Genomic DNA, 72,089 nt, shown 5'->3' with positions numbered 1-72,089 from the left:
CAATAACTCAGTGAGCTGAGTAGGATTACCCCCTTTACACAGGAAACTAGATTAACTAGCAGAGGTTAAACACTGTGAAAGTGACCGTGACCCCCAGTTGCTAAATCCACGGGGATTTTTTAGCCGGCACCATCCTAGGCCTCTCTGTAGCATTTGGTGTTATCAACCATTTTCTTCCTTCTGAAAATTCCCTCTCCTACCTCCTCTGTTTTTGTGGGCTGCCTCGTCCTCTGAGCACTTCTGAAGTGCTGGCTTCTCCTGGGGCTCCATTTCCAGCTTTCCTTTACGTCTTCTCTGAAATCAATTATCTACATCCCTGTCGAAAGGTCCAGTATTTTCTGATGCCTTCTGGACATCTTCACCAGCTGTCTCACAGGCATCTCAAACTTGGTCTTTCTGCAGACCAGACTCACCCTTTCCCCCTCACGCCCATCCTAGAGGTCTTCCTCCTGTGTTCGCCATCTTGGTAAACAGGACTTCTACCACCACCTGCTAAATGTCAAACCAGCAATCTTGACATTATCAGCATATGATTTCAGTCTTTTAAATTGATGGGAACTTGTTTTGTGGCTCCAAATCTGGTCTATCTTGGTAAATGTTCCATGTACACTTGAAAAGAATGTATATGTATATTCTTCCACTATTGGATGGAATATTCTAGAAGTGTCAATTAGATCAAGCAGTTGATAGTGTTCAGATTGCCTGTCTCTTTATATATTTTCTACTTGTTCCACAGTTATTGAGAGAAGGAATGTTAACACCTTCAAATGTAATTGTGGATTTGTCTGTTTCTTTGAGTTTTATCAGTTTTTCCCTCTTTTCCTGCCTTCTGATAAAACTAAGTATTTTATGATTCCATTTATATATACCATTTTTCTAGCTATACCTTTTCATTTATTTATGGTTACTTTAGAGTTTATAAAGTGCTTCTTTAACTTATTACATTCTACTTTTAATTACTATACCATTTCACAAAGTATAACAACCTTACAACAGTCTACTTCTATTTTCCCTTTTGTGATATTTATTGCCACACTTTATTTCGATGTGTATATATAACCTCATGCTACATTATAATTATTTTTGCTTTTATTTTTTAATTTTTTTTTAATGTTTATTTTTAAGAGAGAGAGAGACAGAGTGTGAGCAGGGGAGGGGCAGAGAAAGAGGGAGACACAGAATCCGAAGCAGGCTCCAGGCTTTCAGCTGTCAGCACAGAGCCCGATGCGGGGCTCACACCCACGAACCATGAGACCATGACCTGAGCTGAAGTCGGACGCTTAACCAATTGAGCCACCCAGGCACCCCATAATTATTTTTGCTTTTAAACAGTTGAATCTTTTTAGTTAAACTTTTAATTTTGATGTAAGTCTGCTTGTAGTTGTAAGAAATGGTACAGAGATCCTGTGTGGCTTTCCCCACACTTCTCCAGTTGTTACATCTTGCAAAACTGTACTACAATATCAACACCAGAATATTGGCATGGATACAGTCAAGAGTTGGAACATTTTCAGCATCACAGGAACCCCTCACGTTGGCCTTTTATAGCTCTACCCAGTTTCTGTCACCACATGTCTCCTTAGCCCCAACAAACCACTAATCTGTCTGCCATTTCTGTAATTGTGTGATTTTGGGAGTGTTATGTAAAAGTTTGGAGGTGATGGATATATCCATTACCTTGATTGTGGTGATGGTTTCATGACTCTACACATATGTCCAAATTAATGACAAATGTTTTTTACATCAATTATACCCCAATAAAACTGTTTGTTAAAAAACAGAAACACTCATAAAACACAGTTATGTATTGGTCAGTAGATAAAAATGTTGTAGCCACAGGTTTGCAGGAACCTAGCCCTGTGTTTTCCCTAAAACAATGATGTTCAGTATTGCAGCATTTACAGTGACTTTGTAGAACGCGACTACTGTGAATAATAAGAATTGACTATATTTAGGATGTAAAAATATAAACAAAAACAAGTAATTTATTACCTTAAAAATGTTCTGTAAATGGAATCATATGTATGTAGCCTTTAGGACTTGCTTTTCTTTACTCAGCATAATTCTTTGGCAATTCATTCAGATTGTTGTATATATCAGTAGTTTGTTTCTTCTTATTGCTGAGCAGTATTGCACAGTATGGAATGGACAAGATTTATTTAACCATTCACCCAATAAAATATATCTGGTTGTTTCCAGTTTTTAGCTATTACAAATAAAGCTCCTGTAAATATTCATATATATGTTTTGGAGCACAAATCTCCACTTCTCTGGCATAAATACTCAGGAGTACAATTGCTGGGTTATACGAAAGTGCATGTTTAGCTTTTCAAGATGAAACTGTTTTCAGGGGCGGCTGTGCTAATTTACAGTCCCACCAGTGATATATGAACAATCTTGTTTCTCTGCATTCTCATCAGCATTTGATGTCACTGGTTTTATTTTAGAGTGCAATGATATTTCGTTGTGATTTTCATTTGCATTTCCCTCATGGCTGATAATGTTGACTGTCTTTTCATGTGCTTATTTGCCATCTGTATATCTTCTTTGGTGAAATTTTTTTTCATATCTTTTGCCTATTTTCTAATTGTTTGAGTTGCGTTTTTCTTTTTTACTGTTTTGAGAGTATTTCATATGGTATAGATACTAGTCTTTTATTAGATATGTGGCCTGCAAATATTTTCTCTCCCTCTGTAGTTTTTCATTCTCTGAACAGGGACTTTTAAAGAGCCAAATATTTTAATCTCATGAAGTCTAATTCATCAGTTTTGCCTTTTATAGACCGTGCTTTTTAGTGTCAAGTCTAAGAACTCTTTGCCAAACCCTAGATCCTGAAGGTTTTTTCTTAGAGTTCTTTTCTGAAAAGTTTTATAGTTATAGGTCATACATTTAAGTCTGTGACTCATTCTGAGTTAGTTTCCATAGAGGGTGTGAAACTCAGAACCACATTCCCTTTTCTGCCTGTGTAAGTGCACTTGCTCTGACACCATTTGCTCAAAGGCTGTCCTTTAACTGAATTGCTTTTGCAACATTGTCGGATATCAGTTGGGCACATTTGTGTGGACTTATGGGATTCTCTGTTGTATTCCACGGTGTATGTGGCTAGCCCTCCACCAGAACCACACAATCTTTGTACTCCTTTGTAACAGCTTTATCAAGATATAATCTACTTGCTGTGCAATTCACTTATATAAAGTGTACAGTTCAGGGGCATTTAGTATGTTCACAGAGTTTCACTTCCATCACCACAATCAATTTTAGAGGATTTTCATCACCTCAAAAAGAAGCCCCCTTACTCCTGAGCTCACGTCTGTATCCCCCATTCCTACCAACCCTCAGAGGCCACTAATCTGCTTGTCTTGATAGATTGACCCATTCTGAATATTTCCTTATTATGTTTTAAGTTTATTTATTTATTTTGAGAGAGAGAGAGAGAATGCACATGCATGCACATGAGTAGGGGAGGGGCAGAGAGAGAGGGAGAGAGAGAATCCTAAAGCAGGCTCCATGCTGTCAGCACAGAATCCAATGTAAAGCTTGATCTCACAAACCACAAGATCATAACCTGAGCTGAAATCAAGACTTGGCCACTAAGCCGACTGAGGCACCTAGGCGCCCCCGAACATTTCATTATTCATGGAATCACATATGATCTTTATGACCAGCTTCCTTTACATAGCATAATATTTCCACAGTTTACCCTTATCATAGCATGTATCAACACTTTATCCTTTCCATGGTAAAATAATATCATGTTATATGGCTATAACAAAGTTTGTTCATTCATTCATTAATGGACATTTGGGTTGTTTCTGTCTTTTGGTTGTTATGAATTCTGTTGCTGTGAACATTCATGTATAGGTTTTTATGTGGACATAGGTTCCCATTTCTCGTGGGTATATGATTAGGAGTGGAATTGCCAGTACCATAGTGGTAATTCTATGTTTAACTTTGTGAAGAACTTCTAGGCTGTTTTCCAAATAGTCTGCTCCATTTTATGTGCCCACCTGCTGTGTATGAGGGTCCTCGCCACACACGCACAGATCGTTATTCAGCCAAAGATCTGAAAAGAGCTCTCGGGAGCTCTCTCTATCAGTCCTTGTCATTGGTCCTTTCCCCACAAATTCTAAACTCAACTTTGAACCTTTATCTCCTTCTCCTCAACTCAGCAAGACCTCTGGGCTCAGTTTGAGTCCCTTTCCCTGCACTCCATTCTGGAAACTCCTCCAGGCAGTAAGCTGGGTGACTGTAGGGCTCACCTCATGTGTTTTTCTCCTCCTTGGGTTGACAGTCCTGGATTAACTGTTGCTCGGTGTCTGAAAACAGCTGCTTTTCAGTTCATATTTTACCCTACTGCTCTCAGTTCAATATTTCTAAATAGAAATCTGTGTTATTATCCAGCTTTTAAAATCTGTTCATGCATTCCTGCTGCCTTCAAGATCAAGTTCAGACTCCTTAACTTAGCTTATGAAACCTGTAACAGCTAGGGCTCTTTAGTAGCCAGCAATAGAAACCAACACTTCTGGCTCCAGTGAAGAAAAAAATAAGGAATTTATTGGAGGGATATGTGAAAACCCACTGATTTAAAGGAAAGGCTAAAGCAGAGGCTTAGGAAAGTCAAGAACCAAAGGAGCTCAGGGTTTCTAGGACATGGGAATTCTTTATCAGGACCTGCTCTTTGGATCTCTCCACTCTGAAATCAAGTAAGGGGCATAGAGAGTATTTGTCCAGTTGGCCTAAACTTGGGGAATGTGTGTCCCCCTCTAGGAAGGCAACATTCCCTGATAGTCCTACCTAGATGGCCATATAGAGAAGAGGTTTTCCCACAGGAATTTGAGACTCCATTATGAGGGGAAAGAGGGATAGATGCTATATAGCAAAAATCAAAGCTGTTTCCTACACAGAACTTTCGGGACTGGCTCCGTGCTGCCTCTTCTCTCATGGCCCTACATGCCTTGCAGTCTGTGCGTTGGCCACACTTGATCCCTTGCCACATCTCCAGTGTGCCAGGTCCCCTCTGCCTCAGTGCATTTGCACTTGTTATTTCTTCTACCAGGAACTACTTGTCACCATCCCCACCCCACCACCATGCCCCCCCAAAACCCACAACAAACTTGGAAATTTTCTACTTCTGCTGCTCAGATACCAGCCTCCTTCAGGAAGCCTGCCTTTACACTCCCTAGTCTGGATTAGATGCCCATCCTGCTTCCTTCCATAGACCCGTGTCTGCTTCCCTTATAATACTTAACATATCAAACTGTGGTTACTCACTTCCATAGCCCCTCGTACACTGATGGCTTCTTGGGAATAGCCACAGTATCATCTTGTTTTGATATTTTGCCCACCACATAATAGCTACCTAAATTTCTATTGGATATTAAATAGCATCTCTTCTTCTGTAGGGAACTCTGCTGGACATGGATGGACCTCAGCGAACTCTCAACCAGAACTTAGAGCTCAGGTTTCAGTATAGTGAAGATAGTCTCTGGCCGTGGTTTGTTATTTACACCAAACAGGTGGGTTCTCAGGACAGAGCATGAGACCCTGGGCTGAAATGTCTCTTACCAGCTGGGGTGCACAAAGTACATTATCCTAACCCATCCAGAGCAGAGTATTAGAATATGATATACACTCTCTTTTTGGCCCCTAATACTGTTTAATTTGTTTTTTTTTTTGTTGTTGTTTTATTTTACTAGTCACCACAGCCTTCATATCAGTTAGAAATGAATTAAGTTACTAAATAACAGAAGACTCAACTAATAGTGGTTCAGACTAAGGGTTGGTGAACTTTTTCTCAAAGGGCCAGATGGTAAACAGTTTTGGGGTCTGTATGGCCTCTGTTGCAACTACCCAGCTCTGTTGTTGTAGCACAAAAGTAGCCACAGACAATATGTGAATGGATGGTTACAGCTGTTTTCCAACAAAAATGTGTTTATAAAAACAAGTGAGGGGCTGGATTTATTGATCTCTGACTTAGACAATACAGATTTTTATCATCTTACTTAATAAGAATACTGGAGGTAGATGGTTGACATCCCCATCATAAAAGCTATCCCTTTTATCTAGAAGCCAGAGACTTTACCCCAGAAGCCCTCATAGACTTTCCATTGGGTCTCATTGGTCAGAACTGGATCACATGACCACTCCTAGCTGCAAAGGCGTCTGGGAATCAAGTATTTACCATAAAAGAACAGAATTGGTGATTCGCCTAGAACAAGCATGAGCTGGGCACTTTGTCATCATACAAAATCAAGATTCTGTTAGGAGGGGAGAGAGCTGATGGACAGCAAGCTATCCAGGTCCTCCATGGGCTTATAATTAAAGTTGGATTAATAATTTTTAAAAAAGATTTAATTTTCTAAACAACAAATTCAGTTGAGAAATTCTCTGAACTAACTTAAGCTATTTCAAATTGGAATCAAAACTATGGATGTTCTTTTTTTTTTTTAATTTTTAATGTTTTATTTATTTCTAGGAGAGAGAGAGAGACAGCATGAGCAGGGGAGGGTCAGAGAGAGAGGGAGTCACAGACTGAAACAGGCTCCAGTCTCTGAGCTGGCAGTCAGCACAGAGCCCGATGCGGGGCTCGAACCCACGAACCGTGAGATCATGACCTAAGCGGAAGTCGGACGCTTAACCGACTAAGCCACCCAGGCGCCCCAAAACTATGGATGTTCTTAAACAAAACCAAAATATCAAAGCAATCTGTGTGTCAGCATTACATTCAACTTAAGTCACTGGTGATCTCACTAAGTTCCACGGAACATTCTGGTTTCAGGTAACCAAAGCTCCCTGAGACTCTCTGCTTCTAGTATAGTTGTGAATTGTGAGATACTACATGCCAAGGTCCTCTGAAATACATGAAGTGCTACCCCAAAGTCTAGGTTAAAGAGATGGGTCCCCAGTTTCACCTTGAATATGAAATATCCTTAGGAAATGGTAGGATGGTTTGCAGTCCCTTGGAGAGATGCAGGTAGATCTTGGCAGTGAAACCACTTCCCCTTGCCCAGAATGCTAAATGCAGTAGTTAAATTTTATTATCGTCTTTTAATCTAGTCTGTACCCAATGAGTTTAAGCCACTATACAGAGTGCAATAAACATCCTTTTAAAGGATTCCTAGTAAGGTCTTATTTCCTTTGGAGTGTGGGTTTATTGATATGTACCCAAGAGCTACATCTGCAAAAGGCAGAAATAGGGCTTGTTGCCTTGCAAACACAAATGAGGTCTGGGGCCCCAATATTTTCTAGATTCTTTTTTTTTTTTTTTAATTTTTTTTTTTAATGTTTTATTTATTTCTAGGAGAGAGAGAGAGACAGACAGCATGAGCAGGGGAGGGTCAGAGAGAGAGGGAGACACAGAATCCAAGACAGCAGGCTCTGACCTGGCAGTCAGCACAGAGCCCGACGCGGGGCTCGAACCCACGAACCGCGAGATCATGACCCAAGCGAAAGTCGGACGCTCAACCGACTAAGCCACCCAGGTGCCCCAATATTTTCTAGATTCTTTAAACAAAAGCTCAGTGCCTTCATATTTAATAAACTTTACCTGACTTATGGCCGAGTCCTAACCTACATATCTGTGCACATTGTGGAGGAATATGAATCGGCTCACACCTTATGGGGCATTATTAAACACCCTTCCTACCTGTATCAACTCAGCTTACATCGTTTAACTATTTCATATCCTGGTTTTGTGTAGGTTATATATGTGCACAGATAAATGGGTTCATTCTTAGCTAAGCCAGGAAATCAAAATTGTTTTTGTGTATAAATCCCTCATCTGTTACTCTTTTCCTTATTGGTAGCAGCGCCTTTCTTCTCTTCTACTTCCTTTCTCTCCCCTTAAATAAAATAAATTCCTGTCATGCTCTACAGCCCTGCAAGACTTTGAGATGCTATCTATATGTAGCCATTTTCTCTCTAATTCTACTTTGTATGTCCTGTCCTCCAAGGGCCTCTGCTTTGGCAACCATCCCAACTTGGATTTTTGTCTCTTTCCTGTCTCCTCCTCTCCATCCTCCCCCTCTTTCCCTCCCCCCCCCCTCCAGTACAATGACCATCCTTGAGCACAAACTTAGGCCAGGGTCCTATAGCCTCAAGCTTTGAGCTTTTGTTGTCTCAAGCTTTAGTAGGGCCAAAAGAGAAAGGTGCAAGCCAAGAATCGAGAGCAGGACAGAAGAGAAAGAGGATTAGTGGGAAAGGAACAAGTGGGGAGATGGTAGGGAACCTTAAACTGGCACGTGGGCTGAAGATCCTGGAAAACGGAAGCCCCAGCTTTTGTGTAGCAAGAGGTTTAACACGTGTCTTGGCACTAACAATAATAAGCCAACAAAAAGCCGCAGGTGATATTGAGGGCAACCAACAGTCTTAAAGGTGAGTGATGAAAGATACCAGAAAAATAAGAAAGTGATAAAAAAAAAAACCACATTTTTTAAAATTTGTAAAAGCCATAAGGTGCTAATATACCCTTTCCAACAGACAGGTCACTATTTATACCCAGTAATAGGTCTCTCAATAATTATACATACAATTAAATATAACTGTATAAATATAAATATACAAATAAATATAACCATCATCAGTTGATTTGATTACAATAATAAGCCGTTTTTATTTGTTGCTTGTAAAACATGAGCAGCTTACTAAGTAAAAGAAAAAAATAAGGGGGAGTTTTAAGAGGGAAAAAGATTAGTGAATGTAATGAGTTTTCTGTCTTTTAAAAAATTTACTGTAAGTATATCCATGTAATTGAGAAAATGTATGGCTTCTGGCTAATTGCATCTTATGCAAATTTGTGGACATTAAAAAAGAAATCTAAATTCTTAAAAGCATACTCTTGGAGAGCAGAGCTCAAAATCTGCCTTTGTGGTGTGAGGAAGGAAGAAAGACAATCTCTTCAGTTGAGAAACTTCTTTATTTCTGGATTTTTAGGCCTTTTTGCTGAGTAGCTGCTTGAAAAAGATGATTTCAGAAAAGATGGTAAAGTTAGCTGCTAAGAATCCAGAAATGGTAAGTCCTCTTATCTGTGTGTATATTTTTCGGTTAAGTTCCTACCATCAGCCTATACTAACCTACACTGATGAGTTCTGGTCCTCAAGAGAGGAACCTGACCTCCCAGAAGTGAGCTTCTCTGCCTTCTGGGAGCTCAGTCTTTAGAATTCAAGCCATTTTCCTCAGAGAAGTGTCCTTACATTGCTGAGAACTCTCCAACCCTTTCCTCTGTATTCTTGTATATCTGCTTTCCCCCAAATGGAAGATTCCAGATTTCCCATAAAAACTACCTCATAAAGTCAGGATCCTGAGAGGTCTGCAACACAGCAGCAATGAACTTCAATTAGCTCTCCAGTTTTGTCTCTAGAAGGAACTCACAGCTTCTGGAAATTTCTATCGTGCCAAATTAAGATGCTGTTAGCAGTCGGAAGAAGCCATTGAGTGAAAGAAGCTCTCAAGGCTATAAATTTTTCTCAGTGTAAGATGAGACTTTGCTTTTCTAGTCTGCATCTCTTCAATAAAGGCCTAGTAACTCCCTGAAAAGGGTTGGTGGCAGGCTGTAAAAAGAGACACTGAGATGTTAAACTTGTCTATTTGCTTTGCCACCATCATGATGTAAGCATATCCCAATAAGACAGTAGTTTATGTTTTAAATGATTACAGGGGTGTGTGTGCGGCTCAGTTGGTTAGATTCCGATTTTGGCTCAGGTCATGCTCTCACTGTTTGTGAGTCCGAGCCCCGCATCTGGCTCCCTGCTGTCAGTGCAGAGCCTGCTTTGGATCCTCTGCCTCTTTCTCTCTCTCTCTCTCTCTCAAAAATAAATAAATAATTTAAAATATTTTTTTAAATGATTAGAAATATTAAGGCCTGATTGACATTTATAAACGTATTTTTTTTTTGTAGAATGTTATACTGATCTTTAAAAATGCAACAGAAAACATTTGGAGATGTTCCCCAATGTTTTCATTTAAATTGAGTCATTTTCAAGACGATGGGTGACATCTTCAGTCTAACATTGCTCTTTACTAGAATTTGCAGTTTTTCCCTAAGAAAATAGTTGCCCTTTATCCTTACTTCTCATTCTTCTAGAACTGAAAATATTTTCCCAGGGGAACTAAAATTCACTCCCCCTTGGTATTTGAAGAATTCAAAATGTACTGTAGTGTAGCAAATCACAGTAATAAAAGAATTGTGGATGCTCTTTTTAAATGAGTAATAAAATCTAACCTCTTAGGCAGGATGGGCACCCCCCCCCCGTTAGGCTCCAATTATTATATATATAAAAAGAAGAAGAAAGAGAAAAGTAATTAACTGAAGTAGCCCCATTAAAAGGGAGAAGTGCTCTCAAATGTGGCTGAATAAAATGTAAGCTGCTTGATGCAGGAAATACTTGTACAATGAATACCGAAAGAATTTGCTAAATAATAGGAGAAGGTAGTGACCTATTTGAAGTTTTCAGGAAAAACAACCACACTAACTACATTCTTTAGATTTGCACACAAATTGAAATCTATACTTGGTCTGTGGCTGATGTTGAAATCAGCATGTTAGTCAATACTTGCACCGCTTTATCCTAAGACTTAACAAGTTTTATTTCTACAAACTCATTTTTTTCCTTTCTTTCTTATTTTGGTTCTTAGAAAGAAAAGTTAAACCCTTCTTCTGGAAAATTGGGCTTTCAAAGGGATGTTGTAGGGATAGTCCGTATTTCAACCTGAAGTCTCATCTACAAACGCCTGGGTAGAATGAGACCCCGGAAAGTGAAAAGAGCAAACAGATGAGCTCTTGGAACATATACTGAGTTCTGTGTACTTCCTCACAAAGTATAGTTGACCAGAACAAGTCATTTTGTAGAACTTAAAGTAGCCATATACATTTATGACTGGGACATCCACCCGACTTCTCGGTAAACACATAAAGTCTGAACTGACACATATCACTTATAAAAGGCTTGTATGGACTAGGATATATAGAGGTCTCTATTTTGCAAGGCAGAATATATTCCAAGATTTTAAAGATAATCATGAAGAATCGGGAAAGAGGGAGAGAAATTAATGAAGCTATAACCTAACGAGATCCACAAATAAGGCAGATTGTCCCTAGAAGCAGATTGAATAGTACTATTTTATCCTAGTAAGAAGAAAGGTGTCGAAAGAAGCAATTTAGTACTAACTTAATTAACTTAGTTAGCTATAGGCAATGCTTTCAAAGGTAAGACTTGAACCACTTCTGATGAGACTGTCTTTTTTTTTAATCTTTTTTTTTTAATGTATTTCTGAGAGAGAGAGAGAGAGAGACAGACAGCGTGAGCAGGGGAGGGTCAGAGAGAGAGGAAGACACAGAATCTGAAACAGGCTCCAGGCTCTGAGCTGTCAGCACTGAGCACAGCACAGAGCCTAAAGCGGCGTTTCAACCCACAAACCATGAGATCATGACCTGAGCTGAAGCTTAACCGACTGAGCCACCCAGGCGCCCCCTGATGAGATTGTTAAAATTTGAAGTCAAATGGGTGCCTGGGAGGCTCAGTCAGTTAAGCATCCAACTGACTCAGGTCATGATCTTATGGTTTGTGGGTTCAAACCCTTTGTCAAGCTCTGTGCTGACAGCTCAGAGCCTGGACCCTGCTTCAGATTCTGTGTCTCTCTCTCTCTGCTCCTCCCCCTCTCATGCTCTCTCTCTCTCTCTCTCTCACACACACACAAAAATAAATAAACATTAAGACTTTAAAATTTTTTGAAGTCAAACAAATGTACTAAAAATATGTAAACACACAACAAAATCATGTTACATTCTTAAAGGCAGTATTAACTACAAATCAGAAAAGGAAAGAAATGTAACATTCTTTTTAGAGCTACACTCCTACACAAAAGCCTTTCATAAATGAATTTTCTAAGTATTTGATACTTATAACTAGAACAGAATTTTAAGAATTATTTTATTTGAAAATAAAATGTATTTGTTAGGAGTAGGTTAGGCTACATGTAACAAGGAACAAAACAAGACACAGGAAGGGCCCTAGGGAAAATAAAAGTTTGTGTCTCTCTCAACTAAAAGAAGCCCAGGAGTAGGCAGTCTCAGGCTGGGATAGTTGCTCTATGATGTCACCAGAGACCTTTCTGCTCTACCATCTTTATTGTGTAGCTTTTACTTCATACTGAAGATGGCTGCTGGAGCTCCAGTCATACATCTGCTTATGGCTCACTGGCTAAGAGTTAGTCACACCACAGGTCTACACCTAGCTGCAAGGGAGTCTGGTAAATACAGTCTTTACAGAGTGTTGTCTCTCCAGATAAGTTTGGGTGATATTACTAAGAAGGAAAGGCAGAATGGATAATAGTTGGCTACAGCAATCTCTGCCATTGAAAGAAATCTAAAAGACATCAAGAAAAGAAAGCAGATGTATTTTATGCAATAGATGTGTCCCTCATGAGTTTCTGAAAGTGTATCATTATTATTATCTTGTATATTGAACCATAATCTGAATATATAAGAGGTATCAGGAATAAGATGGTGAATAATTTTCTGAATCGAAAAACAATTTATATTTTTTAATAATCCATACCTAGTTTGTTTTATTAGTTTGTATATTTTTTTCCTTAGATTTAATTTAAAAAGTAGGTCTGAATCCCTAAATTGGTTTTTTGGAAAATGCCAAAGCACCAGATGCTTCCTTATTCTGGCTTGCTTCATACCTCTCACCCCCAGCGCCAACTACCATCACTATATGTATTTTTCTCTCGACTCCTCTTTCATTTGGGACAAGATCAGACTATGTGCAAGGTCATTGTTCTCAGAAAACATGCTCTAAAGTGTGTTTCTGGTATGTGGTGAGGAAGGGAAACACCAAGGACAGCATTATCTGAGTTCTCAAGAACATCAGCCTTTGATAATTGGCGTCGTCTAGAAAAAGCACAGACAGCTTACCTGAGAATGGTCTGAGCATGGCAGGTGGACAAAATTTTGGAGAGCCAGGGGGAAATTACCGTGTGGGAATAAGTAGTTAGATTATCAATAGAAACTGTTGATGAAGAAGGGCATGTAGGAATACCACATGATGACAGAAGGATTTGTCGTCTTACCCACCGACTTTATTCCCCCTCATATATAAAATGTTTAAAACCCTTATTGAAATAAGTCAAGGAAATAGATTAGATCAGAACTTGCTTAACAATTTGTAGTGGGTTCTATTTTATTTCTTTCGACATGGGGGGGAGGTGAAAAAGATTAGGGGAGAGAAAAATTCTGAGCTGTTTCCCCCCATATTGTGTTTATTTCATTGCACAAGACTACTTATAAGCTATAATGTAATGTTGTAATAACAATAATACCATAGCAAAAACACATAAGATAACAGAGCATTAATTTCTCATTTACCAAGACTTAATAACTGATTTCATAAAAAAAAATTTTTTTTAAATGTTTCTTTATTTTTGAGAGAGAGAGAGTATGAGCAGTAGAAGGGCAGAGAGAGAGAGAGAGGGAGGGAGATACAGAATCCGAGCAGGATCCAGGCTCTGAGCTGTCAGCACAGAGCCTGACATGAGGCTTGAGCCCACAGACCACGAGACCATGACCTGAGCTGAAGTCAGATGCTCAGCTAACTGAGCCATCCAGGTGCCCCTAGACTTAATAACTGACTTCTTGAAGTTATTAAGATAGGCTTCAAATATATGAACTTCCCTATTCAGAAAAGCTAAGGAAGTCCTCTGCATCCTTCAAGGCAATCTATTCTCTAACAGTACTAAGTTCACTGTAGTTAAAAGACAGTACTCTTTTGCAGGGTCATGTTCTTTATCTCACCTATTTTGAAATGTTCCACCCTATATTCTCATGAATAATAATCAATAATAAACAACCTAATTAATTCATACCTCATTCTTTCATTTACAAATGCCTATATTTATGATTATGCCTATATTCATAAAACAGGTTGGAAACTGAGGATCCAGAGCCAAGGAGTTTGTGGGAGGAGAAAGGCAGTTGGTAAGGAGGCCTCACAGCTCTAGTGATCAGTTGAGACACGCACATAATGCTAGTTGCTTAGTAATAGTGTTCTTTTCCTCTGAGAAGAGTCTAAGAACTCTTTCTCCCGAACCCTGCCTAGGTCACGTTTACTGTGCCAGGCACTGTTTGCCCTTCCAGGTTCGCTCTCCACTCTCCCCACCCCTGCTCTGTGCCCTGGAGACAGATCTCCGTGTGCTGCACCTTGTCCCTGGCCTCCCACTGGGGTCACCCACCGGGAAAACCCAGCAAGACTGGAGTGTGGAAGAAAAGTGAGACGAGGGGGTGTTTTTTCTCCAGTTCTGTCCCTGCTGGCTCTCTGGGGCTGGCACAGCCTTCCGCTGAGGGCCACACGCCTGCAGGTGGCCTCTCTCTGCAGCGATAGCTACTCTCGGTCTAGTACCAGCTGCTACCCTTTCCCCACTCAGGCCTCGAAGTGGTAAAAAATGACCCACCAGCTCCTCACTGCTAGCCCCTGGGGGCTTCAGCATCCCTTCATTGATTCACTTTAATCCTGCTCACACCTCCGTTAAATAGTTCCTTTCTAAAATGCCCCTCAGGAGTGGGCCATCTGTTTTCTGCCATGACCCTGACGGTTACGTTAAGTTTACCTTATATACACGAGGTATATTCAAGTGTCTTGAACTTCAGTTTGATCTTCACTTGATTAATGGTGCCTTTTGATTAATCAAAGCCCCACTTGGCTTTGATGCAGCGTATGGATTGGAGCTCTGTGGATTATCTCAGGATTTAGGAGTTCATTTCGTGTGAAGTCCTTTTAGAAGCTGTGTTAAATCACAAAATCTATACGCAGCCACCAGTGTTAAACATTAAGCCCCGCTTCACGTTTGGGGGGCTCAATTTCTACAACATTTGTACATTTGCAAATGAAGAGGGAATGTGCCGATGGGAGGCAGGTGTGCCTGCTGACAGGCAGCCTTCGAGACCATTAAGAGGATTGTGGAAGGGGAAATGTGCTAGTTAAATAGATTATTTGTGTGCTTGCTTCTCCAGGCTGTGCTGACTGACATTTTACTAATCTATTTAGCAGATTGAAGTTCCAGAACAAGGCAAAAGAAAAAAATACCACATTCAACAAAGCCAGGTCTGTGAGTAAAGTTACATAATGGATACGTTATAATTTTTGGTACATCTGCCCTTTTCCCCCTTTAAGTAACCACAGTCATTCTACTTTTAGGAATAAGCCAGAATTTTCTTTCTCAGAAGCCCCTCCGTGTAGGATTGGGCCAATTGGAGGGCCATCACGGAAGTATGGCATATTTACTGAGGTGCCCAGTAGGGCCAGGAGAAATGCTTTTTTTATATAGAAAATTTCCAAGAAGAATACAAAATTCTTTGGCAATTTTCTTCTATACTCCATTCATTCTTTTTAAAAATCCTCTTTCTGGTTTACATTTTAGTTTCGTGAGTTCTCTGTAAAAAAACAACCTTTAAGTTTATTAAATATTGTTTGGAGCATTAGATCTTTTGGGCAGTTAACAACAGTAAATGTCATAAAGAAAGCATTAATAGGCACTTCTAGCCAGGCGCTGTTCTAAGCACGTTTATGTGGATTAACACATTCATTCTCACCAAAATCCTATAAATAAATCATTGGAGGTGACCTCCAAGTAGCTTTTGAATGGAATTCATTTGAATGGGAAGGTCCACTCTTGTTACATGGTCCGCTGTGTATCTAAAGGTACTAAGTATACAAGTACAGTACTTCTATAAGGTCCTTTCTTGAGTGAATAAGCTCAGAAAAATTTAAATACAGACTAAATGCAAATCTTATTCTCATAACAACAGCATTTCTGCCTGCTCAGATCAGAAACAAGAGATAAGAACTTCACCATGTACTGTGTCTTCAGGCAAATCAAAAAACTAAATGTTTAAGGGACTCCTGAGGGGCTTATTAAAATGCAAATTCCTGGGCGCCACTCCAAAAGGTTGATTTAGTAGATCGGCATGTATAGCAAGCACACCAACGGGGAACACGGCACTGAGCTTCCATTTCTTTACCTGTAAAGTGTAGGTGTTCACTCCCTCTCTCAAATTCACCAGCAGTCTAGTGATAGCACAGAGCTCTGGTTCTCAGTTAGCGGCACATTGGAATTACCTGGGGAGCTCAAAAACAAATGATGCCTGGGCCCCACTCTCAAATACGCTGATTTAATAGGTCTGGGGGCCTGGCAACAGAATTTGAACAGCTCCTCAGGTGGTCTAATGTACAGCCAGGACTGGAACTGTTATCCTAGACCAGTGGTTCTCCAAGTGTGGCCTCCAGAGCAATAGCATCAGCATACCTTGGAAACTTAGAACCTGAAATTCTCAGGCCCCAAACCTACCTACCTACCTTCATCAGGACCCATAGGGATGGGGGCCAGGAATCTGTGTGTAGCAAGCCCTCCAGATGAACCTGATGCATGTTCAATTTTGAGAGCCACTGTTCCAAAACAACAGCTAACACAATACATAGCACAACTATGATCGACACGGAAACGAATTCAGGTGTCCTCTCTAATGAGCAGCAATGGCAAAATAGGCCAACCTCCCTCATGCTCCAAGCACGGCCAGCATATCAGAAGGTGTCCACATATATTGGATCCCAACTTATTTAGCAATTGCGTTCCATATATAACTCATTTAGTCCCCATAACAACCCCTCTATTATTATTCTTGGTTTATAGCCAAGAGAACAGAAAACACAGAAAGGTTAAGTAACTTGCTCAAGGTCACACAGGCAGCAAATGACAGTACCAGTAACCGAACTGAAGCCCTCTTTATTTGTTGTTTAACCAATCAAGTTTGTTTGTTCCTTTAACTGCTTTGCTGTGGGGTCTATCAAGACAAATCCCTCATAGAAAAGAAATTTTTTTTAGCTTATCTGCCCATTGAGGCACACTTATTTTATCAGGGACAAAACCACAGTTGAAATTTCATAGCTACTGAAAGCTAACTATTCATTCCCGAAGGTTTATAGCCACCATAACCTTTTAAAAAGTTTTAAAGTAACTATAAACCTTGTTAAAATGTGTATTTGTATGGAGTATGCCCTAAAGATTTAGAGTGAAGTTAAAAATAATTGAAAGTTGTGGGGCACCTGGGTGGCTCAGTCGGTTGAGCTTCCAACTTCTGCTCAGGTCATGATCTCACGGTTCGTGGGTTGAAGCCCCGCATTGGGCTCTGTGCTGACAACTAGCTCAGAGCCTGGAGCCTGCTTCAGATTCTGTGTCTCCCTCTCTCTCTGACCCTCCCCTGCTCACACTGTCTCTCTCTCTCTCTCTCAGAAATAATAAAAAACATTTAAAAAAATGAAAGTTGCATAGCTTTAAGAGAGGGGGGAGAGGGACAAGAGGCAGAGTTGAAATGTTACCTGGAGACACATTTGTTACCTGGAAATGTGCTTGGAGAGGCCTTCTGGACACATCTACCTTGGCATACCAGCAGGAGGTGCTCTCAGCCCTAAAACACATACCCCTACTCCCAAGCAAAGCTTCTACAGGAAAACACCACTTGAAATAACCACTGCTTAAATAAATGTAAACTTTTCTGTTACCTTTTTAATACTATTTTAACATTCTTGACTTTTTCATTGTTGTTGTTGTTATGGAAATTGTTCCCTTTCACATACATTTCTGACCTCTCTTTATTTCATAACAGAAAGACTCTTCTCATTTTCTACCAAGAAAAAGCAAGACTGAGATAGCCAAAGCTGACTGTGTTTTTGGGACCATAAAGGAAGAAGATCTTTGACGAGAAACTGTCACTTTTAAAAATGTTCTAGGGCTGTCTCGACAGTGAAAGAGCTTAGGAATTGAAAGTGGGCTTCCTAGCAGGAGTTGAAGAAATTTGACTCCTTCCCATTTTCTTTTGATATTAAGATGGACGATATTGACCAAGAGGACATCAGAACTCTGTTAATCTCAAGATTAAAAAGAAGTATGAACCAAGGTTGTATAGTTTGTTTTTAAGGACTCATAAATGGCAAGCAACAAATACAAATCAATTAGTGTGAAGTTTGTTCTCCCCCCCACCCCCCACTCCAAAAGTGATGTTTGCCTGGCTTGACGAAGCTTGATACTATATGAATGAAAGGCTCAGCATAAAACACTATAAATGTATTTGGGGTTAGGTTCTAAAGACATGACTCATCACCTGAGGAAAATGTGGCTCTAAGAAATGGAATCATTGAAAAAGAAATCTGAACTTCACTGATCCAGCCACAGCACCAGAGCAAGGAAGTGATGAAATTCTTATTTGTTTCCTTACATAATTCTGAGTCTACCAATAACAGATGTACTCAGAGTGATAGGCTGCCCAGTTCTCTGTTTCTCCACTGATGTAACTCTATTCTGTCTTTAGAATATGGAATTCGGTTCAATAATCATCATGCTATTTTGAATCTTTTTATTTTGGAAAGCAGTGGGGCCCTGTGCTACTGTGTATGTCTCTTAGCTTTAAAACTATGGATACTTTTTAGCCTTTTCCCTATTTAGTTTCAGTTGATCATGATAATGAATGTAATTATATATAGAATTAAGACTGCAATAAGGGAGAGAGACGGAGGAATCTATGTAATGTAATTAGATAAAGTGCAATATTCTAATGTTCTTTTCTAAATAGATTGTGTAACTATGTAATAAATATATATATTCTAGTGAATATAATATTTACTGATGGAAATTCTGAGAATGATCTCTTTGAAGTGTAGAATCTATTAAAGCCCTGTAATATTTTAGCCATAACTTCTAGTACCATAAAGTTTTATATTTTAGGCAGTAGTAGGATGCTTTTGTGGGGGGAACCGTTAGCATCCCAGATCATTCACGCTGACTGAATTAAGGACTTAGAATACATTTTCAGATTAAAGTAGAAGGTTACTTACTATTTTCCCAATCTAAGAATAGCCCATCTATTTCTTTTCATTTATTTTGAGAGTCAGAGAGAGACAGTGCCAGCAGGGGAGGGTCAGAGAGAGAGAGAGATACAGAATCCGAAACAGGCTCCAGGCTCTGAGCTGTCAGCACAGAGCCCGACACAGGGCTCAAACTCGCAAACTGTGAGATCATGACCTGAGCTGAAGTCGGACACTTAACCGACTGACCCACCCAGGCGCCCCCTGTCTATTTCTTTTCAATAGCAAACACCTACACTGTGTAAGGGCCTAGTGGAGACACCAAGAATGCAAAGAGAACTTGCATTTGGGGTGAGAAGATGCAGATACTAGATTGAACTGTACCCAATTGCTGTTCTGCAGGTCAAAAATAGTTGAATATTGTCAATTTCGTGTTTCAACTTGATACATAAGAGTAATCCCAGACAATACGTGGTTAGTGTCCAATGTGTAGTGCAGGCCAGTGCGTCAGAGGAAGGTGGGGATGGTCAGGAAGGCCCGTGCAGAAGAGAGACTTGGAAGAAGGTGTAGAGCCAAGTGGAGGAGAGAGGGAGACACACATGTGGAAGGAAAGGGCAGCTGATGGGAGAATGAGTACAGTGTTTGTGAAACAATGAGCAAACCCCCTCTGTGCAGGCAAAGTTTTCAGTTGGGGAGTAGTTAAGAGATACAGCTAAGAGAGAAGAGGGATCAATATCTATACATACAAAAATGCAGCATTGCTGTAAAATAAGCAGAGCAGTCTACCCCTTATTTGAATACAGCAAAACCAGAAAGGTTACATTTAAGTTTTTTCCCCAAGACATTGAGATCACCATCAATATCAGAAGATGAGAAGAAACCAGTGATGGCGTGCATCCCAAAGCACATACCATGAGGAATAAAGGAACTGGAATACTAGAAGACAAATTCAAAGCTTCCTTTGTGAAATGATACATCCCTTAGCAGTTATGTGGGAGAAGAAAGAACTATTAGCATCTTTAGGGATTACTGGGCCTATCTTCATCTAGAAGAGATGGGGGGGTTTATTAACTTCTGAATCAAACCATTTCATCATTGGGTAAAAAGTCTAAACTCTGCCTGCCAGAGTGGTCTTCCCTTCTGCAAGCTCTGAGAGAAGCCAGAAATGGGGCCCCATCTCTCTCGGGGGTGCCAACCTCATTCTTCTGTGGTGCTGCCAGGCGGGACCTTCCCAGCAGCATAGCCCCTCCGCACAGGAGGAGACCTCAGCCGATGCATGAGCTTTGTCAAGGTAGGTAGCTACTGAAACCCTTCCAGTAACTCCTAAGCGGTGTCAGTGGCTTGGGAAATTACCAGCATATGCTTTAGTCTACAGATTTACTCCTATATCTGCGGAACTGGTCCCCGTGAACCACATTTTCTTCTGATTCATCTGCTTTCATCGATATCACTTCTCTCCACTTCTAGGCATATGCATTTGTTTCTGCATTTGTTCATTCTTCCAAAACTACTGGTGTAAGCAAACACATTACTTTGAGAAGTTCACAAAATATAAGAAAAAAGGGCAGAGCTGACTCCATTGCCCCTGAGCTCTGTGGGTCCTCTGGAAGGAACACACATGGGCTTTGTCAGGAGGGCTGACGTGCTCCCCCAAGCCAGGTCCCGGTCTACATCAGTACGTGGTGAGCTCATGGCTTGTACCCATCTCCTCATGGATTCTTTGGGAAGCAAACTTTATGCTAAATGTGTAAGTTAGAAATTACCTTAAGTTCACCCTTAAAGTGAATTTGAGAAGAGCTAAGTGATCTTAATTTGTCGAAAACCAAACAGGTTCTAAGCCTCAATGGGAAAATCGTAGCCAGAGTGATGCTATCATACAAAACAAAATCAAACTCAGCAATGGAGCCACCCACCTACTTCTCTGGGTGCTTTTTAGTCCTCCTTCTGCAGTATATGGACCGAGGCTCAGCAGGCAAACTGAGGCAGGAGCCCTGTGGACTCTGGACTGATCGAGATGGAGCGCAAGGTAATTCTTGCCTTCATTAGGGTGGCCTCAATCCCGTCATCAGGGATCCCAGAAAAATAGTTGAGAAAAAATTAGACATGTTTTGTTGGCTCTTACCACCCCCAAATAAGGCATGCTGGGTTAACTTAGAAAATGGATGGCTGGGGCACCTGGAGAGCTCAGTCAGTTAAGTGTCTGACTTTTGGTTTTGGCTCAGGTCATGATCTCACTTCTTCGTGGGTTGGAGCCCTGCATCAGGCTCTGTTCTGGCAGCACGGAGCCTGCTTGGGATTCTCTCTCCCTATCTCTTTCTGCCTCTCCCTTACTCACGCTGTCTCTGTCTCTCTCTACATAAACAAACTTTAAAAAAAAGTATGGTTAACACAAATAGTCCTTTAGGAGATGGCTTTTCAGCCTTATAATTGTACTTTTCCCCCACTTTATTGATGTATAATTGTACTTCACTTATAAGTTACTTTATAATAGCTGTTGTATTCTTAAGAAATCAGTTTGTAGAACAGGTTTTCAGATACAAACACTTAGAGCTGTGGAAAAAGTACATGGCAGGCTTGGCTCTTTGGTCTAGCCCTATAGCCCATGTACTTTTCTGGAGGGCAAAGTCTTTAGCTAGCCAAATGGACTTGGGTTGTGTAACATCTTGGAAGAGGTTCGACATTCATTTGATTTAAAGGCACTGACCCTGGCGATTTTGCACTGCTCCTGCACTGAATGTGGTTTCTGTCCCGGAATTGTGGGAACACGAAGTTGGCTGTACTTCCTAATGGCTTTTCCATCTGTTCACACGAGTGCTTATTTGATGCGTTCTGCGGTGCAATAGTTGTCGGGTGGAGACTCTCAGAGCAACGGGCTGAGACTGTAAGTGCGAGTTGGCTTTTCTTGCACATGCGTGCTCTTATTCTTACTGAAAACTAGTCCCCACGGAATTTCTGGGGAGATCCCCCTCTTTGTAAGTGGGTCTAGTGTGCAGAGGAAGAGGTGATGGAAATCCACTGCATCTGGGTCCCAATCAAGGGAAGTTGGAATAATTTGATTTTCTGCAGAACAAAAGTGATGAGTGAAACAAGTGAAATGGCAGTTACGAAACATATATGTTGCAAAGTCCACCACTTGGAGACAGGTTCTATCCAACCACCAGCTGTAGAGATTCTGCTTCCCAGTAGCTGTTGGAACATCATGCTTTTCAGAGACACTACAGCAACTGGTATGCCCACTTATGCGCAAAGGGAAAGCGGTTCCACTCCCCATAACCATGTTGAGGAAGAAAATAGGAAGACTGTATATCAGAGTTTATTTTCATGTATCGACTGAATACACATTCTAGTGGTGAAGTCTATGATTTCTTACAGGTAGCTGGGTTTATAGCAATTACTTATGTCAGTTTTAGTTTCTCTTTTGTAACTAATGATGGACTGTTTGCATCAAGATGTCTCTTTCCCCTTTTTTCTTCTCTCATAGCCTCTTTTCCCACTTCCTTTGTCAAACTTAAAACAGAAGTGACATGTGGTCTTGGGGTTATGATAATGAAGATAGGCTGAGATCTTAGTGAGTCCACTGTAGAAAAAAATCCTAAAGCCTTACTGCTCTAGTGCAAGCGCACTTACCTAGAATTTTCTTTTTAATCCTGTTGGATGATAAAACAAAAACAAACATAAAAGGCAACTACATTTAGTTTTTAGTGTATCTCGTGAACTTGGAAGATAGACACATAAAATACATTTTGGGGGGCACCTAGGTGGCTCAGACCATTGAGCGTCTGACTTCGGCTCTGATCATGATCTCATGGTCCGTGAGTTTGAGCCCCGTGTCGGGCTCACTGCTGTCTGAAGAGAGTCCTTTTCAGATCCTCTGTCCTCCTCACTCTCTGCTCCTGCCTGGCCTGAACTCTCTTCTCAAAAACAAATAAACATTAAAAAAAGAAAAACCACCTTTTTCAGGTTTATAAGAAGTAAAAATCATTTGTAAGTCTTTTCTCTTCCATTTGCCTTAAAACAAATGTATAGGATAAGATCAATTCATATTACTTCATCTACCCTCTTTTTTCCCTATAAAAATGTCACAAGTTTCCTTTCCTGTTGGTGAGGAGTTTAAGTCCAAAGGATGTATTAGTCCAGTTGTACTGGCAGGAAATAGTTGTCAGAGTAGAAGAGCCTCAGGCTTTATCCTGACTTGGGCACCTGAGTTTCATAAAGGTGGACACAAAACCACAGGATCAGTGTTTAGAGAGTGGAATTGTGGCAAGTCCTGAGAACGCTCGCTCGCTGGAGTCTGTTTCACAACTGAGAAGGAGATGAGCTGTGCTCCTGTTTGAATGATCACCAGGAGTTTACTTTGAGACTAATATGAGAGTTAACATTTATTGCAAGCTTAAAATGTGGGTTCAGTGTGAGCCCCAGGAATGAGCTAAGCGCCCTTCCAGGGCTAATGCGAACCCTCTACCAGCATGGATTCTGGGAGCCGGCTGCTCAGTATCTGGACCAGCAGACATTCCAGGGTCTTCTGAGACCCAGCATGTCCCCTCCTCAGCTTCTCCTTTGCCTACACTTAGCAAACCCTGAACCAGCATGGTCTCTAAGGAGTGGGAATATTAAAAGGTGAGGAAGGACCTTTGGGACCAGAAAAGCAAGGAGCAAAGGCCAGGCTAGCCTGGGCTGTGAGCTTTTTGATATGATCTTCTGTTGGCTTTCTTTGCCCACTTCTGAAAAAAATGTATAAACCTACGGACTTCTGGGTTTCTAGTGCTTGTTTTGAAGTGGAAAATAAATGATCAAATATGTGGTGGGACATCATCATTCTTATGCTCTCTGGAGAGTCTTTATTGACTTTTTCAATGACACATGGTGGTGCTCTCTGGGAGATCGTTTCTCAGGTTTGCACATAATCCCTACATCCCACGTAAGATATGACCTTCCCAGGCCTGAGAGCTCATATCTTATTACTCAGTGACTGAGATCTGGCGGTCACAGGCCTAACTTCTCACCAAAAGGCCCTTGTAACCCAGGTGCCCAGAGATGATGGAATCAAGACAGTCTGATTTATGTGTAGTGATAGCACATAGGCTGCTTCCTCATAGACTCTTAGCCTAGGAAGGGAACTCAGAAGTGATGCCTGAAATTTTTCTAAGATTTTCTTGAAGTACTTAAGTGCATTTGAGTACCACAAAGGAAGAGAGGCATGATGGTGGAGTGAAAGATGACTCTTGATTTGAATTCTGAGCTTGCTTCTGCTTTTAGTTGGCAATGTTGAGCACAGCCAAATGATCTAACTCTACAGTCCTTAGTTTTCTCATCTGCAAAATTAGTTCTAAGCCTATGTGTGCACTGATTTTTTTTTTTTTATCAACTTGGTTAAGTTGGAACTATGTTTCCCAGAGTTCCCTCTCCTGTATGATTACAGTTTAGAATTAACCTAAAGAGGACTTTGTATGAGGACTGGGAGATAAGGCAAGGGAGCAGCCATTACCCTCTGAGGGTCTTTTCACCATCAGGTATAATGACATGCAAATGGAAGCTACCCACCGTTTCTAGCTTGTCCTTGCCCCCCTCCACTCCATATCCAGCTCTTCTTCTTGCCTACTGGCCCTGCGTCGCCCTGGGCCAACCACCAGATGCTTGGTAGGGGACTCACAGAAGCAGCAGCTACACAGGCATTAACTTGCATGACCTCTCAATGAGCTTTCCCTTTGGGGATGCCTCCTCAGAGAGACCCAAGCCATGCTTGGCTTCCAGAATCCTCAGGCAGACAAGTTTGTGACATTTTATCTGATGCTTCAATACTGCCTTCTACACCTTCACTACCTGTGAAGGGAAGGGGAGGGAAGGAATCTCAAGCAGGCTTCACGCCCAGTGGGGAGTCTGACACAGGGCTCCTTCCGACAACCCTGGGATCATGGCCTGAGCCAAAATCAAGAGTTGGATGCTCAACCAACTGAGCCACCCAGGTGCTTCACACCAGTCATTTATAAAGGCTTTGCAAAGCAATGCATTCGCTTAAACCCTTGTAAAAGGTATTCCCTTAGTAAGCAAAGCTTAGTCAGGACTCAGCACTATACACGTTCCTGTCACATACATTATTTAGTCTAATATATGTGTGAAAATCCGTGTGGTTCCAGCATGTGTGGATAAGTACAAAGAAAAACAACAAATGGGTGTTGTAGCAAGAGGCCAAGTTCTTCTCTTCTTTCCAGGGGTCCAACTCTTAGTAACTCCAGAAATTCAAGATCTAAGATGTTTACTTTGCAATTAATAAAGGGAGAGAGATCCCCTTCTGAAAGCGTTGCATGCATACTTGATTTCTAGTTGTGCTGGTTGCTGGAGGAACAGATTATCCCACTGGGCTTCAAATTTTTTCCTCAGTGTTGCAAATACAACGCCTGGCATATGTGCACTCTTCATTTTTTTTTTTTTTTTCTGGTGGTTTAAATGTTTAAACTGTTGGGAAACTGAAATGAATCTTACTCTGGTGTGGATAAATATATGTTACTTGCCTCATACCCTGTGTGTGACTTATTCAACCAATGGTTAATCCTTGAGAATCTGCAGTGTTGTTAAAAACACCTGATTCTCCCTAGACTGGTGTGAGAGAGGAGAGACCCGTAGAAGCAACACTTACAGGAGCATGTCTCCCTCTGATGGCCATTCACCAGTATGACAAAAATCCAACCTGGAACCTTAAAGCTCAACAAGTAGAAATTCCTTTTCCTTTGTAGGTACGGTGTGTGTGTTTTAATTTTTTTAATGTTTTATTTATTTCTGAGAGAGAGAGAGAGAGAGGCAGCATGAGCAGGGGAGGGTCAGAGAGAGAGGGAGATACAGAATCTGAAGCAGGCTCCAGGCTCTGAGCTAGCTGTCAGCACAGAGCCCGACGCGGGGCTCAAACTCACGAACCGTGAGATCATGACCTGAGCTGAAGTCGGACGCTTAACCAACTGAACCACCCAGGCACCTCGGATGGCATGTTTTTAAAACACCTTCCCATTCCAACACACAGCTTTTCTACAGAGACAGTTGTTTACACAGGGATGGCTGGTAGTTCACTTTGAAGTCTCTCCTGATAGGCATTCAATTATGTTTTTGAAAGCCCTTTCTGCATTTTCTAAGACTGGATAGTAATATACCATCAATATATAAGCAAAACTCCTCTTTTTCCCCCTAACCAGAAGAAAACCACCTAAAAGAAAATCCTATGCCAAGCGAATGTTCCCTGTCATTCATTCATTCATTCATTCACTCTGTTGTATCTGACACAGCAGTTCTCAACTCTGCACACTGGCTGCCTCCCTGAGCAGCTTTTAGAAATACAGATGCCTGCTCCACACTTCAAAAACAATTCTTACTTGGTCTCGGCTAGGACCTGAGTGTTGGCGTTTTTAAGCTCCTGTGATGACTGTAATGTGCTGGCAAGGTTGAGAACTACTAAGCTAATGTTCTTGAGCACCTTCTATGTACCATTGATCGTGTTAGTGCTAAGGATTCAATGATAGTTATGCAATTCAGCCACACTGAACTTTTTTTTTTTTTCAAGTGAGCTCTATGTCCAATGTGGGGCTTGAACTCACAACCCTGAGATCAAGAGTTGCACGCTCTACTGACTGAGTCAGCCAGGTACGCCCATGCTGACCTTCTGACATCACCATTCCCAGGCCACACATACTATTCCCTTGTCTGGGACACTCCCTTTGTTCATTGCATAATTAACTCCTCATTATTTGCATCTCAGATGAAACATTACTCTTCAAAGGTATCACTGTCCTTCTACCTAAATTAGGTCCAGTGTTATTTGTCTTTATGTTGCATTTCTTTTCTCTTCCTCCATAACACTTATCCCGTATTTCGCCCCAATGGAAGTCTTACAATAAGAACTCAGGACCAAATGGATCTGGGTAATGAGGAAGAAGAGGCAGAAGAAAGTGGAGCTTGAGCTTCAGGGCCCTTGTAGTGGGATGAATAACACAACCTCAAAGATGTCCATGTCCTCATCACCAGAACCTGCGATTTTGTTACCTTGTGTGGTAAAAAGGAGTTTGCGGATGTGATTAAGCTATAAGACCTTGAGATGGAGAGATTCTGGATTATCAAGGTGGGCCCAATATAATCCAAGGGTCCTTATAATAAAGCAGGAGGGTCAAAGTTAGAGAAGATGCAAGAATGGAAGCAGAGGTCAGGAGGAGAAATGATGCTACATTGCTAGTTTTGAGGATGAAGGAAGGGCCCATGAGCCACAGAATGTGGGCAGCCTCTAGAAGCTGGAGAGGATAAGGAAATGGATTCTCCCTAGAGCCTCCAGAATGAATATAGCCCTGTCCACACTTTGATTTTAGCTTGATAAAACTGATTTTGGACTTCTGACCTCCTGAACTGTAACATGAGGAATTAGTGTTGTTTTATTTAGGTCATTAAGTTTGTGATAATTTGTAACAGTGACAATAGGGAATACAGCCTCAGCTCTCCCTTATACAGGTCCCTTCCAAGACCCTGTAAGGAACTCTGGAAGTATGTACACATGGTCAAATATTTCTATAAAGCTTGCAAAACTAAAATATTTTAAATACAATAAAGACTGCTGTCTTTTTCCACTCAGACTTCCCAAGGCTCTCTTCTCTGGTTGAGTAGCATTGGAGTGAATACAGACATTTTTGGGCTCTTGCTAAGCAGAAATGCAGTTGGGGATACTTTGGTTTGCATTTAATGGGATACGTTCATGTGGTTCAGGGTCACATGCATCATTAAGTCATTGGAAGTGTAGGAATGGATTCTATGAGCACTCCTAATGATCAATGTGCTGATGTCCCCAGGTGTGGTGACATGGAGGATTCACAGAATATGTGTAGCATTTCATTCCCTTAATCTCATCAGAGAAAAAAGGCTGACTGCAGAGTCCCTGCATTTTTTTCAGATCAAAGGCAATAATTCATAAATGGGAAGAAATATGTTTGAATAGAAATAACAAATAGGCTTCCAGATTATTTGATAAACCAATTAATGAAGAGAAGTGCATCCTGTGAACACACTGGGAAAATATTTAAATTCTTTCCTGATTTGATACAATTTACAGGCATCAATGAAGATATTTTTTTTTAATTTTTTTTAAATGTTTTATTTATTTCTAGGAGAGAGAGAGAGACAGCGCGAGCAGGGGAGGGTCAGAGAGAGAGGGAGTCACAGACTCTGAAACAGGCTCCAGGCTCTGAGCTGGCAGTCAGCACAGAGCCCGACGCGGGGCTCGAACCCACGAACCGCGAGATCATGACCTAAGCGAAAGTCGGACGCTTAACCGACTAAGCCACCCAGGCGCCCCTGAATGAAGATATTTTAAACTCAACCCAAGCTACAAAGAAGACATCCATGACAAATTGGTTAATGCATGTCATCAATTCAAAGAGTAGTTAATATTTATGATTAGTCACTTCACAAGAAAATGTGAAATGCCCTGAAAACATAATCCTTCTTTTTTTAAGTAGGCTCCAAGTCCCAGATGTGGGACCCACTCAGGGCTTGAACTCACCACCCTGATCAAGACCTGAGATCAAGACCTGAGCTGAGATCTAGAGTCAGTCATTTAACCTAGTGTGTATGTGTATAGGTATATATTATATTATGTATATATATAATATAATATATATTTTAAGTTTTCAGTAAATGAATTTCTACCACCCCATCACCCACCACATTTTCAGTGAGTTTTGGCTGTATACCAGTTGCATTTAGTCCAGGAATCCCAGAAAAGTGGGATGTAAATATTCAAACCGCTTTTGGAAAAAAAGAAAACCACTTCGCATCATATTTGAGAATTAGAGCAGTCATGAATATGTCCATTTGGGTTATTATATTAGACTTACCTAGAGGCCAATGGGTATTAATTGATGCCTACAGCTTTTAATAAAATTTTCCTTGCTTTGAAGTCTTCATTAGCTGAGGAGGTGGGATGTATATTTAGAAAAAGACGTGAAAAGTGCAAAATGCTCCTGGACTCAGATCGGAAAAACCTCTTCTGAGGTTATCATTCTCCTCCCACAAAGTTTCGGTCTTTTCCCTGATTGAGAGCCGGTTCATTCCGAGCTTCTAGCTCAGGGCAGGCCGAGCTGTTGAGGGGGCCTCCTGCCTCCAGAGGGCGCGCCGTCCGACGCGGGGTGAGGCCGCTCTGGCACAACTGGACACGCCTGTCTCTGTGGCCTGCCCCTCTCCTTCAGCCTGGAGCTGTCGCCGCCGCCGCCGCCGCTGTCGCCGCCGCTCGGCCTGTTCGAAGGTACCTGGGCCGGGACTCACAGGCGGCTCGAGGACGGAACCGCTGACACTTCCCCCGCCGGCCCCGACGTACCTGAGAGCCCCGACCCGGGGCCTGGCCGACGGGCTTTGGGGGGTGAGGGGGCGAGGCCGCCCGGGGCCCCCGCCCCTATTCGGCGAGCGGAGGGAGCCCGAGCGGGACGTCGCGGGTCCGGGATAGCTTCCCCTAGGGCCATGCCGCTAGTCAGGGCCGGGAAGAGGCCTGCACCGCGAGGGTTCTTGTTTGCTTTTGCGGGTAAAGGCCGTGACAGTCCGCAGGAGGAGCCGGCCCGGGTGTGCGGCCCGCTCACGGTTAACCGCGGCGTCTGAGCCGCAGCCCTCCGCCGGTGCGCCGGCGCCCAGCGCGTGCTGTCATGGCTTGCACTCCGCACTACACGGCTGGTCGTAAGGACCCTGCAGTCTGGGCGTAAACAGCCGTGGCCGTGTGAGTGAGCAGTCCGGAGGGGCACATGGCCCCGCGTTTAAAGACAGCTTTTGCCTCTTAACGTGCAGTGCTAGGGGGTAAAGCACCTGCTTCCTAGCACTGCACGTTAAGTATTGGGTTATCCAATACTGTGCTATGCCCCGAGGAAAAGATACATTTATTCTTTAAAATTGGCTACTAAACATCATTATGTAAAAAAATATATATACCACTGAATAGTAACACTTCTCACTCTTTAGAGAATAACAGTGGTACCAAGGAGCTTCTAGCTTCAGCAGCTGTAATACCAGTGGTATAGGACTAGTAATAACTATCTTCAGTGCTTACTGTGTGTCAGACGTTGTGCTGAGTGCTTGAATACCTAATACCTCTATTCAGTCCTTGCAGCGACCCTGTGATGTACTGTTGCCAGTTTACAGATAGGGAAACTGAGCACGGAGAGTCTGAGTTAACTGGTCGCAGGTCAGACAGCTAGCAAAGGGTGAGCTGGGATTTGAGCCCCATCCGCCTTACTTTCTGCTTCTGCACCTGTCCCCTGTCCAAGTGTGTTTTAGAGATGTTTGTTTAATTTGATGTGTAGCCCGAACTGATTTCTCTCACGCTTAATTTTCCATGGCTGTGAGCAAGAGCCGTATACCATCTCCTTTTTAGTTTTAAAGGAGGTTAATGAGAAAACCGTTTGCTCATTAAAGATTACAGTGGATCATAAGTTAAGCTCACCACTCCCAATGCAGTTTGATTTGCAGTAGAGTTGGGTTTATTTGGTTGTTTATGCACTTCATTACTTCTCTTCATTATTTGTGTCTCAATACCATTTTGAGTGAGTTCGCTTTGCCTTTGCAATATTAGGACAGTAGTGCTGAAGAGGAATGAGATTTTTCAAGGACAGTAAGTTAATATCTTACTGGATGCAGGAAAGGCATTGGAGGGAGAGTGTAGTAAAGAGGAATGAAGAGATTTTTTGCCATGTTTAGAGGACATTGAGTTACTCTGAAGGATAAAGAATGTCCACAGTTCCTATGAATGTCAGAAGGGAAGTCCTGTTTTGGAAAGTAGGACTGAGGTTGGATGTGGAAAGAGGTTGGATATTATAGTCCCCCAAATCCCTTGGCCTTATCAGGATTTCAGAGTTTGCGTATTCAGCATTCTTGTAGCGAATGTATATTGAGTGCCTTCCATGGCCGGGTACTGCTGTACACACTGGGGGTGAAAGAGTGAACAAAGCAAAATCTTTGTCCTCATGGAGCTGACTTTCCTCTGGAGGAATGTGCGGGTGGGTACAATAAACAAAATAACTTTTAAAAATTAAAGTAAAATATATCCAACCAGATGGTAACAGTTGCTGAGAAGAAAACTAAAGCGGTGAAAGGGGGATAGGAAGAACCAGAGAAGAAACAGATGTAGTTTTAAAATAAGGAACAGCGTCATGGAGAAGATTTTGAACAAAACCTGAGGGAGTGAGGGACAGCTTTGGAGCTATCTAGGAGAAGAGTATACCAGGCAGGTGCTGAAGCCCAGAAACTGTCAGTCTTGCTGGAGGACCAGCAAGGAGGCCAGCAGGTTTGAGCAGAGTAAGGGAGGATGGGGTGGGGGTCTGAGAGCTAAACTGGCCCTGGTAAAGACTTTGGCTTTTTCTCTGAGTGAGGGGAGGGGGTGGAAGGTTTTGAGCAGAGGAGTTGGGGATCTGACTCAACGTTTTATTTTTTTATTTAAAAAAAATAGTACTGTTTATATTTGAGAGAGAGTGAGACAGATCGTGAGCCAGGGAAAGGCAGAGAAAGACAGAGACAGAATCGGAAGCAGGCTCTAGGCTCTGAGCTGTTAGCACAGAGCCTGATGTGGGACTCGAACCCGCAAGCCCTGAGACCATAACCTGAGCCAAAGTCGGATGCTTAACTAACTGAGCCACCTATGTGCCCCTCGGACCCAATGTTTTTAAAGAATCACTCTGGCTGCTGTGTTCAGAATCAACTGTTGGACAAGGATGGAGCAGGGAGACTGTTAGGAGGTTGGTTCAGGAAAACAAGTGATGGGTGATGGGCACTTAGACCAGGACTTATCCGCCAGAATTTACTGACGGATTGGATGTAGAGTTCGGGAGTAAATGAATGAAGCATGACTCTAAGGCCTTTGGCCTGCTCTTGGGAGGATGGAGTTGCTGTTTACTGAGATGGGGAAGATTGGAGGGTGGAGAGATAAGGGGAGGGGAGTGGAATGGGAATCAGGAGTTTAGATTTAGACGTGTCAGGTTCGAGGTGCCTGTTCACATAAAGTTGCTGGAGTTCTAGGGAAAGATCCTGACTGGAAATAGAAATTTGGGAGTTATTAGCAAATAGATAATATTTAAAACTATGAGATTGTATGAGATCTGGCCTAAAGAGATGATTGAGCGCTGGGCTTTCCACATATAGTGATTGGTGAGATTAAAAACCTCCTGAGAAGGAGAAGCCTTTGAAGAGGGAGTGTGGAGTGTTAGAAGCCAAGCGAAGAGAGGGTTTCAGGAAGGAGAAAGTGATCATCTGTGTCCTCTTGCTCATTTGAGAAGTCACGGAAGATGAGGACTGTAAAATGGCCAGTGCACTTAGCAATGCGAAGGTCATTGGTGATTGTACAGAAGCACTTTCAGGAAAATAATGAGGGAGAAAACCTGGTCTAAAACCCAGTTTACAGAGAGAATAGGAGAGGGATTGGAGTCTACAAGTATAGACAACTCTGTAGAGGAGGTTAGCTGTAAATTTTTGATATATAAATTATTTTAAAGCACAGTAGTCATTTCCAGAGTAAATAATTTTATTTCCTACTTCATTTACTTAGCAACTAGCCTTCGATTATTTTAACAATGACTGGTGGAAAGAAATAACCATGCTACTACTACTGATAATAATAATAATGTATTATTAACCTTCAAAAACCAGTACACCAGTAAGCTTGTCCTTTTTAAATAATGCATTTCAGGGCTCATGAAAGTGCTTGTATGGAGTGTGTTCTTTTGCCACTTTGTTCTTACCTTAAGTTAGAAAATTAACTTACAGCTGTTATAAAGTGTGCATTTGAAAAAAAAAAAAACATGCACACAGAAATTGAGAACCAGAATTTATTTCTAAGTATGCTATCTCAGTAGTATTAAGAACTAACTGTGCTGATAAGTATCATTTGTTATAAGAATTAATTAATAAGTAATGAAATAAACCTATACTTCTGTTACTTATTAAGAATGAAGACTAATACTTCATTGCAAGTAGGGGTGTGTGGGTTGCTCAGTAGGTTAAGTGTCCCACTCTTGATCTCAGCTCAGGTCTTGATCTCAGAGTCATGTGTTCAGGCCCCGTACTGGACTCCGTGCTGGGTATGGAGCCTACTTAAAAAAAAATACTTCATTGCAAGTAAATAATAATATGAGTTAAATAAGCAGCATGGTTTAAAAAGGGAGTAAATGTAGAAAAAGAAAGTGCAGTTTTTATTTGAAGACATGAATTTAGGTTCTTGTGTTTGCCCAGAGTAAATTAATACCCAAATACAAAGTAATTAATGAGATATACAACATATGCCAGATTTAAACCATTTTAGCTGTGGACATAAGCTCTTTCCATGGTCTTGTTGTGTACTGTTTCCATAGTAAGTATGGCCATTTGTTACATTGTAAAGATTTAAAGTGATTAAAATATTTCCAAGTTTAGGGTTATATCTACTGATTTTTTTTAATCCATTAATTTTATCTGGAAGATGACAGGTCCTTCAATCTTTTTTTTCCAGTTGAGGGAAGTATTTTTCTTAAGTTTATGCCTTTTGGTTTTTCATTTGTTTTCTGTAGGAATTTTTCATGGGCTGGTTCTGGTCTCTATTTGTATTAATCATGTTGCACATCCTTAACTTTTTTCTTTTGCATCACTTCTTAAGTAGGCCTTTCTGTCCTAGATTTGATTTTCTGGAATATTTGTCCTGTTTTCTTACTGCTTACAATTTGGATTTTAAATTTCTTTTATATTTTTAACTTATAGTTTTGTTTCGTCCCAGTCTCCTCCTAATATTATTTTTCCTCACCCTGAGTTCTTAGTTTTTTGCATATTCCTTTTATTTTTTTGAGAGAGAGAGAAAGAGAGAGCTAAAGAGCGGGCAGGAGAGGGGAAGAGAGAGAAGGAGACAGAATCCCAAGTAGGCTCCACGCTGTCAGCACAGAGCCCTACGCGGAACTTGAACTCATGAACTATGAGGTCATGACTTGAGTTGAAACCAAGGGTCAGACACTTAACTGAGCCACCCAGGCATCCCAATTTTTTGCATACTCTTAAGAGCACATTTTTTTCTGGATTTTTTCCATTTCTTTATTTTTAAATTTTATTATTTAATGTTTTGAGAGAGAGCACAAACCCAGGAGAGGGGCAGATGGAGAGAGAGAGAGAATCTCAAGTAGGCTCCTTGCTCAGTGTGGAACCCAATGCAGGGCTGATCCCATGACCCTGGGGTTATGACCTGAGCCACAATCAAGAGTTGGATGCTCAGTCAGCTGAGCCACCCAAGCGCCCCTTCAGTTTCTTATTGTAAAGAATTTTCGGTGGTGTGCTTTTCTTCATGTATTGCTGATGAACCTCTTTTGGTGCAGAAATTTTCATTAACTCCATGTTGACTTTCTTTTGTTATTTACCCTTTAAAAATGAAAGAACTTTGGAGATTGTCACTATACTATTGAAATTGTCATACCAAATGTGCTCAGTACCATTCTACTAAAGACTTTTCCTAGATTTCTTATAAGGAAAATAATTAAGGAATTATATTGTGCATAGGCATTCCGTAAAGAACTTGTGTTGTTTCTAAAAGATTTACCCATTTAAAATTTTTTTTCTATTAAAATGTAACATTATGGTTCTATCTGAGTGATATACAAACAAGTAAATAAACATTAGAATGATCAACTGAACTTAAACTTTATATATAAAAATAAAATCAGTGACAAAGGAACTTCTAATTTACAGATTAAAAAGATGCTTGTTCCTTTTTCTTCCAGCTTTACTGAGTTATTGGTGACAAATAAAAATTGTATGTATTTAGGTACAAGCATGATTCTTTAAAGGGTATATTGTGATGATTTAGTATTCTTTGTATGTTTTTAAAAAAATTTTTTTAATGTTTTTGAGAGAGAGAGAGAGAGAGGGTGTGAGCGCAAGTGGGAGGGGCAAAGAGAGAGGGAGACAAAGAATACCAAAGCAGGCCCCAGGCTCTGAACTGTCAGCACAGAGCCCAACACGGGGCTCTGAACTCAGGAACTTTGAGATCATGACCTGAGATGAAGTTGGATACTTAACCGACTGAGCCACCCAGGCGCCCCTTAGTATTCTTATATACTGTGAAATGATTACCACTATCAAGTTAATTAATACATCCATCATCTCACACAGTTATGTGTATGTGTTAAAACACTTAATATCTACTCAGCAAATTTCAAGTACACAATACAGTATTACCAACTATAATCACCATACTGTGCATTAGAACCTCAGAACTTAGGGCATCTGGGTGGCTCTGTTGGTCAAGCATCTGACTTAGCTCAGGGCATGATCTCTTGATTCATGGAATCGGGCTCCATGTCGGGTTCTGTGCTGACAGCAACGGAACCTGCTTGGGATTCTCTGCCTCTCTCAACTAAATAAACTTTTAAAAATAAGTAAAATAAATAAATAAAAAGAACTTTGGAACTTAGTCATCTTAAAACTGAAGGTATGTACACTTTGACCAGCATCTTTTCCCCTACCCTTCAGTCCCAGACAACCACCATTCTGTTTTCTGGTTCTATGAATTACGCTTTTTAAAATTCCACATATAGAGGCACCTGGATGGCTCAGTTAGGTTAAGTGTCCGACTTCAACTTAGATCATCATCTCGCAGCTGTGAGTTTGAGGTCTGCGTCAGGCTCTGTGCTTACAGCTTGAAGCCTGGAGCCTGCTTTGGGTTCTGTGACTCCGTCTGTCTCTGGCCCTCCCCTGAGGGAGCTTATGCTCTCTCTTACTCTCTCTCAAAAATAAATAAACATTAAAAAAAAATTTTAACTCAGTATATTAAAACTAGCTAAATAAGTTATATATTTTCTCTTATTAATTACAATTTTTTTCCCCCTTTAACCTGAGTTTAATTTTAAAGTAAATGTCCTGAGGGACGCCTAGGTGGCTCAGTTAATAAGCATCTGACTTTGGCTCAGGTCATGATCTCACCATTTGTGATTTGGAATCCCACTTCTGGTAAGCATGAGCCCTGTAATGGATCAACTCCAGCCCTGCTTTGGGTGAACACAGCCCCATTTCAGGTAAAAAAAAAAAATTCGAGCCTGGCTTTGATTGAGCCCCACTTCTCTCTCTCCCTCTCCCCCCACCCAGTGCCCCTCATGGGATTCTTGCTCTCTGCCCCTCTCTTTCTCTCTCTTAATAATAATAATAATAAGTGTCCTGAGTGTGACATTGTTGGAAGAGTTTAGGCATTTATAACTTTGGTGGCACTTTTAGTCCTAACGTCAGTCACTTTTTTCCCAATTGTCACTTGACACTGCTTCTTTCATTTAAGTCTTTCCCTGCCATTCCCCATCTTTTCGGCTGTGTTTTGCCTGTTAACTGTTAGGTTGATTTTTTTTCTTAAAAGCAAAAACTGGCATTCCCTATAATTTTCCCACAGTGAGCTTATTTTTATCTCACTTGTTTATTCAGAGTATCTTTTCAGCTTGTTCTCCTGGTTATCTCCATGGTCAGTTCCTAGAATTTACCCAGCCCTCTATTAGCATCCGATCCCTTGTGCTGCTTGTTCCTTTTAGATGTGGGGTTTCTTAGGCCCTAATTCATCTTTTTGTAGCGAGTTAGAAATCATTATGTCCACCCTTCCTTTGACCTTTTTCTTTTGCTGAAACATATAACACAATGTGTTTTCTTTCTTGGAAAGCAGTGACAGGCACATAAGCAGTAGGTTAGGTCTCAAGTAGTAATGACCACTTTAGATTCTGTGTCATTTAAATATTTGGCTCTAAGTATCAGAAAACCTAATTTAAATTGTGTTAATATAAAAGGTACTTTATTAATGCCTGTATTTAAAAAGTCCAGAGTTAATATGTGCTTCAAATGAGGTTTAATCAAGGCTTGACTTCATTTCTCTATCTACTCTGTGTGCGTCGTGTGTGTGTGTGTGTGTGTGTGTGTGTGTGTGTGTGTGTGAGAGTGTGACTAAAGCAATTTTAGGTGTTGTTTACATACCAAATTTTCAGGAAAAAAGGTACTGTATCACTCCAGCATTCCAAGCAGAGTCTTACCGGACTTGTCACATGTCCACCTCTAAATAAACCACTACAGCTAGGGGAATGTCATTATTCCATGGTTTAAAATAATCAGGGCTGAGCCCTTCAAGGCATATGGGCAGTGAAAAGTTATACTGTTGGGTATAATAGGGCAGCAGAAGGTAAGAGTGGATCCTGGATAGGCAGCTGAGGTGTCCACTACACTGACACTGGGCATCTGAGGATAGAAAAACACATAGAGGGGCACCTGGGTGGCTCAGTCGGTTCAATGTCCAACTTCAGCTCAGGTCATGATTTCATGATTTGTGAGCTCAAGCCTCGCATCAGGCTTTGTGCTGACAGCTTGGAGCCCGCTTCAGAATCTCTGTCTCCCTCTCTCTCTGTCCCCAGCTTGCATGCACATGCATGCTTTCTCTCTCAAAAAATAAATTAATGAACATTTAAAAAATGAAAAACATATAATTAGTTTTAGATCAAAGTGGTACATTAAGTTCATATTTCATCACATGGCAATAATTGATCAAACATAAAAAGAGGAAGCCAGAAAGATGTAGTCAGAGCAGTAAATAAGTTAAACATCTCTCTAGAGTAAAAGCACTGTCTGACGAGTGGAGCTGCAGCTGTTCTGGAAGTGGGCAGGGGCGGGCAAATATTTGGATCCTGCTGGGTGGTGAGGATTAAAAGTGCCCCGCACAAGACAAGTGGATCAAGGTTACGGCTTAAAGTCAAGGCCTTGGGTAGAGGTTTCCTGAGCCCGAGAGAAGTCTGAGGAAAACTGTTGACTGCTGCCGGAACCATGTGGCTTAAAGGAGCTGGGCCTCGCAAGGCAGAAGGACATGCAGTCTCCCAGCAAGGAGCTGAACTGGACTTTGGCTCAGGAGCTAAGTCTGTACTAGCCCCACTATCACTGAGAGACAAGAGCTCAAACTTACCTTTTATAAGACCTGGTTCTGAACTACATTCCCAGGTGGCAAGGCAGAGGCAGCTATTGGAGGGAGTAAGCATAGAGGGAGAAGCAATGGAGAACAAAAACAACTAAACCTTTGTCTTTCTTAAAAAATTTTTTAAATGTTTTATTTATTTCTGAGAGAGAGACACACACAGAATCTGAAACAGTGAGCGTGAGCAGGGGAGGGTCAGAGAGAGAGGGAGACACAGAATCTGAAAAAGTCTCCAGTCTCTGAGCTGGCTGTCAGCACAGAGCCCAATGTGGGGCTCGAACCCACAAACCGTGAGATCATGACCTGAGCCGACACTTAACCGACTGAGACACCCAGGCGCCCCAACCTTTGTCTCAAAATAAGCTTGCAGCACCAATTCCAAAAGGAATGAAGAAGATCTAATGCTAAGAAAAACTCATCCAATGATATTAGTTAGCATTGGAATACAGATTCAGTTCTGATGTAAAGAATTTTAGGAAACCATCCAACAGACTTTTAAATGTCTATATGTTGAAAGAGGAAAAGGACTCATTTATGAAAAAATGAACAGTAAATTATGAAACAAAAAGTAACAAGAACAGGCAGATATGAAGACTTAATTAGAACTCTTAGAAATGAAAAGTTACAGTTATTGAAATCCTTTATCTTTTTATTCATTTTTATTTTATTTATTCTCAAGTTAGCTAACATAAAGTGTAGTCTTGGCTTCAGGAGTAGATTCCAGTGATTTGTCACTTAAGACCACCTAGTGCTCATCCCAAGTGCCCTCCTTAATGCCCATCCCATTTTCCCCACCCCCATCAACTGTCAGTTTGTTCTCTGTATTTATGGGTCTCTTATGGTTTTCCTCCCTCTCTGTTTTTATCTTATTTTTCCTTCCTTTCCCCTATGTTCATCTGTTAAGTTTCTCAGATTCCACATGTGAGTGAAATGATATGATCTATGTCTTTTTCTTACTGACTTTTTTCATTAAGTATAATACCCTCCAGTTCTACCCACGTTGTTGCAAATGACAAGATTGTATTCTTTTTCATTGCCAAGTAGTATTCCATTGTTTAAGTATACCACATCTTCTTTACACATTTGTTAGCTCATGGACATTTGGGCTGTTACCATAATTTGGCTATTATTGATAGTGCTGCTATAAACATTGGGGTGCATATACCCCTTTGAATCAGCACTTCTGTATCCTTTGGGTAAATTCCTTGTAGTACAGTTGTTGGGTTGTAGGGTAATTTTTAATTTTTTGAGGAACCTCCACACTGTTTTCCAGAGTAGCTACACCAATTTGCATTCCCACCAACAGCACAAGAGGGTTCCCCTATCTCCACATCCTCACAAACATCTGTTGTCAACCTGAGTTGTTAATTTTAGCCACTCTGACCAGTACGAGGTATTATCTCAGTGTGGTTTTGATTTGTATTTCCTTGATGATGAGCAATGTCAAGCATCTTTTCACATGTCTGTGTGCCATTTGGATGTCTTCTTTGGAAAAGTGTTCATGTCTTCTGCCCTTTTCTTCACTGGATTATTTATATTTCAGGTTCTGAGTTTGGTAAGTTCTTTATAGATTTTGGATACTAATCCTTTATCTTATCTGTCATTTGCAAATATCTACTCCCATTCTGTCGGTTACCTTTTAGTTTTGTTGATTCATTCCTTCACTGTGCAGAAGTTTCTTTTATCTTGATGAGGTCTCAGTAGTTCGTTTTTGCTTTTATTTCCCTTTCCTTCAGAGACACGTCAAGTAAGAAGTTGCTGTGGCTGAGGTCAAAGAGGTTCTGCCTGTTTTCTCCAGTAGGATTTTGTTAGTTTCCTGTCTCACATTTAGGTTGTTCATCCATTTTGAATTTATTTTGTGAATGGTATAAAAAAGTGGTCCAGTTTCATTCTTCTGCAGGTCACTGTCCAGTTCTCCCAGCACTATTTGCTAAAGAGACGATCTTTTTTCCATTGGATACTCCTTCCTGCTTTGTCAAAGATTAGTTGGCCAATCCATTTCTGGGTTCTCTATTCTATTCCGTTGGTCTATGTGTCTATTTTTGTGCCAATACCATACTGTCTTGATGATTGCAGTTTTGTAATACAGGCTAAAGCCTGGGATTGTGATACCTCCAGCTTTGGTTTTCTTTTTTAACATTACTTTGGCTGTTTGGGGTCTTTTTTGTTTGGTTCCATACAAATTTTGGGATTGTTTGTTCAAGCTCTGTGAAGAATGCTGGTACTGTTTTGACTGGGATTGCATTGGATGCATAGATTGCTTTGGGTAGTATTGACATTTTTTTTATTTCTTTCTAGGAGAGAGAGAGAGAGACAGCGTGAGCAGGGGAGGGTCAGAGAGAGAGGGAGTCACAGACTCTGAAACAGTTTCCAGGCTCTGAGCTGGCAGTCAGCACAGAGCCCGACGCGGGGCTCCAACCCACGAACCGCAAGATTATGACCTAAGTGAAAGTCGGACGCTTAACCGACTAAGCCACCCAGGCACCCCTGGGTAGTATTGACATTTTAACAATATTTGTTCTTCCAGTCCATGAGCATGGAATGTTTTTCCATTTCTTTGTGTCTTCTTCAATTTCTTTCATAAGCTATCTGTAGTTTTCAGTGTACAGATCTTTTACATCTTTAGTTAGGTTTTTCCCTAGTTATTTTATGTTTTTTGATGCAATTATAAATGGGACTGATTCCCATTATTGGTGTATAGAAATGCAACTGATTTCCATAAATTGATTTTATGTTCTGTGACTTTGCTAAATTCTTGTATCAGCTCTAGCAGTTTTTTTGTTTTGTTTTGTTTTTTGTTTTTGTTTGTTTTGGTGGAATCCTTTGGGTTTTCCATGTAAAGTAACATGACATCTGCAAAGAATAAAAGTTTGACTTCTGTTTTGCCAGTTTGGATGCCTTTTATTTCATTTGGTTGTCTGATTGCTGAGGCTAGGACTTCCAACACTCTGTTAAACAACAGGGTTGAGAGTGAACCCTGTAGTGTTCCTGATCTCAGAAAGCTCTCAGTTTTTCCCCATTGAGGATGATATTACCTGTGGGCCTTTTATATATGTCTTTTATGATGTTTAGGTGTGTTCTTTCTATCCCAACTTTCTTGAGGGTTTTTATTAAGAAAGGATGCTGTATTTTGTCAAATGCTTTTTCTGCATCTGTTGACAGGATCATACGGTTCTTGTCCTTTCTCCTATTAATGTGAAGTATCACGTTGGTTGATTTGCAATTGTTGAACCAGCCCTGCAGCCCAGGAATGAATCCCGTTTGATCATGGTGGATAATTCTTTTAATGTACTGTTGAATTCAATTTGCTAGTATCTTATTGAGAACTGTTGTATCAAGTTTCATCAGGAATATTGGTCTATAATTCTCCTTTTTAGCGGGGTCTTTGGTTTTGGAACCATCATAATGCTGACTTCAAAGAATGAGTCTGGAAACTTTCTGTTTCTCTTTTTTGGAACACTTTGAAAAGGATAATTATTAACTCTTCTTTAAATGTCTGGTAGAATTCTGCTGGGAAATCATCTGGCTTAGGACTCTATTTGTTGGGGGATTTTTGATAGTCAATTCAATTTCTTTGCTGGTTATGGGTCTGTTCAAATTTTCTGTTTCTTCCTGTTTGAGTTTTGATAGTGTGTGAGTGTCTAGTAATTTGTCCATTTCTTCCAGATTGTCCAGTTTGCTGGCATATAATTTTTCAGAGTATTCTTTAATAGTTGTTTGTATTTCTATGGTGTTGGTTGTCATCTCTCCTCTTTCATTCCTGATTTTATCTATTTGGGTTTTCTCTCTTTCTTTTTGAGAAGTCTGGCTAGGGGCTTATGAATTTTCTTTATTCTTTCAAAAAACCAGCTCATAGATTCATTGATCTGTTCTACAGTTTTTTGTTTTGTTTTGTTTCTTTTTGGCTTCTATATTGTTTATTTCTTCTCTAATCTTTATTATTTCTGTTCAGCTAATGGCTTTGGGCTTTCTTTGCTGCTGCCTTTGTAGCTCCTTTGTAGGTGTAAAGTTAGGTTGTGTATTTGAGACCTTTTTTGACTCTTGAGATAGGCCTGAATTGCAGTCTATTTTCCTCTTACGACTGCCTTTGCTGCATCCCAAAGAGTTTGGACTGTTGTGTTTTCATTTTCACTTGCTTTCATATATTTTTTAATTTCTTCTTTACCTGCCTAGTTGACCCATTCATTCTTTAGTAGGATGTTCTTTAACTTCCATGTATTTGGGGGCTTTCCACATTTTTTCTCGTAGTTGATTTCAAGTTTCATAGCATGATCTGAAAATTTGCATGGTATGATCTCAGTCTTTTTATACTTGTTGAGAGCTGCTTTATCACCCAGTGTGTGATCTGTTTTGGAGAATGTTCTATGTGCACTCGAGAAGAAGTGTATTTTGCTTTAGGACGAAAAGTTCTGAATATATCTGTTAAGTCCATCTGGTGCAATGTCATTCAGATCTGTTGTTTCCTTATTGATTTTCTGCCTACATGATCTGTCCATTGCTATAAGTGGAGTATTAAAGTCCCCTACAGTCATGGTATTATTATCTATGCATTTGTTTATATTTGTGATTAATTGATTTATGTATTTGGGTGTTCACATGGGGTCATGAATATTTACAATTGTTAGCTCTTCTTGATGGATAGATCCCTTAATTATGATATAATGCCCTTATTCATCTCTTGTTACAGTCTTTGTTTTAAAATCTAGTTTGTCTGATATAGTATGGCTACTCTGGCTTTTTTTTGTCATCTAGTAACATGATAGATGGTTCTCCATCCCCTCACTTTCAATCTGCAATGTTCTCAGGTCTAAAATGAGTCTCTTGGGGTGCCTGGGTGGCTCAGTCGGTTGGGCGTCCGACTTCGGTTCAGGTCATGATCTCACAGCTAGTGGGTTCGAGTTCCGCGTCGGGCTCTGTGCTGACAGCTCAGAGTCTGGAGCCTGCTTCAGATTCTGTATCTCCCTCTCTCTCTCTGACCCTCCCCTGCTCGCGCTGTCTCTCTCTCTCCTAGAAATAAATAAAACATTAAAAAAAAATTTTTTTTAAATAAAATAAAATGAGTCTCTCATAGATAGCATATAGATGGATTTTGTTGTTGTTGTTTTTTATCCATTCTGATACCCTGTGTCATTTGATTCAAAGTGATTATTGAAATATATATATTTAGTGTCATTGTGTTAACTCTAGGTTTCGTGCTTATAGTGATGTCTCTTGTCCTTTGTAGTCTTTGCTGCTTTCCACTCACAGAGTCCTCGTTAGGATCTCCTGCAGGGCTGGTTTAGTGGTCATGAACTCCTTTAGTTTCTGTTTGTTTCGGGAAGCCTTTATCTCACCTTCTATTCTGAATGACAAGCTTGCTGGATAAAGATTCTTGGCTGCATATTTTTCCTATTCAGCACATTGAATATTTTCTGCCACTCCCTTCTGGCCTGCCAGGTTTCAGTGGGCATGTCTACTTCTACCCTTATGTGTCTATCCTTGTAGATTAAGGCTCGTTTGTCCCTAGCTGCTTTCAGAATTCTCTCTTTATCTTTGTATTTTGTCAGTTTCACTATGATATGTTGTGGTATTGACCTGTTCAGTTGATTTTGAAAGGAGTTCTCTGTGTCTCTTGGACTTGGATGCCTGTTTCCTTCTCCAGATTAGGGAAGTTCTCAGCTATAATTTGTTCAGATAGACCTTCTGCCCCTTTCTTTCACTCTTCTGGAACTCCTATGATATGGATATTATTTTGTTTCATTGAGTCACTTAGGTCTCTAATTCTCCCCTCATGGTCTAGTAATTTCCATTCCCTCTTTTTCTCAGCTTCATAATTTTCCATAATTTTATCATCTATTTCACCTATTCTCTCCTCTGCTTCTTTTATCTTTGCTGGCATTGTATCTAGTTTATTTTGTGTCTCATTTCAGCATTTCTTTTTCATCGTGACTATTTCTTAGGTCTTTGATCTCTGTAGCAATAGATTCTCTGCTGTTTTCTATGGTTTTTTCAAGCCCAGCTATTAGTCTTCTGACTGTTATTCTAAATTCTTCTTCAGATATAGTTTATATCTGTTTTGAGCAATTCTCTGGCTGTCATTTCTTGCTGGATTTCCTTTTGATAATTCTTCTGTTTCATCATTTTGGGTAGGTTTCTGTCTTTTGTGTGTTTTAATAGCTTGTTATGTGTTCTTCACCTGCAAGTACTACTATGTTGAAAAGGGGCCATACGCTGTCCAAGGCCTGGCACTTCAGGAAGTGTTTTTGAGAGTGTATTGCATTTGGACTGCCCTATCCCACGCATCGGTCCTCTGCAAAACTCCTCCTTGCTTGTAGTCGTGGAGCGTTTGGACCTTCCACCAGGTGTGCTTTGATTTGTTCATTGAAGTCAGCCTGGGAAAAAGGAAAGGGTGGTGGGGAGCCTGATCCCATACAAAGAGAAAAATGAAAGGGGTGGAAAAGAGACCAAGCAGAGAATCAAAAAAACTATAAGGCTTAATGCAGAGAGAGAGAGAGAGAAAGGAAAATAAAGAAGGAGACATAAAAAAGGTATAAAAAGAATAGATTAAACAAACAAAACAAAATATATATATATAAAATAAGATTTGACCAAAAACCAAATCAGAAACTATGAGCCTGATTCCAAAAGAAAAAAAGAGGGTAGAAAGAAAAAGAGAAAAGAAAAAGACAAACAGACTAACACACAAAAACACAGACAGTGGTCTGCTGGTGCCTAGGACCAGTGGCTGTGCTGGGGTGGAGAAGAGGCAGTCCGGGTGGCTCAGTGTCAATCCCTCACTGAGCCAGATGACACTACCTCATCTGGTAGATGAGCAGTTACCAGGCATAGAAGGGTGGGGTTTGATATAAGTGTCCCGCCTCCACTGGGGGAGCAGTGCTGCTCCCTGAAACCCCACCATGTTGGTGATGGGGATCAAAGTGGTGACACCCCAGTCTCTCCTCCCCAGGCTAAGTGTTTCAAACCACACTGTTCGGGCAGCCCTCACAAGCAGCGTGGGTGGTCAGCTTGTCCTGCTCACAGTCTCCCGGGCCTCCTCGGTACTCGGCAGGCATTCAAAACCTCATGCCTTAAAGGGCCCTACACCAACTGGATCCTGTTTTGGGATAGCACCACTCAGCCCTGCTGATATAAGGCCTTTGGCTGATGCCTGCAGAGTCTTTTGTCCTTGGGGAGGCAATACACCCTCTTCCTTCAGTACTCAAGGGAGGGGACTGTTCTCTCCCAGTGTGCCTCTGAGCCCCTGAGACGCTACAGCTACAGCTCTCTGGGGTTGGCTCCCCTCCCTCACAGGAGCACACACAAGGCGGTGTCAGAGAAGTCATGCAGGTCCGTGGTCCAGAGGTTTTTCTCTTGTCCTAACACCACACCGCAATTCCACAGTCTCTATGTCCCTTTTGTCTCTCTGTCCCTTTTGTCTCTCCACAGAAGGGATTCCATCTCCTCTATGCCTACTTGGATAAAACAGAGATCTCCCCCAGTTCATATATACAGGCACATCCATCCCTCCAAGCTGTCTCCCTCCCTATGAGATCCTTCTGCCATTCTGCAGATTGATTTCCTGGGTGTTCACATGACCTGACCTCAGCACAGCTGTGTTTGAGGGAGGAGGGAAATCCCAGTCCCCCTACTTCTCCACCATCTTAACTGCTCCCTCCGGGTCCTTTTTAAAAGTGTAATAACCATTTAGACTCCAACCAGCCTGAGCATAAGTGAATTGGAAGAAAGTGCTAGAAATTGCACCTAGAATATAGCGCAGAAGACTTTTTTTTTTAAAGAAAAGGATAAATAGATCACTGAGTTTCGAACACATATCTAATAGGAAGATAGGTTGAAAAGCACTATTTGAAGAGAATTCACCAGAATTCTAGAAAGGCAGGAGTGCTTACATTACAAATACATTCTGAATTCCAAGCAGGATAAATAAATCTTCCCAAATACATCCCAGTGAAACTGTAGAACATTAAGTGTAAAGTGAAAGATTTTAAACCAAACAAAGAAAAAGACATTCCTACGGAAGTACAGTTAGACTGAGGCAGACATCTCCTGGCCGTGATAGATGCCTGGAAGCATTAGAGCAAGAGCTTCAGGGTGCTAATGAGAGAACCTGGCAACTACAGCCTCATGATCACTTCAGCTGTTATTTGAGAATAAAGTCAAAATCAAGCCATTTGCAGATTGCAAAAACAAACAGGTTACAGCTCACAGAACCTCACTAAAAGAAGTAGAGAGTGAACTTCAGCCAGAAAGAAGGGCGACTCCAGAGGGGAGGTATGGGACTTTTTGAAAAAGAATGATCTAATTGATAAAATGTTGATACATTTAAATTTTTTTTTTTAAGTTTTAGTTGGGGGAGGTATTTTTTAAGTGTAAAGCTAAAACTAGACAATAATCATGGAGTGATCTATCATGGTTATAGTGTATTCTGGTCATTGTGTCCATCATTGTGTCCAGAATAAAATTCTGTACCATTTTAGACTTTAAGAAAAATTATTAGCATGTATGTCAAAATTTTTCAAATAACCAGGCCAAGAAAAGAAATACAGTCAGTAGTTTCTAAGAGAATATAAGGGGAAAAAGGTGATAATGAAAGAGATGGTAGGAAAGAAGCCTCCATCCCCCACAAAAAAAGAAAGAAAGAAAGAAAAAGGTAATAAATAGAAAACACAAAATAGATGGTGTACATAAGTCCAAATAGGTTAGAAATCATATAAAATTAAGTTGATTAAATTCACCTATGGGAAAAAATTCTTCAAAACAGATAAAAGCAGTCTAGTTTTTTGCTGTTTACCAGACATACATGGAAGAGAAAAGCTATACATAAAGGTTGATATAGAAAAATATTCCTCCAAAGTTATAAACATAGAAGGCTAACTAATGTCAACTGTTGAGGCAAGAAACATTAATAGGAATAAAGAAACACAGTAAGAGAAGTGTTCCAGGAACATAGAGCAGTGATGCATGTACCTAAATATAGTCTCAAAATGTAACCCAAAATTAGATGGGATTACAGAAATAACTGATAAATCCATAATCCTAGGGAAAAATGGTAACACTACTTTCAGAAACTAGTATATCAGATGGCAAAACATTGGAAGAATATAGAACATTTGCACACCAAAAGTAACAAGATTGGTCAGATTTATGTATATCGAGAGTAGAATCCTGCCCTCGACCAATATTCATACATTCTTTTCAGATATATATGGCACATTAACCAAAAAGAAATCAATAAATTTTAATAAATTATTGCCCAAAGGCCCATTTTCTTTTACCACAATGCAAAGAGATTAGAAATTAACAAAAAGATTTTCAGACCCCATGTTTGGGTACTTAAAATGCATTTCTATGTAATTAATAGGTTAAAGAGGACATCACAGAAATTATATAGTATTTGAACAACAGTGTGAAATATTACATGTGAAAACCAGCAGAGTCCAGTTGACACTTCGATGTAAATTTATAGATTTAAATAAATTTGTTAAAAAGGAAGAGTATAAGTAAGTTAAGGGTACAAATCAAGAAGGTAGAAAAAGAAACCACAAATAAAATAGAAAAAAGAAATATATAACAAATTAACAAAAGAGAAACCAGAAGCAATAAAACAGCAGACTAGTTCTTCAAAAAACTAAATATACAGGGGTGCTGGGTAGCTTAGTCGGTTAAGCATCTGACTTTGGCTCAGGTCATGATTTCGCGATTCATGGGTTTGAGCCCCGCGTCAGGCTCTGTCTGTGCTGACAGCTCAGAGCCTGGAGCTTGCTTTAAATTCTATGTCTCCCTCTCTCTCTGTCCCTCCCCCACTCGTGCTCTGTCTCTCTCTCTCTGAAAAATAAGCAAACATTAAAAATGTTTAAAAACTAAATATACAAACGTATCAATAATGATCTAGGAAAGAAAAAACAAGGAAAAAACACGTGCGTGCGCGCGCGCGCACACACACACACACAGCACTGGAAACAAAGGAAACAATGCAGATATAATAGGGATTTGTTTTTTAGTCATGGGAGTATAGAATGAATAACTTTATGCCAATAAATTTGAAAACTACAAAGTTTAACAATGGCTGTAGGTCAGAAATTTGAAAGTAACTTAGCTGAATGGTTCAAACTCAGAGTATTTCAATCAAGATTTCAGCCTGGGCCAGTCGTCTGAAGGCTTCACTGGGTCTGGAGGATCTTTTCCAAGGTGGCTCACTTGCATGACTGTTGGCCAAGAGCTTTAGTTCCTTGCCGTCTACTGGCAATGCTTCATCACACAACCCTGTGTATAACTGCTTGGGTGTCCTCATGACATGGCAGCTGGCTTTTTTCAAAATGATCCAAGAGAGAGTAAGGAGGAGGCTGCATTGTCTAATTTATGACCTGTCTTGGAAGGCACTTCTACCATATCCTATTTAATTAATCCTATTTGCTGGTAGAATTAATAAGCCCATACCCGGGGGGGGGGAGGGGATTTTAACTCCCCCTCTTGAAGAAAGGTATAGTAAAGAATTTGCAGGCATGTTTTTAAGCTAACACACTGTACTTGATACGTAAGTGATATGGTAATACAAAGAAAATTTAAAAGAACTTATAAATGTATTGATAGAATTAGTAAGAGTTCAGCAAGGTTGCTGATGTGAGTCAACACACATGCATCAGTTCCATTCTTAGTACTAGTAATAATGAAATAAAAACTGTAATAAAGACCTCAATCATAAGCAGAAATAAAAGCAATAAGTTATTTAAAAATAAAACTTATAAAAATGTATAAGACCTTAATGGAGAAAATTATAAAAACCTATTAAAAGATAGCAAAGAATATCCAGATATTCCATGTTCTAGGGTATGACTTGCAGTAAATAAAATTTCCAATAAGAATTCTGTCATACATGACAAAATAATTCTGACATTCAGATGGGATAGAAAATGGCAAATAGCTGTTATAATGTTTTTGAAGAACAAGGTTGGGAGACTTGCCATATGAGATACCAACAACTATGATGAGGCCGAAGTGATGAAAACAGTGTGATACTGGCACATATATATCCCGTGGACTATTAGAACAGAATAGAGACCTGGCAACAGACATACATAGACAAAAGTTTGTCGTATATTAAACTACATTGTCCACTACTGTGGCTATTTAAATTTTAAATGGGAAGTGCCCAGCATTAAGAACTACAGTACTGGTGTGCTAGCAGCATTCTGGTGTGCTAGTATTTAGTGCTGTTTTTAAGTATTTTATTGTAATACATTTTGTGGGGCTCAAGGTTATTTAAAAAAAAAACTTTTAAGTATTTATGTCTTGGGACATACCAAGGGAATTACATGAAGAGCACTGTTGCTATTAAAACTTGAGATCCTTAGTCACTAACCACTTTTTCTCATGTTGGTCACCATGGCCTGGTAGGTTTCTGGGAAGTCTGTAAAAATAGTTCCTTAGGAAACTGACAGGGATTTGCCAGACCTATATTGCCATTTCAGAAGGATTCTCTAGAACTCTGAATGCATATACTGAGCCAACTCATGGATCAGCCATTTTAACAGGAGATGCTCTCTGGGGACGAGGTCTCAGTCAGAAAGAAGATTGCTATAATTCATTGTCCTTTCACTCAGAAGTACTATGCTGTTGACGAACCTGATTCAGCTCTGCCTTAGAATATTGGCATTTCCCACTTCCTGCCCCGCATCTTAGGTTCCTAAGTGGCAGCCCAAGGAAAGCCCCAGCCAAAACAAATTTTTCCTGTAATCCTTATTTTTAGCCTCATAAGCTGGCCTAGAAAATCTAGGGGAAAAAAGTCCCTATTGCTCTTTCTTGAACCTAGAGTCATTTCTAAGTATGTCACTCTCTACTTTCTTTTCTCTGGGTATCAGAAGATGCCTTCCCAAAATAGGTTGCCCCCAGTCCAAAGAAGCCGTGGCAGGAAAGGAAACAAAGGTTTCCTCTGAAATCTCAGACACTCCTCAACCCTTTACTTGCTTCTTCCAAAGGTCTTATCCTCAATTCTTATTTCCAGTAGGGAGAAAGAGGAAATGCCTCACACCCCAAATGGTGGTCTTTTTTTGCCTATATACAAACATGCCATTTTTAGAGGCTATTTGGCTAAGTTGGTTCCTTAGTCCTCTCTTCAGTTGGTTTTTCATTGTGTCTCCTTATTTACCAGGGCCCCTAGGGGTTGGAATGAGCGGGGTAGGATGTGGGTCTAATAATGTGTAAGAAGTCCTTGAATTTTAAGGGTCTACTTAGGCCATAAATGTAAGCAGTATGGAGCTCTAGGCTACAGTGATTCATATAGCTTCACGCTCAATAAGAGCACACCTCGAAGAAGTCTACTGGATCCTCTTTGGGGCTGCGTAGCCTAAGGAGGGCCCTTGTCCACCCTATGTCACTAGAGTGGATACTTTGCATGAAGAATGCAGTACATGCTAGCACCCGTCTGGTGCACAATTTCAAGCATTAGATGGGGATAGATTACAAGAGAATTGTGGTGAACATTATGTTGTGTAGAAGATGTACCTTATATTTCCACCGTGAATCGTGAATGGAGCTAGAACCTTGGGGGTAAGGGGTAGTTTGTAAAGTAGCCTATAAAGTTACAGCCTCTCTGGTTCTCCGTATCCTTATCTGTAAAATAAGGAGGTGGGGTTGAATAGTCCTGAATGGACTTTCTGGCTGTAAAAACTTCGTGGAAGTATATAAGTTTCTCCTGAGAACACAGTCTTGTGCCTTCAAACTATTTGATGTGAATCTGATTTAAATTTTGTGAACTATTTAGAAAATAAGGAATAATTTACAGTAGTTGCAGTTCCTGTATTTTTTAAGGAACACCAGATAAATGAATAAGTAGGAACGTCATTTTTTTAGCACTTCAATTTTGTGTAAATGAAACCTGCTGTGGTGGGTTTAATGAGATTTAGATTTCTGAATAGTCCTGGAGTCATATTTACACTATTGATTTACTTTAAAAATTAATTTCTTAAATTGAGGTCTAATTGACATACAGCATTGTGTTAGGTAAACTTTTTTCTTTTTTAATATTTTTATTTATTTCTAGGAGAGAGAGAGACAGCATGAGCAGGGGAGGGTCAGAGAGAGAGGGAGACACAGACTCTGAAACAGGCTCCAGGCTCTGTGCTGGCAGTCAGCACAGAACCCGATGCGGGGCTCGAACCCACGAACCGCGAGATCATGACCAGCGAAAGTTGGACGCGTAACCGACTAAGCCACCCAGGTGCCCCATAGGTAAACTTTTTTTTAAAGGAACACTAAACTTCATCCCACCTCTGAATTTTCACTAATTAAGAATTATTGAGAATTATAATGGTAAGTGTGAAATGAAACACAGAGAGGGGTGTGTACCTGGCTGGCTCAGTCAGCAGAGCATGGGACTCTTGATCTCAGGGTTGTGAATTTGAACCCCACGTTGGGTGTAGAGATTACTAAAAATAAATAAATAAATAAATAAACTTAATTTAAAAAACTACTGGAAAAAAAATGAAATGAAAACAAAGGGAAATTTAAAAGGCACTCCCTCTTGCTTTATTCCCATCCTAGATGCTAGAGATACAATGGAAGCCCAGGTGGGCCACAAGGTGGCACCGTTAGGTCACGTAATATATATAAAGTGCTGCTGTTGCAGAAAAAGTGTATTTTTAAAATCAATTTATTACAAAAATAATACATGTGCATGAAAGACTTCAGATTGACCTCCCAGTGCTTATTTAATATCCTTATTATATAATTACAAAATATAAACTGAAGACTTCCTGTGGGGGAAGTTCCCTTGCTAAGAATTTTAAACATGGTAAAATTACACGGTAAAGATTTTGGAAAATACTGAAAAGTATTAGAATAGAATACAATATCCAGGATACCAGTACACCCTTTGTGAACAATTAATTTTATTTATTTTAAGCAAATATCTTTTCAAAAGTTGAATTGTAACTAAATTTTAATGCAAAAGTGTAAGTAATATAAACATTGGAGGAAATATATATCAGAATCCTTATTTGGTGTTTTTTGATTTTCTGATGAAAAAAGAGAAGTTTAGACAAGTGTTTTCTCACTCTCCCAATGAGTAAGAGATACTTGAGAATAATGAGTCCAGGAATTTAGTCACTTCCTATAAAGTAGAAAATATTTCCAAATATTTTGTGGTTGTTTTCTAACACTTACAAAAGATTATTTTGAGATGATTGCAAAGAGTTAATTCAGAATATATGGCTGAATGTTTCTTGTAAGCATATGACCAATACTTCCTGTAAAGAAACATTTCCAGATATTTATTGTTTTTTTGCAGTTTGAAAACTACTTTGAATGAAATGATTGAAAGTAGTTAATTCAGACTGTATGGGCTAGACCAATGTTTCCCTTCATGTAATCTTTGATGAAAAAGTTTCCTAAACTATTTCATTATATGAAAAAAGAATCTAATGAAACCAGACTTAATGTCCTAGGTTTTTTGCCCATAAAATGAGGATAATGATAATACTTACTTTATAGGGTTTCTATGAGGATTAAATCAGGTATTCCAGGAAAAACTATTAGTGCCTGGAATATAATAATAAATGTAAATATTTTTTATCTCATGTTGCTAAGCAGTTGCTGCATAGAAATAGACATATAAATAAATCATTGTTTTGTTTATCATTAAGCTTTCTTTCCTAAGAACCTCTACTAAGTAATACCTGATTAGCCTACTTTCAACTATTATATGAACTTAAAAATAATGAACTGGCCTCTAGTAGCATTCTGTAATTCATACATTTAAATCAACCTCACCTTTATTGCATTAGTAAAGCTTTAACTATGAAGTAATTGAAAAAGTCACAGAATTAAGAATTTTATTTTAGAGAGAGACAGTGTGCATAAGTGGGGGAGGGACAGAGGGAGAAGGAGAGAGAAAATCTCGCTCAGTCTCAATGACTGTGAGATCTTGACCTGAGCCGAAATCAAGAGTTGGAAGCTTAACTGACTGAGCCCCCCAGGCAGCCCAAGAATTTTGAACAAATTAAATTAGACTTGGAAATACCACAAAATTATATATAAAGTATATAATAAAGTATATATAAAGTATATACTATATATATATATATAGCAGATCCAGATCTATCTGGAAATTACTCTTTGAACTTCCATCAATTATTTTTGAGACTCAGAAGTAAAATTCAGAAGGTTCTCCTTCATGTGTGCTTCATGGTGCTGCAGTGTTCTGAAAGGGCAATATTCCCAGTGCTTTTTTAAAAATTTACTTCCATGCCTTCAGAAAGAGGGCTACCCTTTCCCTTTTTTTAAAGCTCAAAATAAATACCCACATATTTTGCCTTTATTTTGGACAGATACCTCAAAGGTTAGGAATTGAGATCTTAGTCCTATGATCTATGAGAATTTATTTCCCAGGCCCTTCTAAGACAGCCTTCCAAAAAATGGATATATAAGGATTCTATAAAAGGGATTCTAAGTAAAGTGAACTGTAGTTTAAGATGAACGGAACAGCAGAATCTTTGAAGTTTTATAGTGAGTAAAGCAAGTGTTGCATCAAGATTGCTGTCAAAGTAAAACTATTTGTCCATAAGGAATAAGACTAGTTCCAAAGCCAGATGCTCTGACTGGATCCATCTGTGTCACATCTTTTAAGTTATAGTAGTTAAATTTTGACCAAAAACTTATTTTAAAACTCTCTTAGGCTGCTTTGATTGGCTTAAAATGTCAGTTTAAATATGTGTGATGGAAAAATACGGAACAATTCTTTTAATGTGCTAAGGAATTTAATAAGAAAATTATGCAAAATTATAGAATATAACCATTAAAAATTGTTTTTGGAAGACTGGTACATGGAAGGATGTCCACAATACAGTAAGTAAAAAAGTTTAACATTTGTATTTAGAGTATGAATTAAACATATATTCATATAGAGCAAAAAGGCTGGAGGATCATAGCACCAAAATAGTAATAATAGTTATTTTTAGTTGGTAGGATTATGGGTAATTTTTATTTTCTTCTCTTTGCCCATATGTATATTTTTTTAAAATTTACAATAAAATGTAGAATTAGTCATAAGAAAAAATGTTACCTTAAAATCTTGTTAAGATGTACTTAATTGAATGTATAATCCACAAGGAATTATTGGATTCTCCCAAATCCAGATTTCAAAAAAAATGTGCCAGGCACTCTGTAATCTGCAAGGATACATAGACAGATCAGATCCATTTCTTGCATTCTAGAGATGAGTTCTGGCAGGAGTTTTTGCAAACAGTTGTGAACAAACAACTGAGCTTTGTATGAACCATTTTCTCCTGATTTTCTTAATTGTGTAGAGGTGGCATGGCCTCTCAAAGATACTGCAGACTAAATTTGAAGCCCACTCTGCCACTTCCAGCAGTGTAGCCTTAGACTCATTAACCTCTCTGAGCCTTGGAAATTATTAAGACCGTGCTATTAGAGAAATAGAGCTACTGAAGATAAGCAGACAAGAAATACATTATTAATGTTTTGGAAAGGAATTTAATTTTTGTTAAAATTTTTACTTGGGCAGAGCTAGATTTTTAGATATGGCCCTTTTTCCTTGCCCACTATCTGTGGATCTGTGCAGCACTTGGGTTTTAAGAACAGTCATTCTAAAGTGCTAGCAGTTTGGATTTAATGACTCCATTGGAAGTTCTTATTTTATGGTTCTTTGAGGTTATTTTTATATTTTAAAACAACTGTATCCTTTTCAAAGGTTAAGAATAACCACATGAGGTATAGAGAATCCAGATTTGGGTTTCCATTTACTGTATATTGCTCAGTTTTAGTACTTCTGTATTACATTAGAAAATGTAGGCAGTCAGATCTGAAAATGCGTCTCTCCAGGTATGCCATTTTCCCCACACATTTTGCTGAAGTGTCTACTGCTTTGATCTCTGATCAAAGTTGCTGTGTAAGCATAATGTCAGTCCATTTGAACAGGAATGTAGCACTTAGTCTTGCCTTTTCCCAGTGGCCTTTCAAAATGAAAAATAAATCAATACATTATGTATGGTTGGTACTATTGGATAGAGAAGACCAAGTTAAAGTTAGATTTAATAAGTATATATTAAAATACAACAGATTTTCTCCATTAGTTCTTAACCATTATCTAAAAGTTCTGGAGATGTGATCCGATATTAACAGAAGAAAAATATAAAAGACAAAGATTATTAACTAGAACTTTTCATCAAGTCAGTGACTCACATGCTTCCACTAAAACCTTATTGTTTTGTTATTTGGATTGAGCCTAGCGCTGTGTGGTGCCAGGAGCTCTTATTACTGACATCTAGGTGACTGCTTCATCCCAAAGATGAGTGGCTCTAGCCTCGTGGAGTCTCTTAGGCGGTGCCGCAGAGCATGGAGTTAGGGTTTTAAATGTTAGGTTGTGCCAGCCCTTCAAGATTTACCCCCAGAGACCTGCTTTTCATAATCCCAGGGAATTAGCCTCTGAACCAGCCAGTGCCTCTCATGGACATTGTCCCTTAGGAACCAGGCTATGGTGAACAACTAGAGGATTTGGGGGGGCTTGACTGTTCCCACTATTGACTATTCCTGTGAATTTTCCTCTGCCAGGAATCAGTTCTCTTTTCCTCTTTGGAGGTCTTAACTCCCCACTAGAGGTCACCCTGTTGCTGGGCAATGCTCTGTTACCAGGGGCTCAGTGTTCAAGGCTCCATGCAGGCTCTCTTCAGTACAGTAGAGAACTGTCTCCCCAGAGCTGTGCCTGTCCTAGGGAGGAGAGTAACTATTATCTTTTGAGTGCTTAAGTCATACAACTAGTAAGTAACTAAACCAGAGTCCAAACCTAGGCAGTCTAGGTTCAGATAACATTCTGGGTGAAGAAGCCAAGTTCTTTTAACAGCCTCTGACAGGAGAAAACTGCCTCTAGAGTACTGTACACTCCTAACAGTAGTCCCCCAGGAAAGCCAGAACTGTATCTTGTCTTTCTCCCTCCTGCTTTTCCTACCTCGAAAAGAAACCTTCACTATGCACGGCTTTTATATTCATTCACAGGGGAATAGACTCAGCCCTCTGTGACTCTTGAAAGATACTAGTTCCCTGTTCATACTCACACATTAGTGTTGCTAACTCTGCTTGTGGAATGATTCTTAGTACACACTGCCTTTGGTAAATACTAGGACACTTGTGAATGCTTGGTCCAACAAACTCTTCCATAAATAACCTCTTAACTGGCCTGGTTGCCAGAGCCATCCAGACAGATGATCCCAAAGAAGACCTTACATTCTTTTTGTTGGTTTTGTATTTGATTTTGGGGTTTTTTGTTTTGTTTTGTTTTTGCAGAGGAACAATAGGTACCTTCAGACTCAACTGTCTTTTGACCAAAATCTTTAAGCTTCCATACCAGCAATTGCAGTGCTGGCCATTTATCCTAGAGAAATGAAGACTTAGGTTCACATAAAAACATGTATCTGAATGTTTTAGAAGCTTTAACGTAACTCCAAACTGGAGACAACCAGATGTCCTTTGAAAGGTGAATGGCTAAACAAGCTGTGGCCCACCCATACCCTGATATGGGTGGGCCACACTACTTTTCCATACTACTCAGATATGGAAAAGAATCATACTAGTGCTATGAATCTTCAGAGAATTAGGTTGAGTGAAAAAAAAAACCAACCCCAAAAGGTTACATACTGTATGGTTCCATTTATATAACATTCTTGAAATGACAGAATTATAGAAGTGGAAGACAGGATAGTGGTTTCCAGGGGATGAAGAGGGTGGGGGTGGGAGGGAAATAGGTGTGGCTGTAAAAGGGCAATATGAGAGAGCTTTGTGGTGATGGAAATGTTCCATATCTTGACTGTCAATGTCAATATCCCAACCCAGTTGTGATATTATACTGTAGTTTTGTGAGATATCAGCATCAGGGGAAACTGGGTAAAAGTATACAGGATCTCTTGGTATTATTTCCTACAGCTTCATCTACAATTATCTCAAAAAGTTTAATTAAAAAAAATCTTTAGTCCTCTTCACCCCTTGAATGATAGTTAATAGCTGTTCTCAATTTTATTCACTTTTATAACTTCTGGAGAAGCAATTAATAGAGTCCTACTTATTAAGGTCTAATTGGGGTCCTACACATTTTCTCGGCAAGTTTCAAGTGTAATTAGGTCTGATGCATTTGTATGATATTAACTTTGAAATCACATAAATAAATCTGTAATTTGATCAAATGTACTTTCTTATGGGGCTTGTCATCAAAAGAAAATGGCAGAAGCATGATCTTTCCTGTGAATTTAAAAGAACTTTCTTGTGGATTTATTTTGAAGTTTTTATTTAAATTCCAGGTAGTTAATATACAGTGTAGTATTAGTTTCAGGTGTACAGTATAGTGATTCAACACTTGCATGCAACCCTTGGTGCTCCTCACAAGTGCATTCCTTAATCCCCATCACCTATTTCACCCACCCCACCCCCCACTACCCTTCTAGTAACCATCACTTTAGTAACTTTCTTGTGAATTCAATGGATCATTTGAGGGGTATCTATATAATCTGTAATTTTATCTCCAGATGAGAAGCAACGTTTCTCCTTTTCATAATGTGAACCCTACTATCTTCAGAATAACACCTGCACCATTTTAACTTTAAAAATCACATATTAGAGATAGGCTCTAGTCTTGAAGATTCAACCCCTGGTGGTCACAATAAGAAAGTAAAGATAAACACTGTGGGTAAACTCGGAACTTTGTTAAAGCAAATTGATTAAGTGTCTCAGTAATATGAAGTTTGTCTAAATTGGTGCATATTAATTTGTTGGTCCTCGTCTTCCAGACTAGCACTGATAACCCTTATGATGCAACCTGACTTTTGTATTTAAATGGAGCTTCAAAAATACCATTAATTATTCCCATGTAAGTTTATTTAAAGGGATTTGATAATAGTGAGCATGAATGACCTGTAAAAGCTTAACCTGAATTTTAGCCTGAGCTACACATTTGAGATTTTGTCTTTATATCCTACCACTTAGCGGAGTATCTTCCATATTTGGGCATATAGTACATGTTTAATGAATTAATACTGATATTTTGTGGACATCCTGCCTGTACATGACGTTACTTCCACTGTGCCTCAAGAGCAGAGTACAGTGGGGCAGACAAGGTACTCGAGATGTCCCCGAGTGCAGAGGGGAAACCTGAGTGGCTCCCAGCAAGAACATGAAGGAAGGGCAGCAGCACGTTTCAGAAGGAGCAGAATCTGGTGTACGGCAAAGATTGCAGATAGATTTGAGCCAATTTTTCTTTCACATTGAACAGTGAAAGGGGCAGGGGGACAATCTCATGGGAGACTTAAGTACCAACATTCAGGATGGATTAGAAATATTTTTCCTTAAATGTATCCTGTTTGGTTTAAATATAAGTATTGGTTGTTTTTACTCCCTGCACCCCGCCCCCCATGCAAATAGCATTTTATTTCTGAAAATGCTTTTGTGGGCTGCTCTGAGATCTAGCCACCATTTATAATGTGAAAAAATGCATTCTGAATTACAGTGACTTAGACTGAATTTTCAGAGCCCAGTTTGTCTTCTACTGATGGCACATAATTTGATTCTTTTTCTTATCTTTCTTATCTTTCTGACCATGCTTTCTTGTTTGTGGGTAACAGAGCCACTCCTTAATAAGCCCTTCAGTTCTCCCTTTCCATTACTTTATTAATTGTTATTTTTTTACCAGCCTCACAAATCAATGCCTTATCCCTAGATTTTCATAGGCCCCACTAGTTTCTCTGTATTTGATAGAACAGCTAGACTTTTCTTCATATCACACCCTTGTTATAACTAAATTTTCTATTTACTGTAGATCCTTGCCAACCCATTTCTGGATATTCTGTTGAACCTTCTTAAGAATTCAGAGAAACTGCTTGGTGACCACTGGGAAAAAAAAAAAAAGATCTAATCTTAAGGCTTACGTGAGTATTTTTCTGCTGTCGACTTCCTCATAATATGTGAAAGCTTTGATGCCTTGCTTTATGGCAGATTCAGTTATGTGATCAAGATGAAAAATGTTATCTCTCATTGGCCTTATTAAATCTGGGGGCAAAGTTAGTTTCTCAAGGACACAAAGAAACTCACAAAACATACCACACTTATTCTCACTTAAAAAATAAACAAAAAAGCCTTTTTTTTAAAAAAACTGAGCCAACATTCAAAAGAATCCCAAGTCTTTAAACCACAAGAATTTGTACTGTGTTTGAACCAGAAATACCAAGTAGCTTGTTTTTCATTATCTATTCTTACAGAATTTAACCAAAACACATTATCTCTTGAAAAGCACTTGATATGTGGTATTTTACTTTTTAAAAATCTTCAGATAGCTTTTCCTTTTTTATGATATAATCCAGTGAATGCTATAGGGAAAAATAAGGAGTTTACCATTCAAAGAGAATTCTTGACTATTTTAATGAGTAATTTCTTCTCAACAGGTTACTTTCTTTAAAAAGTGTTATAGTGTCAGAATCTGAAGTTTATTTTATCTTGATCTCTGTAATTCTTAATCATAAGCAGATTTTCTGCTTATTTAGAGTTATCCTTAACAACTGCTTCTTACCTTATATATGTAGTAGGTCATTAAGTTGAGCTAATGCTGCTTTCTCTGTCCTTCTCCTATGGGCTCCCTTCTCTCTGCCACTGCCTTAGATTGGCTGTCATCATTTATTCCCTAGATTTCAACAGTGACCAGCTGATTCAGCTCCCTGTCTCCAACCTTGAATCTAGCCTCCAATCTAGCCTCTCCCTGTTGCCAACAGAGTAATCTTTCTGAAAGACTGATATCATGAGACCATGCCATTTCCTTGGATTGAAACCCTTCAGTGAATCCTTATTGAAATTCAGTATAATAACCCTTACTATAGAGTCATGAGGAAGATTAAACAAAATTCACTGTGAATGCTGGGTGCGATGCCTGGCTTGGAGCAGGTCCTTGGTGTGTATTCATGTTTCCCCTTTGCACAGGGAATCCATGGAGGCAGCAGAGTTCTAGTGGAAAGTAGCCCACGTCTAGAGGGACAGAGGCTCTGCTGGGACACCAGGCTAATAGTAGGAGGGGCCAAGAATCTCACCAAACTCTGTAGCCGTGCTTTCCTGAATCCTCTTCTGTAGACAGAAGCCAAGATTGGTCTAACATCCATTTCCATCCTTGTTCCAGAAAGACTTTGTCTGATAAATTACAAGGCAACCCTGTCTGTGACTCAGCTTTTGTAACCGTGGAGTGAGGGAGTCATCTCTATAAAGACATTGGTTTTAAAGACTGTGTTTGTGCCTTTGTGTTTTCTTCTTTGGGTTTGTTTTTTCTTCAGTTTCTTAGTAAAATTTCTTTTATTAGGCTTTAACTTTTTCTTAAAGCAACCAAGAGGGGGTCAGGTAGACACACACACACACACACACACACGCAAACACACACACACACACACACACACACACACATACACACACACACACACACACCAAGATACTGCTGGGGCAGAGAAGTATCAGTGAAAGAGGTGTGGACACACTGGTGAAGCTGGTAAAGCTGAATGGACACAGTTGGCATTGCTGCCTTTGCCCTGCCTCTATTCGCACACAGACCTGTTTTTCTTCCTCTCTCAATCTTTAGGGCAATGGGAGTTTGGCAAAATCAGATATTTAGATAACCACAGAACAGAGCCGAATAGGATCAATACTGTAAGAAAAATGGTCTGAATTGATTCCATGATATTCCAATTTTTAAATTCAGTTTATTGCTCTTCCTAGCTTTTCTCTTTCTATGAAAATGGAGGTTTGTGCTATAGACACAACAGTTAGCAGTTCCTTCTTGAACATGAATTAAGTTATTTCATTGTTTTTTTGGTGCTGATTTAACTTTTGAGCAGACAGTTTTGTGTACCATATGGAATATCTCAATTATGATTAAGAGGCAGATATGTGAAAGAGGATATTTTGTTTTAAATAAGAAATCTCTGTCAGCAGTAGCGTATGTTTAAAGTTTAAGGATAATGTTGTATATGTCTTCTGACAATGCAATGAACCTAAACATAAGCAATTATATCTTGCTTAACTTTAAAAATCTCTCTTAATTTTTTTATATAATGAAAAGCAAACTGGAACTTTATAATAATTTAATTCCAGTTTTGATTGAGTGGATACGAAGAAAAGACATTTTAATGGAAAATAAAATATAATTGACAACTTTGTTGTTGTTTCTGTTTGGTGAGATAATTTATTAGAGGCAGGAGGCCAAGAAGAATAAGAAATAGTACTTTTCTAAATGACTTCATTGTCTTGATTTAGTTTGGCTTTCCTGAATCTCATGCACCTCATTTCATTACAGGCATATTCTGTCCACCACATCAGAATAATGTCCTACGTTTTTGTAAATGATTCGTCTCAAACTAATGTGCCCTTGCTACAAGCCTGTATTGATGGAGACTTTAACTATTCCAAGCGGCTTTTGGAAAGTGGCTTTGACCCAAATATTCGTGATAGCAGGGGCAGAACAGGCCTTCACCTCGCAGCAGCCAGAGGGAATGTAGACATCTGCCAGCTGTTGCATAAATTTGGTGCTGATCTTCTGGCCACAGATTATCAAGGAAACACAGCTCTTCATCTCTGTGGCCATGTGGACACTATTCAATTCTTAGTTTCCAATGGGCTCAAAATTGATATTTGGTAAGTTCTCTGTGGTTTTGAAGCCTAGTCATTTCTTTCCATTAGGCTGTCAACCGGTGGTCCAATCTCAGTCTGTTGATTCTGCTTTCTCATTGATCAGCTGTAGTGACAAGTTCAAAAAGGCATTGAGGGCAAGGTAATCTTGTTAGGGGAGTGAGGAAACAAGAGGCTGACTTCTGGATTTATGCAGAAGCAGTGCAGGCTTTTCTATGAAAATAGTGGTGAGGTGCTGCTACCAATTAATGGTGTATTGTCAGACAAGGGAAAAAGAAGAAAAGGACTGACATTTGTTGAAAATCTGTTATGGACTGGACACTATGTTTACATAACATTAGCTCATTTAATTCCTAGAATGAATAGCTCTTGAGGTGGGTGTTATCCTCATTTTACAGATGAAGTAATTGAGACAAGAAGAGTGTAAACAAAGACAGAGGTCACACAGCTGACTTTGAACCTTATTTGGTTGCCTTAGACTTTTATTTGTTTTTAATTCTTAGACTTTATTTTAATGTTTTGTTGTGTTTTTTGTTGTTGTTTTTTTGCCATAAAATGTAAGTCAGATAAGAGTGAATCTAGAATCTGGAACTTTCCAATTAATTTCTAAGAAGAAGCTCTCTTTTTCATTTATTTATTCTCATTTATTCACTTTTACCTATATATTCTTTTTTCTTTTTCCTTATAAGAAAAAAAATAGATTAACTCAAAATTCAAGTTCTAGTTCAACCATTGGTTCTGCGCTGCGCTTTAATTTTGAGTTAATTCAGCCTGTGCCTCATCACTGAGATAGACCCAAATGGGTACTAACAACACAGTCCAGCCGTTATGATGACCTCTTCATATGTATGAACTTTTCTAGCAATCATCAAGGTGCTACACCCTTAGTTCTGGCAAAGCGCAGAGGAGTGAATAAAGATGTCATCCGGTTGCTGGAATCTTTGGAAGAACAAGAGGTAAAAGGATTTAACAGAGGAGCTCACTCAAAACTGGAGACCATGCAGACAGCTGAGAGTGAAAGGTACCTACAATATAATTTTTTAAGGGGCAAGTCACTTTAAGTCTTTAGATCTTTTATGACAACTTTGTGAGCTTTCTATTTATTTGCTTTCAAGTACAGAGCTTTGATACTTTCTTTGAACTTTATATAGGTCCGTATGGCTCCAGATTACAATTGAGAAGCTATTAACAGAAAGTACTACGTGCCCACATGCATGTAATGTTCTGTTAGATCCATGCAAGGAAGCCCGTGGTATTAGTGCTATAAGAGAGAAGAGGTAGTTAAGAGCTGCGTATGAGGGAGGAAAGCAAAGAGTTTGAGAATTTTAAGCGCAGGTCACAAACAAAATGGAACTCAGAAAAGGGGGAGAAAGATAAGGCTCAAAATTTGGACAATATTAGAAAAGACCAAAAAGGCCCTTTCAGAGGCAAGAAAGTGGAGTGCTGAGGTAAAGCAAAAACAGGAGGAGGGAAATTAAGATTTAACACACAGTTCTGTAATAGAAAAATGAAGGTAATTCTCCCATGAGTTGGAACAAATGAAATTTGGGCTTGTGTAAGTAACTGAGGCTAAGATGTAGTGATTGACGTGTCTTCAGTGTCTCATCATTTCTCATGTAGAAGCAGTGTACAGTACAGTTCAGGGAGCTCCAAAAAGGTGACAGATCTTTTCTCCTGGCCATACTGTCAACAGGTAAAGTCAGTAGCCCAGACTGAGTTGTACTAGCATGGGGTTTGGTTGACTGCCATGGAGTTTCAGCCATCCAGATATTACAGGGTAGGAAGGATGATGAGCCTACTGTCATCTCCTCCCCAAATTTTCAAAAGAATATATTTCAAGGGCTCTCATCAGCTATTGACCCAGTAGCTTGACTGATCAGGACTTGGAAATAGGATAATATAGTCTACATGGACTGTTGGGGTCATCGCTTCTCTGAGTTCTAATTGAATTGTCTCTATTTTTTATAGTTGACCCTTAATTTGATTCCTTTGTACCTGCGGTTGCTTTCCTTCCTCTTCCTGTGCTGGCTGGTGTACTCTTTTGGAGCCATTAATTCCACCCTCAAGCTTAGGACTATTTAGATACTTTCAAGAACTTACTACTGTTCAGAGAAATTAGAGCTTTGCTTCTAGAACAGTGCATGCTGCTCATGAGTTATCACTGGATGCTGACAAATAAATAAAATAAGCAAGAAGTCCAAGATACATTGAGGTACCTTGGCAAGCCCTTTTCTCACAGCTTTGTACCCCTGATTGACAGAATGCCATAAGCAACACAATAACATTGAGTTATCTATTATTTGCTAATATGCTCTTCCAAGATAACTTGAAATTTATTTTCATAAATACTTTAAGCTTCTTTGCCATGAAAAATGCCCAAGAATATGTTTCTGTTTGTTATATTTGGGGGACCTTCCTTGCTATATTTTGTTAATAGCCAGTTTCTTGGCATCTCCTTATTAGAAGTATAAGGATTTTGTTTTGCCTCAGTTGTGATTACTTATTAACTAAGTCGTACATGTAATTAATCATTTGAGTGGCTCAGTATGAAATATTTACTCCTGCTTTTTTTCACTTACCTGCCATTTTCTTTAGCATAAGGGTTTGTATTATTTATAGCAGTATGTAAAGCCAGTTCTTTAAAAATTGAGTTATTTTTTAATGTTAAGTTTTTAGAGAGAGAGCGAGCATGCATGTGCAAGCAGGGAAGGGGCAGAGAGAGGGAGAGAGAGAAAGTTCCAAGCAGACTCTGTATTGTCAGTGTGGAGCTTGTCTTGGGACTCAATCCTATGAACTGTGAGTTCATGACCTGAGCCAAAATTAAGAGTAGGCTGCCTAACTGAATGAACCACAGTGCCCCCAAAGATTGAATTGTTTTTATTATTTTAAAAAAATGTTTATTTTTGAAAGAAAGGGCACAAGCAGGGGAGGGGCAGAGAAAGAGGGAGACACAGAATCCAAAACAGGCTCTAGGCTCTGAGCTGTCACCACAGAGCCCGACGCGGGGCTCGAACCCACAAACCGTGAGATTATGATCTGAGCCAAAGTCAGACGGACACTCTACCAACTGAGCCACCCAGGTGCTCCCAAAGATTGAATTATTAATATTTGTACTACCTACTTGCCCTGTCTTATTCCTGCCCCCCCAGTATCATGGTAGACATGTGGTGATTTAAGCGTAAATTAAAAAACTTAAAGGCAACATCGTTGGTCATTAAAGAAATGCAGAGCAAAGCCACAGTGAGTTACCACTTCATACCCAGTAGGATGGCTATGATCAAAAAGATGGAATGAGAGCAAGTATTGGCAAGGATGTGGGGAAACTGGAACCCTCATACATTGCCGGTGGGAATGTAGAGTAGCTGCTTTGGAAAACAGCCTGGCAGTTCTGAGAAAGTCACACTGAGTTACCACATGGCCCAACAATTCCACTTTAGGTTTATACCCAAGAAAATGGAAAACATACAGTCACACAAAAACCTGTACATGAATGTTTATAAATGTTAGTTATAATAGTCCAAAGGTGGAAACCACCTAAAAGTCCATCAGCTGATAAGTGGATAAACAAAATGTCATCTGTGAATCTAGTGGAATATTCCACCATAAAAAGGAATGAAATACTGATATTGCTACAACATGAATGAGCTTTAAAGCCATGTTGCATGAAAGAAGCTGGTTAAAAAAGACCTATAGTATATAGTTCCATTTATGATGAAATGTCCAGAATCAGCAAATAGAAAGTAGATTGGTGGCTGCCAGGATCTGGTGGAAGGGGCAATGGGAGGTGACTGCTAGGGGGTACAGAGTTTATTAGGTGATAAAAATGTTCTGAAATCAGTGGAGATGGTTGTACAACTTTGTGAGTATACTAAAAACCACTGAATTTTGTGATACGTGAATTATACCAGTAGAAAAAGGGAATCAAGCTTAATGGAATTGGCTAGCACATGACATTGTGGCAAAGCTGTGTGATGATTAGTAGAACGTAAAGCAAGTTTTGAATGTACTTAGCATTTTCCATTACCCTGAGGATTCTCTGAGACATAGCATAACTGAAGGGCCTATAAATCAAGATGATGAAAAATCTTTTCCCACTCCCCCATATATTGTAAGTTTAATGTAGTTATTTTTTAATTTGTGAGTATGGGATGACAAAGACATGTCACATGTACAAAAAAAAATTACGTGCACACATGCAGTAGAAAACATTTCAGTGGGCAAGGTCACTATAGAAAATTCTGATTGGCAGAGTTTCATGAGCTCCTAGAGAATCCCCAACTGAATTCTCATTTTATATCTAATATCTTTGAGTATGAGATTATGTTAACTTGGAATAGTCAATAAATTTTGCATAAGCCAAAATTAACCTCTCCCGAACTTCTTTATCTGTTTATGGTATTATGCATTTAAACCTTCTCAAAGTTCCAATCTTATTTTTTGAATTTGGTTTTCTTAAATTTTTGTATTCTTGTAGACTCCCACTGAAAATGTCTTATTTAGAAAATAAACATATTTTAATATATAAAGAAGAAAAGCTTGGATGTCAGGCAGACTGGCCAATTAGGAAGTCAGCTACCTGTGATTCTAGAGACCTCTAAAACTAGTAAATGCTGAAGGACCTCTGATTAAGTGTCAAGAAGTTTAAAGTAAAATTGTAAGTTAGATAAGAATGCCAGTTTTTGCATGATGAGCCAGACTGTTTCCATTATTCCATACCCAGATAGTTGGAAGAATATGAAGGGAAGGGGTTGAGGATGCATAGTAAATAACCTTTTATGAGCAATACATAGCTGGTACATATGATTATGCTCATTGTGGCTTTAATCTAAATGATACCCTGTTATTGGGCCTGTGTGTTGTGACATAGTTGTGGTCGCTAATCCCTTAGAGCTATGAATTCATCACAGTGTGGCCTTCCAAATACCAAAGTCAGATATCCTATTTTCTACTTACAGTAGGGGTCATATTTCTCATTGATAGAGCTCTGAAAACCAGAATCAAGAATCCATGCTTCTTTGTTTAGGTTTTTTCAGGTTTATTTATTTTGAGAGAGAGCACGTGCCCATGCCCAGGGAGGGGCAGGGAGAGGGAGAGGGAGAGAATCCCAAGCAGGCTCCACACAGTCCATGCAGAGCCCCATGTCCCGAACTGTGAGATCATGACCTGAGCTGAAAGCAAGAGTCAGACACTGAGCCACCCAGGCACCCAAAGAACCAATGTTTTTATGACACTTGTACTACTGTATTTTCAATTAGATTCAGCCTTTATGCAGAAGTGAAATAAACTTATTTTGTATTACTGTACCAGATAGAACTACAACCAGTAGGAGGAAGCTATTAAGAAGAATTCCTAATGACTAGGCCTGTTCAAATGTACAACAGACTGAGCTAAGTGTCCGTTTTTAGAGTATTACAGTTAAAAGAAGAGAGTTCTTCATTGGTCAGTTAATTGAACTAAATTAATGAAAATTTCCTTTTAACCCTAAGATAAACACAGTATATATAAAATGCCTTTTTAGATTTACCCATCTTTGCTTATTTTCATTAACATAAATTCTCAAGTTATGAATCTTTGTTTTGAATTCTTCTAAATTTAAAGTAACCAAAATTTGGTTACTTATCTACTATGAGTTTGAAACAACTCATTTTACGTATTTCAAGACTTCTGCTTGGGGGCACCCAGGTGGCTCAGTCAGTTAAGCATCTCTTGATTTTGACTCAGGTCATGACAGTGACAGTGTGGAGCCTTCTTGAGATTCTCTGTCTCCCTCTGTCTCTGCCCCTCTCCCCCCTTTCTCTCTCAAAAAATAAAATAAACATAAAAAGAATAGACTTCTGCTTAGGACCTTTTCATTAGAAAAGGATTTTTAACTCCGACTCTGCTGGATACTAAACCAAGAAACATCGTCATTGCAGCTTAATTTACAGTCGAGGGTAGACTGTCCAGATACGTGCAGATATGTACACAAGGACGTGAAAGTGTGAGAGTAGGCATATGTCAGTTTTCTCCTTAACAGTGTCATGTCCTGTCTTTTCTAAGTAGCACGGTTACTGTTGTATGTCTCTGAAATGGGTGGAATGTGTTATTCATGCCCCTTTCCCTTTCTCTTTGCTCCTTTCACAGTGCCATGGAAAGCCATTCCCTCCTCAACCCCAACCTGCAGCAAGGGGAAGGAGTCCTGTCCAGCTTCCGAACCACATGGCAAGAGTTTGTCGAAGATCTGGGCTTTTGGAGGGTGTTGCTCTTGATCTTTGTCATTGCTCTGCTGTCTCTTGGCATTGCCTACTACGTGAGCGGGGTGCTCCCCTTCGTGGAGAACCAGCCGGAATTGGTGCATTAAAGGAACACATGGGGATGAGGCCAGTGCCCCGTGTTTGTTCTGAGTGTCTCGTAAGTTTTCTCTTAGTGCAAGGCAGTGGGGGGCTGTACATTTTTTCGTTGTGCATTTTTAGATATTGTAATCCTTTTTGAACGTGTTCATTTGAACTAACCACATACCGTAGTCAAGTATACTTCATCCTAAAGCTACCTCTGACTCAGCCCGACTTGTTAGGAAAGCCTTCACATAGCCTTGTTTGGTAAAAACGTGGAGGTGACTGAAGAATGAAAGATAAAGGAAGAGACTAGGGAGTCCTTGCGACAGAAACCTTACCCTAATATGGGACCAACTAACATGAGGTGTTCAAAACAAAAAGGGTTTTCTTATATGATTGCTTTTTGGTAGCTGGTTGGTTTTGGTTTTGTTTATTTTTGCAAGAGCCCCTTTTTTTCTTTTTCTTTTCATTTTCTGGGGATAGGGGAGAGAATGAAAGGTTAAGCTTAAAACTTGAAGTGCGTTTTTCACATAACAAATCAGTATTGCAGGAATCTGTTTGGTTTATTTTAATATTTTTGAGTCTAGTTACAAACCAAACAGAACTTTTGAAAATGAGCTATATTTTCTTCGAAAATGATCGATTTGATCTTATATTTATTTGTTTATAGGGTAACTTTGGTTTCTTTTTTGTAAACTGCTTTGCTTATTGTTAATATCTGTGAAAAAGAGAACTTGTGTTCATTTTGTTCACTTTCCAGTTTCCCCTACTACTTACTTCAAAGGTCTCCTGTTCATCAGAATTATAGTCCGAAAACACTTTTCCTACTGAACAATTAGCAGGGAAAGAGAACTCTGACACGTGTCACCGTCACTGTAACTCTATAGTGTTATTATTGTTAAAAACGTAGCTCTGCAAGCTAGCTGTGTCATCACAGCGGTGTTATAGTTCATGATCATTTCATTCTGCACGCAGTCCTGTCTAGAGGCCCTGTGAGAACTGTCCTAACAGTCCGATCCACGTCAGTAGTTCTCTGACGTGGAACGGAGGGAGCGTTTCCAAGTTGACGGTGGCCGCACTATTGTACCAGGTGCCGTAAACCCTGTATGAGTGGAAATATGTAAATTGTAATCTGGTCCTCAAACTGCATTGCAGCTTTCAGCAGTATGTCTGAAGGCCCCTTTTGTTAATGATCCTGTTCTGTATAAATCATATTCTTGAGTTTTTAACAAGTGTATGAAGAGTTGCTAATTACTCATTGAGTATAGTCAGAAAATTGTAGTGAAAGAACTAGTGGTTTTATTTTTTAGAACAAAGGCATCTAAGCTACTGCTAATTGAATTGTTGCTAGAAGTAGAAATTATAGTTTAGGATTGGTATTTCTGTGATTCTTGTTGCTTCTTGATATTTTCCCTTGTATTTATATATGTAGGATTGAGGCATTTTTCTTTCATGTGGCTTTATCCTCTCTTAAAGAGCTGTTTAAAAAATTCCTGATTTAACAGACTGCTTCAGGATCAGCTCACAGAGTCTTGTTTTTAGGGTAGAAACAATAAATCATACTTGGTAAAAACAGCAAAAAAAAAAAAAAGCTGACTTTAGAATGGAGAACACTAGAACTCAAAATCAAAGTCTATTCAGAACAAAAATTTTGGAATTTGCTTTATGTTTGTAAATCTAAATAGATCTGCAGAATTGGTTAACATATATGTAAAGATACTGCATTTTTTAAAGATTCTAAGTGCTGATTTCTTTGTATTTTAATCTCTGCATTCAGCATTCAGTAATACTACCAATAAATGCATTTCTAGTCTCTTAGTCACACCCCGTTTTCTTAGTGTGTCATTGTCATCTTTTAACTTAGGGCTCTTTCTAATAGGTTGCAATTGCCTGTTTAAAAAAAAAGTTTTTTTTCAAACCTGAGGTAATAGGTCTATTGAGTTTCACATATGTTTGCCTTGTTAATGCTCTGAAACTAATTTGGGTGAATTGCTTGTTGGTTTAAAAATGATAATAACTAGGGTGCCTGGGTGGCTCAGTCGGTTGAACATTCTACTCTTTGTGATCGTAGTTTGAGCCCTGCATCAGGCTCTACACTGGCAGCACAGAACCTGCTTGGGATTCCCTCTCTTTCCCTCTCTCTCTGCCTCTCCCCTGCTCACACTCTCTCTCTCTCAAAATAAATGAATGGACATTAAAAAAAAATTTTAAGTGATAACTATTATGATCAAGCACCTTTCCGTCACATAATGTTACTTAACATGCCTTGTCTCATGTTACCTCTAAGCCCCCGATCCAAGCTACATTTTTCCGTGTAGTAAAGTGAACAGAGTGACACAGGGAGGGTCGTTACTGTCCAGAGTCACACAGATGGACGTAGGGGAACAGACATTTCAATTTGAAGCTCTATCTCTGATTGTAAGTTTGTTTTTCCCTTCTGCCTTATAACCTGACCGTGGAGTCATCTAGAACCTTACCTGCTGCCATCACAACAGGACGTTACTGAATGTTCCACCCACGTTCCTAAATACTTAACTTCTCCTCATCCTGTAACACGCCATTTCCCACATCCTCTCAGTATTACTAGCCTTTAAAATTGAATTTCAGACTCTGGCATGTTCAGAAAACCTTTCCTCATTAACCTTCTCTGCTGTGATTTCTCATTAGTTACCATACTCCGTAAACATGCTTGTTTTCTTTTTTTCATTTGTCTGTAATTACAAGCTTCATGAGAGCAGGGGCTTAGTCCTTTTTACTACCCTGTCTGTTCACAGTGCATCCTGCGCTGGGTAGAACTCTTTACACACCAACACAGCATTACTCTTTCACCTGTAGCTATGTTTTCTCTTTTCAGATCACATAGCTGTTTACATTTCACATGTTCTCTTTAACAGGCGGCATGTGTGAACTGTGTTGGTCATTCTTCTACAGTATACCTGCCAGTTGATGGAAGAACTGCACCGTCTTGATCAGTGTAGCTTCCTTTTCATGTGGGGTCATTTACAACAGGTAAAAAAAAAAAAAAGCATAGAGGTGCCTGGGTGGCTCAGTTGGTTGAGCATCCGACTTCGGCTCAGGTCATGATCTCACGGTTCATGGGTTCAAGCCCCGCGTCGGGCTCTGTGCTGACAGCTAGTTCAGAGCCTGGAGCCTGTTTCAGATTCTGTGTCTCCCTCTCTCTCTGACCCTCCCCTGCTCACACTGCCTCTCTCTCTCTCTCAGAAATAAATAAATCATTAAAAAAAATTTTTTTTTAAAAAGCATAATTGGTATATACTTGATATAGAAGTCCAGAAACAATATTCACCTGTTATTATAGTTACTTTGGGTCTTTAGTTTTTTTCAATTAGGCCTCTGCCCTTTGAAATTATTCATGTATGTATCATAGTGCTTTCAGCTGCAGGAGACCAAAATGCAAACTGAAAGTGGTTTAGGGGCACCCAGGTAGCTCAGTCAGTTAAGTGTCCAATTCTTGATTGTGGCTCAGGCCATGATCTCCTGGTTCATGGGTTTGAGGCCCAAGTCAGGCTCCATGCTGGCAGGGTGAAGAAAGTAGTTTAAACCATAGAAAATTATGGACCTGGAAGTCTAGAGGTAGAGTAGAGCCCAAAGGTAACAATCCAGATTTACTCAAGTTCTATGCTTCTGGCTCTGCCCTCCCACTTGCTGACTTCATCCTCTAGCTGGTTTAGAGAAGAGTTTGGAATTTTCAGGCCTCGCATCGATCTGTAACCATGTAGAGAAGAAGAAAGAGACTGTCTTTCCTGTGGTTTTCTCCTAGGAAACTTTTCCAGCCAGGCCCCCAGCAACCTTTCCCTGCATTTCATTGGCTGACATTATGTCATGTTCCCTATTCTGAAACCAACCAAGGCCATGCATTGGACGATTAAGCCTGGATTGATGAACCAGTGATTGGTGAGGGTGGGAGTGGTAGAGTCCAGATGATTGGCTTGGGGCAGAGGTTTTAGAAATGATTGGAGGTACAGCTGGCAATTAGTGGGCAGGGGCCATAGATGTTTTATGTCCCATAGCACATGGGACGGTTTAGCGCAACAAAGAATGTTTCCATATGTCACACAATTGTTGAATGTTCTTTTGAACATTCAAAAAAGAAAAACTTACCTGACTTATTTCGCTAAGTCAGGCAGAGAAGGACAGATACCATATGTTTGCACATATAGGAGGATTAGGAGGAACTTAATGGAGGACCATGGGGGAGAAGAAGGGGAAAAATAGTTGGGGGGAGGGAGGGAGGCAAACCATGAGAGACTCTTGAATGCTGAGAACAAACTGAGAGCTGATGGGAGTGGGGGAGAGGAGAAGGGGGGTGTTGGGCAT

The 72,089-nt window shown here is 39.8% G+C and overlaps 2 protein-coding genes across 2 annotated transcripts in view; both read left to right on the top strand.

Moving 5' to 3' along the window:
- SNX31 (sorting nexin 31) overlaps positions 1-18,620 on the top strand; it is a 63,879-nt gene extending 45,259 nt beyond the window's left edge. The window contains exons 9-12 of the mRNA XM_039233833.1: positions 5,403-5,516; positions 8,932-9,009; positions 15,042-15,098; positions 17,657-18,620. Coding sequence (XP_039089764.1) covers positions 5,403-5,516; positions 8,932-9,009; positions 15,042-15,098; positions 17,657-17,749 — 342 coding nt within the window. The 3' untranslated portion in view covers positions 17,750-18,620. The remainder of the gene's footprint in view (positions 1-5,402; positions 5,517-8,931; positions 9,010-15,041; positions 15,099-17,656) is intronic.
- Positions 18,621-29,059: 10,439 nt separating this feature from the next.
- ANKRD46 (ankyrin repeat domain 46) lies at positions 29,060-69,573 on the top strand. The gene is made up of 5 exons (XM_039233854.1): positions 29,060-29,118; positions 58,598-58,706; positions 61,106-61,443; positions 62,300-62,458; positions 67,561-69,573. Exons 3-5 carry the CDS (start codon positions 61,133-61,135, stop codon positions 67,775-67,777), a joined length of 687 nt encoding a protein of 228 aa, XP_039089785.1. The 5' UTR covers positions 29,060-29,118; positions 58,598-58,706; positions 61,106-61,132; the 3' UTR covers positions 67,778-69,573.
- Positions 69,574-72,089: the final 2,516 nt, after the last annotated feature.

Source organism: Hyaena hyaena, unplaced genomic scaffold (assembly GCF_003009895.1).
Source record: "Hyaena hyaena isolate Hyena2069 unplaced genomic scaffold, ASM300989v1 scaffold_79, whole genome shotgun sequence".
Lineage (NCBI taxonomy): Eukaryota > Metazoa > Chordata > Mammalia > Carnivora > Hyaenidae > Hyaena > Hyaena hyaena.
Note: the sequence above shows the minus strand (reverse complement) of the source record. Positions and strands in the feature narration are given on the sequence as shown.

Excerpts from the sequence above, each read along its gene's own strand:
- ANKRD46 (XM_039233854.1), top strand. The coding sequence starts at position 61,133 with ATGTCCTACGTTTTTGTAAATGATTCGTCTCAAACTAATGTGCCCTTG. Across the intron at positions 61,444-62,299 it reads GGGCTCAAAATTGATATTTG|CAATCATCAAGGTGCTACAC; the intron begins GTAAGTTCTCTG and ends GAACTTTTCTAG. Across the intron at positions 62,459-67,560 it reads CAGACAGCTGAGAGTGAAAG|TGCCATGGAAAGCCATTCCC; the intron begins GTACCTACAATA and ends CTCCTTTCACAG.